Source organism: Bos indicus, chromosome 1 (genome assembly GCF_029378745.1).
Source record: "Bos indicus isolate NIAB-ARS_2022 breed Sahiwal x Tharparkar chromosome 1, NIAB-ARS_B.indTharparkar_mat_pri_1.0, whole genome shotgun sequence".
In the NCBI taxonomy this organism is placed as follows: Eukaryota; Metazoa; Chordata; class Mammalia; order Artiodactyla; family Bovidae; genus Bos; species Bos indicus.
In genome coordinates this window covers 49,748,429-49,820,517 of record NC_091760.1, presented here as the reverse complement: position 1 = coordinate 49,820,517, position 72,089 = coordinate 49,748,429, and positions in this window count along the sequence as shown.

Sequence of the window (72,089 nt, the reverse complement as noted above, 5' to 3'; positions counted from 1 at the left end):
TAGCACTGACCATTCATAAGACGTTTTAATATTCTTTTTTCTATGCATTAGCTTGCTAGGACTGCCATAACAAAATAACACAGATTTAAACAGAAATTTATTTTCTCAGCTCTGAAGGCTGGAAAACCAAGGCAAGGCATCAGCAGATTTGATTTCTTCTTGGTTTGCAGACACAAGGTTTTTATTCTGTTTTCATATGGACTTCGCAGAAGGCAATGGCACCCAACTCCAGTACTCTTGCCTGGAAAACCCCATGAATGGAGGAGCCTGGTAGGCTGCAGTCCATGGGGTCGCTAGGAGTCGGACACGACTGAGAGACTTCACTTTCACTTTTCACTTTCATGCATTGGAGAAGGAAATGGCAACCCACTCCAGTGTTCTTGCCTGGAGAATCCCAGGGACGGGGGAGCCTGGTGGCCTGCTGTCTATGGGGTCGCACAGTGTCAGACACAACTGAAGCGACTTAGCAGCAGTAGCAGCATATGGTCTTTCCTCTGTGTGTACATGTGCCTGGTATCTCTCTGTGTTCAATTTTATCTTCTTGTAATGTTACCAGTCAGATTGAATACAGACTCATGCTTATGGCCTCGTTTTATCTGAATCACCTGTTTAAAACCCTTTTCTACAAATATATGACATTCTGAAGTACTAGGCTTGGGGTATCAACATACGAATTTTGAGAGACATAGATCAGCCCATGGCACTCTGTTTTCCACATTTTATCAAGACAGCTTCTGCTTTTTTATCTTTCACATCAAAGTTTGTTATCTGTGTTATAGAATACAAATATCCTTGTCAGAGACAACTTCCTTGATTAAATTCATTCAAAGTGATAAATATTTTTATTAAATTCATTCAGAGTGATAAATATTTTTAGAGATCATGCGATCAATAAGGATACTAAATTAAGTTGACAAATAAAATGGTACTTTGGTCTCAGGGGGTTAGGGGAAGGAGAGCACACTGACTTGGAGCTCAGAAATCACCTTTTCCTAAATTCATCACCCAAATCATCTCCTTGACTCCTAGAACTTAGTTTGTTGCTATTTAGCATCTGTGATAGAATTTTGGCCCTTTGACCTTTGCTCTTGGTGCCAACCTGTGAATAAATATATTATGTTACATGGCAAAAATGAATTTGCAAATGTAATTAAGGTTAATAATCAATTGACTTTAAAAAGATTATCATGGCTTTCCAGGTTGTCCCAATATAATTGCATGAAGCATTAAAAGCAAAGCATTCCCTTGGCTGAGAACAGAAGAGGAAGTAAGAGATTTGAGAATGAGAACAGCTCCATGGATGTTACTGGCTTAATGATAGAGGAGGATGCATGATAAAGAATGTGGACAGCTTGAAGAGCTGAGGATGACTCCTGATCACCAGTCAGCAAGAAAAAAGGATCTTAGTCCTACAATAGCAAGAACTGGATTCTATCCAACACTGATCCTGAAAGTTGATTCTTCACCAGATCCTGGAGATAGGAGCCCAGCCAGATATTTTGACTTCTATCTTGTGAAACATTGGAAAAGACCCTGATGCTGGGAAAGATTAAGGGCAGGAGGTGAAGCAGGCAACAGAGGATGAGATGGTTGGATGGCATCAATGACTCAATGGACATAAGTTTGAGCAAACTCCGGGAGACAGTGAAGGTCAGGGAAGCCTGGCGTGCAGTAGTCCATGCGGTCACAAAGAGTCGGATAGGACTGAGCAACTGAACAACGACAACACCCTTGTGAAAACCTGAGCACTGATTTCAGTTAAACTATTCCATACATCTGACGGTATTATGAGCTCATCAGTTTATGTTGCATTAATTTGTTAATTTTAAATTTCCTGTGTTACAGCAGCAATAGAAAACTAATGTACTTCCCTGGTGGTCCAGTGGCTAAGACTGTGCTGTCAATGCAGGGGGCTGAGGTATGATTCTTGGTCAGGGAATTAGATCCCATGCGCTGAAACTAAGAGTTCTCATGCCACAACTAAGACCTAGCATAGCCAAATAAATACATAAACAAATATTTTTTAAAAAAGAAAATTAATGCAGTAACTTGGTACTCAGTAAAATTTAAATAGATTCAGATAGGTCCTGTTTGTAGGATTTCTAATTTTCTGTGGGGTTGAGAGATATAGGTCTCTTGTTCTATCGATGAAACTTCATCTTGATAGGCAGAAGTCTATGAAGTTTGTTAGTTACTTTCTTGATTAATTCACCCATTCATTCATTAACTCATTCACCAAATGTTTATGGATACCTAGAACATGCAAAAGATTACATTAAATGCTGGCAATATGTCAGAAAATTTTAAAAAATGCATAGTTCCTGTCCATATATACTGATTTTCTACTGGGGAAAGCAGAAATTAAATGAGTTATTTTATATAATGTGATGCAGAGTCACAAAATAGCCCCCAATTGGTCATGCCTTCTTGCATTCATGCCCTGTGCATTGTTATAGTTCTGCTTCTTCCAACAAAAGGTAAAATCTGTCTCTCCACCTCTTTAGTCTGGGCTGGCTACAACTTTGGCTAAGAGAATAAAATGGAAGTTTGCTGTATGAATTCTGTATCCTAGGTCTTGAGATGCCTTATTGTTTCTGTTCTTGCTTTCTTATGCTGTCCTAAGACTATAATGATGTAAGAAAGCCAGGTTAACATACTGGAGAATGAGAGGCCATCAGCACCAACTTTCAGATAAGTGAATAAAGCCAATTTGTTCTGTCTAGTTGAGTGAGCCTGGGAAAGACCAGCAGATGAAATAGCGGTTGCTATGTTTATTTTGAAGCCTTTGAACTTGGGGAAAACTGTCACACAGAAGAAGGTAAGTGTTATAAATAATCAGTGAGATAATTAAAATCGGACTATTTGTTACAAAGGAGATTTATTAAGAAGGCCTCATTCAAGATGGTCTAAGAGATTGGAAGTTGAATTCTAAAGGATGAGTAAGAATTTACAATGTGAAGGATGTGTATATTAGAGTTGGGTAGGGTGGATTGTAAATCATTCAAAGCAGATTAAAGAACAGAATCTGGAGTAGAAGCCACAAATGTGACCAACTAAAAGAACTGAAAAGAAGTGTTCATGACTGGACATCAGGAACCAGGGAGGACAGTTGTGAAACATAAGGCCAGTGAAGTTATGATGAGAGTTTTATAGGTGTTGTGAGAGACTGAAGTTAAGAGACCTGGACATTTCTCTGAAAAAGCAAGTCATAGAAACACTGTGGGGGAAGAAGGATAGATATGTTTTGAACATTCTGCAATACAAACCTGGGTAAAATAAATAATTTACCATAACGTCTAAGGATTTTAGGTATAGAAGACAAAAGCAACTTAAACAGCTATGAGAGTATCCTGTCTGCAGCTTTTAAACCAGTACCCTAGAGACTATTCCAGCTTGTGCTTCATCCAGTCCAGCATTTCACATGATGTACTCTGCATATAAGTTAAATAAGCAGGGTGACAATATACAGCCTTGTATATATACAATATATTCCTTTGAAATCAAGATTGATGGAAGAAACATTAACCTCAGATACGCAGATGACATTACCCTATGGCAGAAAGAAAAGAAGAACTAAAGAACCTCTTGATGAAAGTGAAAGAGGAGAGTGAAAAAGTTGGGTTAAAACTCAACATTCAAAAAAAGAAGATTAATGGCATCCAATCCCATCACTTCATGGCAAATAGATGGGGAAACAATGGAAATAATGACAGATTTTATTTTGGGGTGCTCCAAAAATCACTGCAGATAGTAACTGCAACCATGAAATTAAAAGGCGCTTGCTCCTTGGAAGAAAAGCTATGACCAACCTAGACAGCATATTAAAAAGCAGAGACATTACTTTGCCAACAAAGGTCCATCTAGTCAAAGCTATGGTTTTTCCAGTAGTCATGTATGGATGTGAGAGTTGGACGATAAAGAAAACTGAGGGCCGAAAAATTGATGCTTTTGAACCATAGTGTTGGAGAGGACTCTTGAGAGTCCCTTGAACTGTAAGGGAATCAAACCAGTCCATCCTAAAGGAAATCAGTCCTGAATATTCATTGGAAGGACTGATGATGAAGCTGAAACTCTAATACTTTGGCCACCTGATGCAAAGAACTGATTCATTGGAAAAGACTCTGATCCTGAGAAAGATTGAAGGCAGGAAAAGAAGGGGATGACAGAGGATGAGAAGGTTGGATGGCATCACTGACTCAATGGACATGAGCTTGAGGAAGCTCCAGGAGTTGATGATGGACAGGGAAGCCTGGCATGCTGCAGTCCATGGGATCACACAGAGTCTGACAGTCTGATTGACTGACCAGAGACTATCCACTGCACCAACTGCCCCTAAAGAAGATATAGCTCCCAGTTTTGCACAAAGAAGCAAGGATTTTTACTTTCCATTTGACTTTTTTTTTTTCCCTAGCCAAAACATTTTTAAGAAGGCTTGAAACAACCTAGGATTGTGGAAGATATTTTCAGAGTCGCATACTTCTAAGAATCTCAGTAATTACTTAGTTCAATTCTTTTATTTTGTAGACTAGGAAGCAACTTTCAGAAGAATGACTGATCTACAGAATTTTCAAGCGACAGTAGCCTCGTAGCTCAGTTGGTAAAGAATCTGCCTGCAATGCAGGAGACCTGTGTTCTATTCCTGGGTTGGGAAGATCCCCTGGAGAAGGAAATGGCAATCCACTCCAGTATTCTTGCCTGGAAAATCCCATGGACAGAGGATCCAGGCGGGCTACAGTCCATGGGGTCGCAAGAGTTGGACATGACTTAGCAACTAAACCACCACCACCACAGAGTTTTCAGGCTAGATAATGATGAAAGAGTAGAATCCAGATTACTTGAATTTCATTTCCACATTTTTAATAAGATTTGCTTCTGTTGATTATTTCGTTGCCTCAAACTTGAGGGGTACTTGGTCAGGTACTTCTCAATACTCTTTAAAAGCAGACCTGCCTAATTCATTAGGCTTGCATCTAAGGATGTCATTAATATAAAAAACATGATTATGCCCACTTTTGGTCACTCAATTAATTGTTCCTGGGGAAGTTAACAATTAACTTTATCCTGTATACTGATCTTCCCACTTCCCTTAAGCTCTCCTTATCAGGCTGATTTAGGGGGAACTTGAAAATCTCATCCTTTCAGGTGTTATGACTTCAACTGTCAAATGGTCTTTTAGCCAGAGTTAATTGTGAGACCTTTCAAAAGTACTGTAAAATGTGTCTTTAAAAATTTATAATTCACTGGGAACAAACAAAAAAAGATCAAAACATATTTTCAGGGCCAATTTTTGTTTCAGTGTATTATAGAGTATTTTCTTGTTAGCATCTTTGCATTCATGCTCAGTTGCTCAGCAATGGCTGACTCTTTGCAACTCCGTGGACTATAGCCCACCAGGCTCCTCTGTCCATTGGATTTCCCAGTCAATAGTACTAGAGTGGGTTGTCATTTCCTTCTCCAGGGGGTGGAAGATCAGTCCAGGGAAATGCTGAAAATATTCCATTTCAGCTTTTAGGGAAAAAAAAAAAGTTTAGCTACAGAATCACATTCTTATTTGTTGCTCTAAATGTGAGCATTCTCTTTATTGTCATTTTCAATTCTTGAATATTAGAGAGCTTTTACTTCCTAATGGAGAGCATTTGAAGGAGACATACCTTTTGTCTGTTTCAGACAAGGGCTGTTAATTTTTTTCAGGTTTTGTTCATGCAAAACTTAATGCATGAAAGGATAAGGGAATCAAGATAAAGGAAAATGTCAGCAGAAAATGATCTCTTTCTACATTTCCTTGTACTTGCGGACTGCCAATAAGGATCTGTATTATACCTTTCTTTTATCTACCTTGCTATGCCTAACATGCCAATGCAACAGAAATGGGATGAAGGATAGCCTAGCTTGATGCCTTTTTAAAATTATAAAATCCTGAAAGTCATTCCATTCAGACAGACACATGTGAACAATATCCTGCTTTCAGTGAAATTGATGCATGTGAACCTGAATATCTAGCAACAAAGAAAGAAATGTGATATTTCACACTTGAAGCTTTCAGATGGATTTTGTGCTTTGTGTAAGTTCTGAATTCATTATCAAATACATGCTTTCAAAATCAGCTCAAAGAACTGCCAAGGGATAAGTTAGGGAGGGGAGAAACAAACTGAAAACACAGTTGTTTAGAGTTTAAACAGTACATCATTTTCGAATAAAATGTCTATGGTAAATTGCAGATTGAGGGAGAAAATTATTATATTCTGTGATTGAGCTTCTTAAGCCACAGGGCTTTTGTGATGAGAAGGGGCATGTACATAAAATGTAAATGAAGGCTAAAAGTATATGTAATCATGTAGTCTTCTATTTTGAGGTGTTTTGCATATGATTCTGTGTGTGTATGTGTGTGTATCTGCGTGTGCATTACAGAAAGCATTGTTTTAATTGCCTGAGTAACTTCTCTTATTAACCTATCTGGATTCCATTGTACTAACATTTTGCTCACCTTTCAACTTCTTGAATGTTTCTCCATGGTTTGAAACAACATAAATTTGGCTTCCTCATCAAGAAGCTCATTTAGCTGCAGCTTGATTGCAAGCAATTTGCCCTAAGTAGCTCCATCTTTTAATTGTCTGTGCCTTTTTCCAATCTATAAACTGTAACTTCAGGCAGGCCATTTTTGTCTTACTATTTCCTCCTTAGAAAAGCATATCTAATAACCCCCATATCCTTGTGGCTTTAGGCATCCCTCTCAACATGAACAGAAGGAACAGGATTTTCATGCAGCTCTAACCGATTTACAAAATAAATCCCCCCAATTTTTGGTATCTGGAAAGAGATAAATCAAATATGATCTACAAAAGTTAATGTTGTATCTTGTTATTTCTAAGGAGAAAAGATAAGAAGGAAAAGAGAACATCAGTCTCTATGACAAATTATGACAAAACAAGAAAGTTCTCATTGAAATCAGAGAGGTTGTAATTCACTCCATAAATTCTTATTTTATTCTGGAACTAAAGAAAGGTATTCTAGCCATTCTGAACTGGCATAAATTTCTCTAGTGAAGACAGAAAATAAGACATCATTACATATCTAGGTTTTCTCAAGTCTATTCATAAAATATTCTTTTTAGGATAATTTTATTGAAGTTCAATGATGTGATACTGTTTCCAAATCTATTTACTACTTACAATTAATCCATTTTGTCTAAAGCATACCATAAATGTATTAGATAGTGTATATTCATTGATAAGCCATTCTAAACATACAAACCATACATTGTTATGATCAGAACAATTGTTTACTTTATTCTGAAACTAACTGATAAAATATAAAGTATCCATTGTGCTCCCCCAAAATATAGAGAGAAGTTAATATGTTCTCATTCCTTTATTTTCAGTAATAGATACTCTCTTAATCTCTTTGTCCTCTAATCAACTGAATATTTCCCTTTCGTTCTTGTTTTAGAGGTTATAGTGGACATATCAAATGTTTGGAATATATAGGTCTAAAAATAGTCTTAATAGTAAAGAGGAGACCTGTTGCTAGTGTGAATCTAGCTATAGAAAGATAAGGGATCCCGGCATTGGCATTTTAATATTTCGTTATAAAGCTTAGGCTAGATCATTCAAAGTGTGAAAGTGTTAGTTGCTCAGTAGTGTCCAACTCTTTACAACCTCATGGACTGTAACCCATCAGACTCCTCTGTCCATGGGATTTCCCAGGCAAGAATACTGGAGTGGGTAGCCTTTCCCTTTTCTAGGGGATCTCCTTGATTCAGGGATTAAACCCAGGTCTCCCACATTGCAGGCAGATTCTTTACTGACTGAGCCAGTAGGGAATCTAGATCATTGAATAACCATTTAATTGATCATTCCCAGCCATATTCTTTATTAAGAAAATGTAAATTGAAAAAAATGCCCTTGGGATAAGAAAAGTCTTTACCTAGGTTAGAAGGTTTAGTTTACCATGTTAGTTTATATACTTAAAAAAAAAATATGGAACTATGATTTTTTTTTATGCTCCAGAACATTTTACTTGGAAATTTTCACTAGAAGTAAAAAACAAAAACAAAAACAGTAAGCAACAGCAGCACATACATATTGCATACTTTAATTGTGGATTCATTGCATGGGTGCTCAGTCCTTAGTTATATCTGACTCTTTGTGACCCAATGGACTGCCTCTCACCAGGCTTCTCTGTCCATGGTATTCTCCAGGCAAATGGATACATTAATTGTGTGTTAATATACTACTTCTGGAGAAGAAATTGGCAACCCACTCCAGTGTTCTTGTCTGGAGAATCCCAGGGACAGGGGAGCCTGGTGGGCTGTCGTCTCTGGGGTCGAACAGAGTCGGACACGACTGAAGTGACTTAGCAGTAGCAGCAGCATACTACTTCTATAACATGATAGTTCATATTGTGTTAAAAAATAATACATGGAGGTAATAATAGAGAACAATGGAATCCTGTATTCTGTGGCAGAAGGGGTATCCTTTTGGACCTTTTTTTTTTGTTTGTTTATTAGGAGGTATTTTCTTAAAGATCAGCCAAGTGAAATAAAGCTACAGTTTACTTTAACTCTTGGTCCTGACTAGTAGAGAAAAAGATCTTGAGAATTTTATTTTCCTACAGAATGTTTCAAACACTAAGCTTGACAATCTCAGAAACTCTTTTAGTAAAAGCACCAGTCTTTTACTATTGGCTTTTGCAGAAATTAAAAAGAAAAAGAAGTATAATTTGCTTTACCAATTATTGAAGTAATTACTTATTTCAATACTAATTGGATTCAGAGTTGACTTCTGAGATGTTATTCTTTTACCTCATCTAGATCTTTCTGTTTGAGCATACCGTTGGTTGACTTTCTTTAAACTTATGATTTTCTTCTATGTAAATTTGATCATTATAAAAGCAAAGGTCTATGAGCTGGATCCATCCACAAGCGGATTCCATATAGTATACTCGAGGACAGTTTACTATGTTGTATGACACTTCTGAAAGTGGGTGCATGCATGTTCAGTTCAGTTCAGTTCAGCTGCTCATTCATGTCTGAATCTTTGTGACCCCATGGACTGCAGCATGCCAGGCCTCTCTGTCCATCACCAATTCCTGGAGTTTACTCAAACTCATGTCCATAGAGTCGGTGGTGCCATCCAACCATCTCATCCTTTGTTGTCCCCTTCTCCTCCTGCCTTCAATCTTTCCAAGCATCAGGCTCTTTTCGAATGAGTCAGTTTTTCACATTAGGTGGCCAAAGTATTGGAGTTTCAGCTTCAGCATTAGCCCTTCCAATGAATATTCAGGACTGATTTCCTTTAGGATGGACTGGTTGTATCTCCTTGCTGTACAAGGTATTCTTAATGCTCAGTCATATCCAACTCTTTGCAATGCTATGGACTGTAGCCTACCAAACTCCTCTCTCCATGAGATTCTCCAGGCAAGAATACTGGAGTGGTTTGCATGCCCTCCTCCAGGGGATCTTCCTAACCCAGGGATCAAACCTGCATCTCTTACACCTCCTGTATCAGTAAGCATTTCTGTATCACTAAGGCCATCTGGGAAGCCCTCTGCAAGTGATACAGAACTTTGCTATACAGAGAGACAGGTTAAAAATATGACAGCCCTTCCTTATAGTGATGTGGATATTTGGTTCTGTTCCAAGAGATTTGGGGCCTTAGAAATGTAGCTGTTTTAAATAAATAAGTGTCATGCATGTCCTAACACGTAAGTATATGTTTCACAATGTGTGAGAGAAAAAACCAAAATAGACCTAGCATTGTTATCTATAGGGATAATCTTTTAGAAAGTAATAACTAGAATGCTAGTTCATTCATTCATTTATTCATTCAACAATTTACTAAATGCCTACTATGTGCAAGGCCCCAGATACAGTGATGAACACAATAGGCAAAATTGGAAGCTTCATGAGGCAAACATTTTAGTGGAAAAGATCGAGATCAACTACTAATTGTATAATGATGGCAGCTTTTTTTGGATGGTTATAAGTGGATTTCTTTAAGTTTAGGGCCAATATTCATAAAAGAGCAGCATTTAAGTTGAGATCTGAAATGTAGGGAATAGCTTGATAAATAAGATTATTTCAGGCAAAGATTAAAAAGCACATTTATTGCAATTTGATCTACCATTTATAGAATCAAAGGAACTACTGTAATCACCACTGTAGTTGTTTTTATACTGTGTACTTTTCATTTTATTCCAAGTTGGTTTAGGTTTTCTTATTATTTTCCTATTATTTACTTTTTTCTTACCTTTACTATCCACAATCAAATAGGGCAGTGGAAGCTGGGAAGAACAATGAAATAACTGTTTTTTTTTTTTTTTTTTTTCACATTGCCAAATCAGTATATAACTTTTTAAAAAATTCCTAATCCCCATAAACTGTAAATGCCAGCTAAATGAGATGAGAGACCAAATCTCCTGATTCTTTTAGAGCTCACATTATCTGTATATAGGGACACACAGATGTTAACAACACAAAATCTACAAATGTTTAGTGTAATGAAAAACTGTAAATGAACAAATAAATAGAACCACTAGTTGCTATTATCAAGAAATCATGCAATAATTTGTTACTAATACATAAGAAATGTGTGTAGAGTCATCACCATTCTAAAAATGCAGACTATTTAAAAACTATTTTATGTTTAGAAAAGAAATTCACATCTCAAATTTTCACTTTTATCTATATAGACTATCTTTCAAACCTACTGGACAGGTTGAAGTACATGTGAAATCAATTCTTGGGAGTGCTGAAGCATTTTACTCATAAGTCTCACAGTATGGTTATTTTTGGATCAGCATCAGAAGTTTGGGGGGTATTATCTGACTACTCAAACAACTTAGATAATAGGTGGCGGACACTGCAGATCTTGTTTCTTATCAACTTTATCCCAAATTAAAATACCAGGGATGGAATAATATTTTCCTCTGAGTCATGTATTTTTCCACTAGCTTAAGAGTCTTTTTTTTTTAATTTAATTTCTTCAGCTCAAGGTATCTGACAGAAAAATTTCTTTGAATCTGCACTTGATTATTAGTCTCATTTACTCTGTGCAACAGCAAGGATCCTGTTTTCTTGGAAATATTTGAGACAGACTCATGGTGAGCTATAAAGTTATTAATGTTGCTTGATATTTGCTTTGACAGCTGCTCTGTACTCTCTTTAATCATCTTCATCATGGTCTGTAACTCTTTTTTCTCTCCATTTCACTTTGCCTGTTGCTTAGAGAGGATATAGCACACAGGAAACCTGATAAATCTCCTTTCCCTTCAAATTCCCCATGATTTTTTCTATTCTCCAAATTTAACTTCACTTTTTCATTCTTATATTTATTTAATAAAGAGATATTCAACATCAATCATATGCAAGATACCAGGTGATGAGATATTATGGAGATGTTAGATAAAAACATAATTTATGCTTTTATTAAATGTATTAATAAACATAATATATTAACAAATGTAATACATTAACAGATATATTAATTTGCATTTATTAATTTACATACTTAGCTTGGCTAAGACAGACTAACAGTAGAGTAGTAGCCTGTGACAAGGCTCACAACACAGTGGCTAACTCTATGGATTTTGGAGTCAAGCAGATGTGGATTTGAATCCTATTCACAATTCTCTAACTAAATGATGCTATGTGCTAAGCTACTTAATACCTCCCATTTATCCCCAAGTTTTTTTTATCTGTAAAGTGGGAATAATATTATGCCTTCTATAATGAAGATGAAATAACTGGAAGGTCTACATCATTGTTAAGGCTTTAATAAATGATAATAGCAACTGTGGTGAGAGGAATGTTGATAAATATGGTAATACAATGATAACAAGGAAAATCAGTTAAAAAATAAAGCAAGGTGCATGATAAGTAGAGATTTAGAAGTCATGGAAAGTGAAAATAGTGATATGACTATGGGGGGCCTTGGGGGTCAATGACTGTCATGAGCCTTCACAGTTGAATATGTTGCCTAATATGATATGTGGGCTTCCTGGTGGCTCGGATGGTAAAGAATGTGACTACAATGCTGGAGACCTGGGTTTTCAGGTCAGGAAGATCCCCTGTAGAAGGTAATGGTGACTCATTCCAATTGTCCTGGAAAACTCCATGGACAGAGGAGCCTGGCAGACTGCAGCCCATAGGGTCACAAAGAGTTGGACACAAATGAATGACTAACACTCTCACATTTTTTTCCTTTTCAATATGGTATGTATGTAGCTAACTGGAGAGACTGAAAGGAAATTGTTCATGCCATCAATGGATAATCTCAGAGTAAATGCCCTAAACCAGGAGTATAGCATATATTGTCTCATTTAATCCTTATATCAACCCGATAAGCTATGAACTCCCAACCCTCCACCACTTTAGTCACCATTTTATAGATGAAACAATCGAGGCACAGAGCAGCTAAGTCACTCATTCCAGCCCCAGCTAAAAGTGAGTGGAGCAATAATATTAACATACATTAGCTTTCCAACAAAATATAGTAATTCCCATTTACCCACAGTTTTGCTTTCCAAAGTTTCAGTTGTCTGCAGTCAATATGATCTGAAAATATTAAATAAAAAATTCCCTCAAATAAACAATTTATCTGTTTTGAATTGCACAGTCCTAAATAGCATTATGGAATCCTGCACAGTCCTGCTCCTTCCCACCTAGGATCTGAATCTTGTGCCCAGTGAATCTGGCCTGTTAGTCACTGAGTAGTTGACTAAGTTACTAGATCACCTGTCATTGTATGATGGTACTTGCGTTCAAGTCACCCTTATTTTACTTAACAATGGCCCCGAAGCATAAGAATAGTGATGCTGGCAATTCAGATATTCTCTTATTGCCTAACGTATAAATTAAACTTTATCTTAGGTATATGTGTTTAGAAAAAAATAGTGTGTATATATATAGAGAGAGAGAGACAGAGAGTTTGGTTCTGTTGTAGTTTTAGGCTCCACTAGGGTGTCTTGGCACATATCTCCCTTGGATAAGGGAGGACTACTGTATAGGCTTTATAAGGAGAAAATACCTTCAGTTTAGCTCACATTCTGTTCTAGTACACAGAGTAGTCTCTGGCACCTGCTAGGTTATGGAATGAATTGTTCAACATTCCTGTTTGTTCAACAGTCCATGCTGATTCTTTGTAGCGTTGAGCCCTGATGACAGAGATAAAGTCTCTGTGCTTTGCATGATAAGTAGTAGAGTCTTTTAGGAGAGAACTAAGAATCTAGCTGTACTGCTCATAACAAACGGGGGAAAGCAACCTGGAAGACTTCTCTGTGTATGCAGAAGATCAGAAATAAAGCTTCAGAGTAGGCACATAGTAATGGAGATGAACAGGTTGGAGTAAATGGGGAGATATGGGAGAGTGATTTTTTTAAACTGGGTGACTTTTAAGTGCTATTAAAATAGCATCTACTGTTTTAAAACAATAACAGGAATGTAAAGTAAAGCATTTTGTATTTTAACCTATTGTCTTTTGAGCAGTTGGGAAAATATCTAAATATTCAGGAGGTATTTGGAAATGGAGTATTAGAGCTCAGGAGTATAGTAAAGTGGTAAATGCAAATTTGAAAGTTTCTAGTATTAAAGTGATATTTGTAAAATGAAATGATGGAATTCCTAAGGGAGCTTGCATTTTTATTGTAAAGGCTAATTTTTTTTTCCTTCAGGTAAAGTCATATCTCTGAAGAGGTATAATTATAGGAAAGCCTTAACTGAAGTTTGTTCCTTGGTTAAAAACAAGACATGAAATACAAATTTGACTGTGAGATGCAAAAACATTTCAATTACCCCTGGGCACTAAACACCAAGGCTGAATATCTTATATAAACAAATAATTAGCTCTGGAAATAATAGTTTAAGCAAGTTAATTAATGAACTTTTAATTTTTTCCTTTTCTGCTGAGGATTTCAGCTTTATTCAGGTTTCAGATTTCACACACACAAATGATTGAATACAGTTTAATTTTGCCAATATGAGAAGGAGGCCACTCTCTAAGTGTTACAAATGAAAGTTCAGGGGTTCATTGTCTTGACCATTGCCACAATTTTCTTTTTCTATAAGGATATACAAGCCTATCAAGGAAAATTCCTTCTAACCAGTTCCAGGCTTTGCTTTTTCACAATATTCCTGGTAAAGAGGATCAACATCTCAACTAAGATGCAGCATTTCGCCTCTTAGGGAACAGATGTGCTGCTGTTTGCATAGCTTCCAGGGGTTCTGCCAACTAGTGGGCCTTATTATGGAAAATAACACTGGAAACTCTTTACAACACTGTTGCTGGGAATCAAGCTTAGAGCTGCTGCTCCATGTACAGCAGCTTTTACTGTGTGTAGTTATATTTTAGGAACCATAATTATCCTGGGAACTTAATAGAATCTGTTAAACCGAGCTGTGTTCAAACAGAATTAGGTGAGAGTTTTAGATTTAATTGAGATTTCCAGAGATAATTTTCAGGTATTGAAAATGAATAATTACAAACTAAATATATCATTGCACTCTTAATTATGATAGTGAGGGATACATCAAGGAAATTTTATGGTCTGTAATGTTTTAAAAATGGTTGTGGAGAAATATTATATTTCTCATAAAAATATAATAGCATTTTTAGTGATCATAATCCCAACTTCTATATTTTTATTGTCATTAAGCACTTAATTAGGAATTGAGGAGTTCATTTTTTGTTTGTTTTTAATAAAGTACTACCTAAAAACAGTGAAAAATGAAAAATCTGATGTCTTATGTGAAGTTTCTGGGGATTGTTTAGCAGCCACACACTATTATTCACAGGAAATCAGAGATCACCAGAACTGACTCAGTGACTTTGACATAATGCCTCTGGCAAACAATTCCAAAACACAAACACAGTTTTATCCTGAACATGTGGCAACAGGTTCTGCTTTATTGGCCCAACACAGATTAAGACTTTGCAGTTCTCAATGATAGCATTGTGCATTATCTTACCCAGTGTTTTCCTAATTAATTTTCATTGTGCTGTACAATAGCTAATTAATCTGAATAAAGATAAGCTGTTCAGGGCTTATTTTAACTTGGGACAGGCTGACTGACAAGGCTGGATATACTAGTCAGATCTCACTTGGTTGAAAGTGAAGTCGCTCAGTCTTGCCCGTCTCTTTGCGACCCCATGGATTGTCGCCCACCAGGCTCCTCAGTCCATGGGATTTTCCAGGCAAGAGTACTGGAGGAAGCCAGAACGGCCTCAGCCAGACTGTCCAGATCTCCTTCTTCTAGAAATGTCTCAACACATGGCAGGAATGGTGACTCTGTCCCAGAGACTCACTCATTTTTCAGCTTTTTTGAAACTGATGTTCTTTATCCTCACTAAGGATGTATGTTAAAAGATTGTAATGATTAATAGTTGAATAGCTACATAAGAACACAGAGATGCTCTTTTCATCCCTTTATCCTCATCTTTTAATACATTCTATCAAAGTAACTACGTCTCATGGTCTGTATTCATTCATTGATAAAAAATGCATGGGAATACTTTTCTTTTGCACTTTTAATCAATACACAATTTGTTAGTGCTACTAGTAATGCCACTTCTACTAGTGTGGGCCAAGAATAAAACATCAACCTTTTGCCCTTAAAATCCCTCTGATAATCACTGGGAGAATGCCAGTGGATCTGGATTTAATTAGAGCTTCTGTTCCTCTTCACCCTTCCCTTTCCCCAGCCCTCCGCCCATGAAGGAGCTAATTGTGGACAGAGCTGCTAAATATTTCTGATTCAGTTAGCATCTGCCACTGCAGTTATGACAAAAACAACAGTACAATGAACAATTACAACAAATTCCTCCCAGGATTTTCAATTAAAGATTGTGAAGGCAAACTCTTACCATGATGATTTGACTGATGGAATGCCATCAGGAAGAAGAAAAGAAATGAGAGAGACAAGTAAACCAAAATTATTTAGGAAAAAAAAAAAAAAAAAATTAAAGAATGGAAAAACAGATGTTTGAAAGAAATACCAAAAAACGGAAACATCCCCTCCCAGAAGATTTACTATTGCTTTGGAAAGAAATATTCCTTCCTTTCTGCTGCCCAATTTTAAGAACAATATCCAGAGTTAAAATTCACATAAAAGGTTCTAGAAGTAAAGAATTAAATGAGAAGTATCAAGATCTCTTCAAGAAAATTAGAGATACCAAGGAAACATTTCATGTGAAGATGGGCTCGGTAAAGGACAGAAATGGTATGGACCTAACAGAAGCAGAAGATATTAAGAAAAGATGGCAAGAATACACAGAAGAACTGTACAAAAAATATCTTCATGACCCAGATAATCATGATGATGTGATCACTGACCTAGAGCCAGACATCCTGGAATGTGAAGTCAAGTGGGCCTTAGAAAGCATCACTATGAACAAAGCTAGTGGAGGTGATGGAATTCCAGTTGAGCTATTTCAAATCCTGAAAGATGATGCTGTGAAAGTGCTGCACTCAATATGCCAGCAAATTTGGAAAACTCAGCAGTGGCCACAGGACTGGAAAAGGTCAGTTTTCATTCCAATCCCAAAGAAAGGCAATGCCAAAGAATGCTCAAACTATCGCACAATTGTACTCATCTCACATGCTAGTAAAGTAATGCTCAAAATTCTCCAAGCCAGGCTTCAGCAATATGTGAACTGTGAACTTCTTGATGTTCAAGCTTGTTTTAGAAAGGCAGAGGAACCAGAGATCAAATTGCCAACATCTGCTGGATCATGGAAAAAGCAAGATAGTTCCAGAAAAACATCTATTTCTGCTTTATTGACTATGCCAAAGCCTTTGACTATGTGGATCACAATAAACTGTGGAAAATTCTGAAAGAGATGGGAATACCAGACCACCTGATCTGCCTCTTGAGAAATTTGTATGCAGGTCAGGAAGCCACAGTTAGAACTGGACATGGAACTATAGACTGGTTCCAAATAGGAAAAGGAGTACATCAAGGCTGTATATTGTCACTCTGCTTATTAAACTTATATGCAGAGTACATCATGAGAAACGCTGGACTGGAAGAAGCACAAGCTGGAATTAAGATTGCCAGGACAAATATCAACAACCTCAGATATGCAGATGACACCACCCTTATGGCAGAAAGTGAAGAGGAACTCAAAAGCCTCTTGATGAAAGTGAAAGTGGAAAGTGAAAAAGTTGGCTTAAAGCTCAACATTCAGAAAAAGAAGATCATGGCATCCAGTCCTGTCACTTCATGGGAAATAGATGGGAAAACAGGGGAAACAGTGTCAGACTTCATTTTTTTGGGCTCCAAAATCACTGCAGATGGTGACTGCAGCCATGAAATTAAAAGACACCTACTCCTTGGAAGGAAAGTTATGACCAACCTAGATAGCATATTCAAAAGCAGAGACATTACTTTGCCAACAAAGGTTCGTCTAGTCAAGGCTATGGTTTTTCCTGTGGTCATGTATGGATGTGAGAGTTGGACTGTGAAGAAGGCTGAGCACCGAAGAATTGATGCTTTTGAACTGTGGTGTTGGAGAAGACTCTTGAGAGTCCCTTGGACTGCAAGGAGATCCAACCAGTCCATTCTGAAGGAGATTAGCCCTGGGATTTCTTTGGAAGGACTGATGCTAAAGCTGAAACTCCAGTACTTTGGCCACCTCATGCGAAGAGTTGACTCATTGGAAAAGACTCTGATGCTGGGAGGGATTGGGGGCAGGAGGAGAAGGGGACGAGAGAGGATGAGATGGCTGGATGGCATCACTGACTCGATGGACGTGAGTCTGAATGAACTCTGGGAGTTGGTTATGGACAGGGAGGCCTGGCGTGCTGCGATTCATGGGGTCGCAAAGAGTCGGACACGACTGAGCAACTGACTGACTGACTGATCTTTATAAGAGATGAGCATAAAAGAAGGCTTTATTTGGGATGAGAAAGGCCTATGTTTACTTTCTAACCCTAATTCTTGTTATTAAATACAATTGTTTGGAATGGTTTTCTAGAACTATTCTGTTTCACTAGGTCCTGAAATATGCTATGTGTCATGCAAACATATTTGTTTTCAGAGTCCCTTTTCTGAAATGACTTTCCCAGTGTTCTGCCCATGTTCGTTTCTACCAATACACTGAAGTTTATAAAATAATACCCAGCATGAATAAAAGGACTGTCAAACTATCAGTACCTACAACCGAAGGTAAGATTTGTGTTATATACCCCATGGTGTTTAAGTTAGGCATATACCTTTCAGGATAGTGCATTGATATTTATAGTTCTTTTTCACCCAGAAACCTAAAAAATTAAGAAATGTAGAGTAACAATCTTATGTATGGACAGTAATTTACCACTAGATTGGTCTGTGGCCAGGGAAAGTCAATTGATGTGTATTGATAGCGTGTATTTATAATCTTAATGAATTTGTCATGATCCTGCACACAGGTTTTCAGATTTAGAACCCTGATTGATTTATCATACTGAGCATGGATTGCTCTCAGGGTTAGTCTCACATTCAATAAAGTCACAGAGACTGATGTGTAAAATCAGAATGCCAATGTATTATTTTATAATAAGAATTCAAATCACCTCACAGATTATAATACTTTTATCAGTGTAACCACATCTGTCTCTGAAAGAAGATCCTATTAGAAAGGAAATCACATTCAGAAATGTACTTGGTGTGCACAGTATTAAGTCACAAGGTTTTGATACCATTATGTCTTAATTCTGGTTTGGAAATTGGAAAAAGCATTCATTGTTTAAGAACACACCCTCTTCTGGATGAGACGAGTGTTTGGATGGAGACTGCCAGTGTTTTTCCAAGTGTCTGTCTTTTCCTTGCTTCCAAGACTGGCAATCACCTTCTGAATGACACATTATTTCCCTGATATATTAATATATTCAATCAAGTTATAGTTTGCCTCGAAGGTTTGCAAGCTTTTCTTTATTTTTATGATGACTTTGCTGATCTTCTCTCTTATCCACAATATAATGAACTAAATTTTAGCTCAGGGGTCAGTCTTAATACCCTTATTTCCAGGTTCTTAAGTATTATCTTTATGAAGACTCACAGTTAAATTCCAAAAAAAAATATTATTTTAATAAATATGTACATTTATCTACTTATTTACTTTTTATAGACACTGTCCTTGAAAAGCGCTAGTCTGTGTGACTCATAAGACAAGGACTGTCTTATTTATTATTACCTATCCAGTGCCAACTTTAATATAAACTCATGGTAACTACTGAACTGAAATTTATTGAATGAATTAAAATAGTATTAATTTTATTAGCTGAAGACTGACAACAATAGCTTTCTTATCTCCTTCATTATTTATTATTGCTTATTAAGGTGCAAGTATACTTAAATATATTTAAAAAAGACCCCCTCATAATTGTGTTCTAAGTAAACCTCATACTAAGTTTTGTCATGTCCTACAATTTTTTGGAAACATCTGACATCTTGTCACAAAGGAAAAAAAACTTATCCTAAACAACAAAGGACAGAATCAGTCACAGTAAACCACATCTCTGAAATTATTTTCTGATTTAATTAAGTCACTTATTTATTTAAGTTCATTGCATTTATTTTATTTGGCCTATCAGATTTAAACTTCTTGAATGTAGGAATGGTGACTTTTTTTTTGGAGTGGGACAGGGGTATTCCACATTTCCAAATATAGTATTGGGGATAAGGAAAATGGCCAAAAATGGCTTCTTATTTAGCCTAATCTTCTAATTTTGATGTATAATGTATCCAGCATTCTAATATGAGATCTTTGTGATGAGAGTGGTTGAATATAACTGCACCTTATTTTAGGGAAACTACATGAGCCAACATGAGAGTACAACCACAGACTAGACACTGAGAGGTGCTTCATCTATTTTGCTTTGAATGAAATATAGTCTGAGTCTATTCCATTAACTTCACACTACTCCATACCTTCAAAAACCAATCAGGACATTTATATATGTATACAAAGAGTTGGATGATAATGAAGGTTGGGTGCCAAAGAATTGATGCTTTCAAATTGTGATGGTGGAGAAAACTCTTGGACTGCAAAGGGATCAAAATAGTCAGTCTTAAGGGAAATCAGCCCTGAATATTCACTGGAAGGATTCCTGCTGAAGCTGAAGCTCCAATGCTTTGGCTACATAATACGAAAAGATGACTCATTGGAAAAGACTCTGATACTGGGAAAGATTGAGGGCAAGAGGAGACAAGGGCAACAGAGGATGAGATGGTTGAATGGCATCACTGACTCAATGTACATGAGTTTGAGGAAACTCTGGAAGATAGATAGTAAAGGACAGAGGAGCCTGGCATGCTGTAGTCTATGGGGCTGCAAAGAGTAGGACACGAGCAAGAGACAAAAATAACAGAACTTTACAAATAGCTGAGAAAAGAAGTGAAAGGCAAGGGAGAAAGGGAAAGATATACCCAACTGAATTCAGACTTCCAGAGAATAGCAAGGAGAGATAGGAAGGCCTCCTTAAATGAGCAATGCAAAGAAATAGAGGAAAACAAGAGAATGAGAAAGACTAGAAATCTCTTCAAGAGAAACTAGAGATACCAAGGGGACATTTCATACAAAGATGGGCACAATAAAGGACAGAAATAATATGGACTGAACAGAAGCAAAAGAGATTAAGGAGAGGTGGCAAGAATACATAGGAGAACTATATGAAAAAAGATCTTCATGATCCAGACAACCACGATTTGTGGTCACTCACCTATAACTGGACATCCTGGAGTGTGAAGTCAAGTAGGCCTTAGGAAGCATTACTGTAAACAAACCTAATTCATGTGATGGAATTCCAGTTATTTAAAATTGTAAAATTTAGTGCTGTTAAAGTGCTGCAGTCAACACTATTGGCAAATCTGGAAAACCCAGTAGTGGCCACAGGACTGGAAAAAGTCAGTTTTTATTCCAATCTCAAAGAAGGGCAATGCCAAAGAATGTCAAACTACCATACAATTATGCTCATTTCATACACTAGCAAGGGTATTCTCAAAATCCTTCAAATTAGCCTTCAGCAGTATGTGAACCAAGAACTTTCACATGTACAAGCTGGATTTTGAAGAAGCAGAGGAATCAGATATCAAATTGTCATCATTTGTTGGATTATGGAGAAAGCAAGGGAGTTCCAGAAAAACATCTACTTCTGCTTCATTGACTATGCCATAGCCTTGACTATTCAGATCGCAACAAACTGTGGAAAATTCTTAAAGTAATAGGAATACCAAACCACCTACTTGTCTCCTGAGAAACTTGTATTCAGGTTAAGAAGCAACAGATAGAACTGGACATGGAACAACTGACCAGTTCATAGTTGGGAAAGGAGTATGACAAGGCTCCTTGAATATTGTTGCCCTGCTTATTTAACTTCTATGAAGAGTACATCATGTGAAATGCCAGGCTGATTGAATCACAAGCTGGAATCCAGAAAGCTAGGAGAAATATCAACATCCTCTGAGGGCAGCAGAGGATGAGATAGTTAGATAACACCACCAATTCAATGTACATGAATCTGACCAACCTCTAGGAGACAGTAGAAGAGAGGGAAACATGGTGTGCTACTGTCATTGGGGTAGCAAGAATCAGACATGACTTAGTGGCTGAAAAACATAGAACTTTGAATGCACTGTAAATTTTGAATAAAGATTTTGTATTTTGTCTTATCTCCCCTCTTTCTCCTATCACACATAAAATGGATAAATAAAGACAAAGTAAAGGTGTTGTAAATGTGTAATCTTTAACATCTGTAAGGGAAGAAAGCTGACTGTAACAGATGGGCAAAATATATCTTGACCTGATATATTGCCAAATTCAGACATAAACTGAAGAAAGTGGGGAAAACCTCTAGACCATTCAATTATGACCTAAATCAAATCACTTATGACTATACAGTGGAAGTGAGAAATAGATTTAAGGGACTAAAATCTGATAGACAGAGTGCCTGATGAACTATGGACAGAGATTCATGACATTGTATAGGAGACAGGGATCAAGACCATCTCCAAGAAAAAGAAATGCAAAAAAGAAAAATGGCTGGCTGAGGAGGCCTTACAAATAGCTGTAAAAAGAAGAGAAATGAAAAGCAAACGAGAAAAGGAAAGATATACCCATTTGAATGCAGAGTTCCAAAGAATAGCAAGGAGAGATAAGAAAGCTTTCCTCAGTGATCAATGCAAAGAAATAGAGGAAAACAATAGATGAGAAAGACCAGATATCTCTTCAAGAAAATTGGAGATATCAAGGGAACATTTCATGCAAAGATGTGCTCAATAAAGGACAGAAATGATATAGACCTAACAGAAGCAGAAGATATTAAGAAGAGGTGGCAAGAATACACAGAAGAACTGTACAAAAAAGATCTTCACGACCCAGATAATCATGAAGGTGTGATCACTCACACTCACCTACAGCCGGACATCCTGGAATGTGAAGTCAGGTGGGCTTTAGGAAGCATCACTATGAACAAACCTAGTGGAGGTGACGGAATTCTAGTTGAGTTATTTCAAATCCTGAAAGATGATGCTGTGAAAGTGCTGACTCAATATGCCAGCAAATTTGGAAAACTCAGCAGTGGCCACAGGACTGGAAAAGGTCAATTTTCATTCCAATCTCAAAGAAATGTAATGCCAAAGAATGCTCAAACTACTGCACACCTGCCCTCATCTCACACGCTTGTAAAGTAATGCTCAAAATTCTCCAAGCCAGGCTTCAGCAATATGTGAACTGTGAACTTCCAGATGTTCAAGCTGATTTTAGAAAAGGCAGAGGAACTAGAGATCAAATAGCCCACATTTGCTGGATCATTGAAAAAGCAAGAGATTTCCAGAAAAACAAACAAACAAACAAACAAACAAAAAAAAAACACATTTATTTCTGCTTTATTGACTATACCAAAGCCTTTGACTGTGTGGATCACAATAAACTGAGGAAAATCCTGAAAGAGATGGGAATACCGGACTACCTGACCTGGCTCTTGAGAAACCTATATGCAGGTCAGGAAGCAACAGTTAGAACTGGACATGGAACAACAGACTGGTTCCAAATAGGAAAAGGAGTATGTCAAAGCTGTATATTGTCACCCTGCTTATTTAACTTATATGCGGAATACATCATGAGAAATGCTGGGATGGAGGAAGTAGAAGCTGGAATCAAGATTTCCAGGAGAAATATCAATAACCTCAGATATGCAGACGACACCAGCCTTATGGTAGAAAGTGAAGAAGAACTAAAGAGCCTCTTGATGAAAGTGAAAGAGGAGAGTGAAAAAGTTGGCTTAAAGCTCAACATTCAGAAAACGAAGATCATGGCATCTGGTCCCATCACTTCATGGCAAATAGTTGGGGAAACAGTGGAAAGAGTGGCTGACTTTATTTTTGGTGGCTCCAAAATCACTGCAGATGGTGACTGAAATGAAATTAAAAGGTACTTGCTCCTTAGAAGGAAGTTATGACCAGCCTAGACAGCATATTAAAAAGCAGAGACATTACTTTGCCAACAAAGGTCTGTCTAGTCAAAGCTATGGTTTTTCCAGTGGTCATGTATGGATGTGAGAGTTGGACTGTGAAGAAAGCTGAGCATCGAAGAATTGATGCTTTTGAACTGTGGTGTTGGAGAAGACTCTTGAGAGTCCTTTGGACTGTAAGGAGATCCGTCCAGTCCACCCTAAAGGAGATCAGTCCTGGGTATTCATTGGAGGGACTGATGTTGAAGCTGAAACTCCAATGCTTTGGCCACCTCATGCGGATAGCTGACTCATTGGAAAAGACCCTAATGCTGGGAAAGATTGAGGGCAGGAGAAGGGGACGACAGAGGATGAGATAGTTGGATGGCATCACCAACACAATGCACATGGGTTTTGGTGGATTCTGGCAGTTGGTGATGGACAGGGAAGCCTGGCGTGCTGCGGTTCATGGGGTCGCAAAGAGTCGGATATGACTGACAGACTGAACTGAGCTGAGTTTCAAATCAAGGAGCACATTTTTTTCATATTTTTCATTGTCTTTAAATTTTGATGTTATTCAAATTTTAGAATTGAACTTTATTCAGTTCTTAGCTAGTTAATCAGTTCTCTTTCAGAGAGACTTTCCATCAACAGCATATACAAAATGAATCAATATTCAGAAGATAGGTCTGGCTGTTCATTAGTTGAATGTCTTCACAAGTTTAATAACGTATTTTATTGGATTGGCATTATTCCTTCATTGGCATGAATATACATGGGGATACATGGTTCCATACATGTGAGTCACATTTTAGTTGATTATGTTTAATGTCATGAGAAATATAACCTCTTATTCTAAAACAGGCACCTATTTTCAAGTTAAAGCTCTCCATAAGAAATGTTATTTGCTATTGATAATCATGTTTTACTACTGATTGTAAATAAAGCTTTAGAGAACATATGTTACAAGCTGTGTATAAGATTTATATACCTTCCTTTGCTGCAATTCCTGCCATCCACAGTCTAGACATTATGATAATTTCCTGTCTTAAGGTTCTTGGAAATTCTTCTAGTTTCTTGAATGAATGTGTTGGAATATACATACCTCTGTACTGTGTTTTTCTTAACAGTAACTTTGTTTGTTATTATTTTATTGGTATTTTAAAGAATGTACTAATCTCTATTTATTTTCTTATAATTTAATAAGATGAAGCCACCTAGAACTAGATATTAAAGATCAAAGTCAGAATTGGATTGGAAAAACAAGGTATAGAATGTGAAGGAAGGCTCACGTAAATCTCAAATCAAGGTCTTTTATCTCTAGGATAAATGTATTTATTTATCCAGTTGATATAAAAATATATAACAAACAATAAGTTGTTTGTTAGTTTTTTTTTTTTTTTTTTTTTTAGCAGTGTAAAAGATGAAATTGAGCTAGGATTGGTAAGTTTGAGATTATAAAACTGCATATTGCTGTCCATCTTTGCATATACATATATAAGCATGTACTTATATAGGTATTTGCACAAATACTGCTTTTTGCTGTAGTTTATCTTTGTGATTTAGACAGAATAAAAAAAAAAGTCACCCACCCTGAGCTTCAGTTGTAGTACAACTTAGGAAGCTTCATTTCTTATAAATAAGGGGAATGAAAATCTACTTTGTTTAGGAATCTTAGGGGAGTTTGATAAGGAAATTAATTTTCCCTAAGGTTTCACTCATGAATTATAGACATAAATATATTTGGGAGTTTGAATTTTTTTAAATATAAATTTATTTATTTCAATTGGAGGCTAATTACTTTACAATATTGTATTGGTTTTGCCATACATCAACATGAATCCACCACAGGTGTACACGTGTTCCCCACCCTGAACCCCCCTCCTACCTCCCTCCCCATACCATCCCTCTGGGTTATCCCAGTGCACCAGCCCCAAGTATTCTGTATCATGCATTGAACCTGGACTGGTGATTCATTTCACATATGATACTATACATGTTTCAATGCCATTCTCCCAAATCATTCCACCCTCGCCCTCTCCCACAGAGTCCAAAAGACTGTTCTATACATCTGTGTCTCTTTTGCTGTCTCGCACACAGGGTTATCGTTACCATCTTTCTAAATTCCATATATATGCGTTAGTATACCGTATTGGTGTTTTACTTTCTGGTTTATTTCAGTCTGTATAATAGGCTCCAGTTTCATCCACCTCATTAGAACTGATTCAAATGTATTCTTTTTAATGGCTGAATAATACTCTATTGTGTATATGTACCACTGCTTTCTTATCCATTTATCTGCTGATGGACATCTAGGTTGCTTCCATGTCCTGGCTATTAAAAATAGTGCTGCAATGAACATTGGGGTACACATGTCTCTTTCAATTCTGGTTTCCTCGGTATGTATGCCCAGCAGTGGGATTGCTGGGTCATATGGCGGTTCTATTTCCAGTTTTTAAAGGAATCTCCACACTGTTCTCCATAGTGGCTGTACTAGTTTGCATTCCCACCAACAGTGTAAGAGGGTTCCCTTTTCGCCACACCCTCTCCAGCATTTATTGCTTGTAGACTTTTGGATCACAGCCATTCTGACTGGCATGAAATGGTACCTCATAGTGGTTTTGATTTGCATTTCTCTGATAATGAGTGATGTTGAGCATCTTTTCATGTGTTTGTTAGCCACCTGTATGTCTTCTTTGGAGAAATGTCTATTTAGTTCTTTGGCCCATTTTTTGATTGGGTCATTTATTTTTCTGGAATTGAGCTGTAGGAGTTGCTTGTGTATTTTTGAGATTAATTTTTTGTCAGTTGCTTCATTTGCTATTATTTTCTCCCATTCTGAAGGCTGTCTTTTCACCTTGCTTATAGTTTCCTTTGTTGTGCAGAAGCTTTTAAGTTTGATTAGGTCCCATCTGTTTATTTTTGCTTTTATTTCCAATACTCTGGGAGGTGGGTCATAGAGGATCCTGCTGTGATTTATGTCAGTGAGTGTTTTGCCTATTTTGCTTATGTTCTTCTGAAGGAGTTTTATAGTTTCTGGTCTTATGTTTAGATCTTTAATCCATTTTGAGTTTATTTTTGTGTATGGTGTTAGAAAGTGTTCTAGTTTCATTCTTTTACAAGTGGTTGACCAGTTTTCCCAGCACCACTTGTTAAAGAGATTGTCTTTAATCCGTTGTATATTCTTGCCTCCTTTGTCAAAGATAAGGTGTCCATAGGTTCGTGGTTTTATCTCTGGGCTTTCTATTTTGTTCCATTGATCTATGTTTCTGTCTTTGTGCCAGTACCATACTGTCTTGATGACTGTGGCTTTGTAGTAGAGCCTGAAGTCAGGCAGGTTGATTCCTCCAGTTCCATTCTTCTTTCTCAAGATCGCTTTGACTGTTCGAGGTTTTTTGTATCTCCATACAAATTGTGAACTTCTTTGTTCTAGCTCTGTGAAGAATACTGTTGGTAGCTTGATAGGGATTGCATTGAATATATAGATTGCTTTGGGTAGTATACTCATTTTCATTATATTGATCCTTCCAATCCATGAACACGATATATTTCTCCATCTGTTAGTGTCCTTTTTGATTTCTTTTACCAGTGTTTTATAGTTTTCTATATATAGTCTTTTGTTTCTTTAGGTAGATATATCCCTAAGTATTTTATTCTTTTTGTTGCAATGGTGAAGGGAATTGTTTCCTTAATTTCTCTTTCTATTTTCTCATTATTAGTGTATAGGTATGCAAGGGATTTCTGTCTGTTGATTTTATATCCTGCAACTTTACTATATTCATTGATTCAGTTCAGTTCAGTCACTCAGTCGTGTCTGACTCTTTGCGACCCCATGAACTGCAGCACACCAGGCCTCCCTGTCCATCACCATCTCCCGGAGTTCATTAAACTCATGTCCATCGAGTCAGTGATGCCATCCAGCCATCTCATCCTCTGTCGTCCCCTTCTCCTCCTGCCCCCAATCCCTCCCAGCATCAGAGTCTTTTCCAATGAGTCAACTCTTCACATGAGATGGCCAAAGTACTGGAGTTCAGCTTTAGTATCATTCCTTTCAAAGAACACCCAGGACTGATCTCCTTTAGAATGGACTGGTTGGATCTCCTTGCAGTCCAAGCTGTAGTAATTTTCTGGTGGAGTCTTTATGGTTTTCTATGTAGAGGATCATGTAATCTGCAAACAGTGAGAGTTTTACTTCTTCTTGTCCGATTTGGATTCCTTTTATTTCTTTTCTGCTCTGATTGCTGTGGCCAAAACTTCCAAAACTATGTTGAATAGTAGTGGTGAAAGTGGGTACCCTTGTCTTGTTCCTGACTTTAGGGGAAATGCTTTCAATTTTTCACCGTTGAGGATAATGTTTGCTGTGGGTTTGTCATATATAGCTTTTATTATGTTGAGGTATGTTCCTTCTATTCCTGCTTTCTGGAGAGTTTTTATCATGAATGGATGTTGAATTTTGTCAAAGGCTTTCTCTGCATCTATTGAGATAATCATATGGCTTTTATTTTTCAATTTGTTAATGTGGTTTATTACATTTATTTGCAGATATTGAAGAATTCTTGCATCCCTGGGATAAAGCCTACTTGGTCATGATGTATGATCTTTTTAATGTGTTGTTGGATTCTGATTGCTAACATTTTGTTAAGGATATTTGCATCTATGTTCATCAGTGATATTTGCCTGTAGTTTTCTTTTTTTGTGTGTGGCATCTTTGTCAGGTTTTGGTATTAGGGTGATGGTGGCCTCATAGAATGAGTTTGGAAGTTTACCTTCCTCTTCAATTTTCTGGAAGAGTTTGAATAGGATAGGTGTTAGCTCTTCTCTAAATTTTTGGTAGAATTCAGCTGTGAAGCCGTCTGGACCTGGGCTTTTGTTTGCTGGAAGATTTCTAATTACAGTTTCAATTTCTGTGCTTGTGATGGGTCTGTTAAGATTTTCTATTTCTTCCTGGTTCAGTTTTGGAAAGTTGTGCTTTTCTAAGAATTTGTCCATTTCTTCCAAGTTATCCATTTTATTGGCATATAATTGTTGATAGTAGTCTCTTATGAGCCTTTGTATTTCTGTGTTGTCTGTTGTGATCTTTCCATTTTCATTTCTAATTTTGTTGATTTGATTTTTCTCCCTTTGTTTCTTGATGAGTCTGGCTAATGGTTTGTCAATTTTATTTATCTTCTCAAAGAACCAGCTTTTGGCTTTGTTGATTTTTGCTATGGTCTCTTTTGTTTCTTTTGCATTTATTTCTGCCCTAATTTTTAAGATTTCTTTCCTTCTACTAACCCTGGGGTTCTTCATTTCTTCCTTTTCTAGTTGCTTTAGGTGTAGAGTTAGGTTATTTATTTGACTTTTTTCTTGTTTCTTGAGGTATGCCTGTATTGCTATGAACCTTCTCTTTATCACTGCTTTTACAATGACCCACAGGTTTTGGGTTGTTGTGTTTTCATTTTCATTCATTTCTATGCATATTTTGATTTTTTTATGGTTTCTTCTGTGATATGTTGGTTATTCAGCAGCGTGTTGTTCAGCCTCCATATGTTGGACTTTTTAATAGTTTTTCTCCTGTAATTGAGATCTAATCTTACTGTTGTGGTCAGAAAAGATGCTTGGAATGATTTCAATTATTTTGAGTTTACCAAGGCTAGATTTATAGCCCAGGATGTGATCTATCCTGGAGAAGGTTCCGTGTGCACTTGAGAAAAAGGTGAAATTCACTGTTTTGGGGTGAAATGTCCTATAGATATCAATTAGGTCTAACTGGTCTACTGTATCATTTAAAGTTTGTGTTTCCTTGTTAATTTTCTGTTTAGTTGATCTATCCATAGGTGTGAGTGAGATTTTAAAGTCTCCCACTATTATTGGGTTATTGTTAACTTCCCCTTTCATACTTGTTAGCATTTGTCTTACATATTGCGGTGCTCCTATGTTGAGTGCATATATGTTTATAATTGTTATATCTTCTTCTTGGATTGATCCTTTGATCATTATGTAGTGTTCTTCTTTGTTTCTTTTCACAGCCTTTGTCTTAAAGTCTATTTTATCTGATATGAGTATTGCTACTCCTGCTTTCTTTTGGTCTCTATTTGTGTGGAATATATTTTTCCAGCCCTTCACTTTTAGTCTGTAGGTGTCCCTGTTTTGAGGTGGGTCTCTTGTAGACAACATATATAGGGGTCTTGATTTTGTATCCATTCAGCCAGTCTTTTGGTTGGGGCATTCAACCCATTTACGTTTAAGGTAATTATTGATAAGTATGATGCCATTGCCATTTACTTTATTGTTTTGGGTTTGAGTTTATACTCCCTTTTTGTGTTTCCTGTCTAGAGAAGATCCTTTAGCATTTGTTGGAGAGCTGGTTTGGTGGTGCTGAATTCTCTCAGCTTTTGCTTGTCTGTAAAGCTTTTGATCTTTCCTTCATATTTGAATGAGATCCTTGCTGGGTACAGTAATCTGGGCTGTAGGTTATTTTCTTTCATCACTTTAAGTATGTCTTGCCATTCCCTTCTGGCCTGAAGAGTTTCTATTGAAAGATCCGCTGTTATCCTTATGGGCATCTCGTTGTATGTTATTTGCTGTTTTTCCCTTGCTTCTTTTAATATTAGTTCTTTGTGTTTGATCTTTGTTAATTTGATTAATATGTGTCTTGGGGTGTTTCACCTTTGGTTTATCCTGTTTGGGACTCTCTGGGTTTCTTGGACTTGGATGATTATTTCCTTCCCCATTTTAGGGAAGTTTTCAACTATTATCTCCTCAAATATTTTCTCATGGTCTTTCTTTTTATCTTCTTCTTCTGGGACTCCTATGATTCGAATGTTGGGGCGTTTAACATTGTCCCAGGGGTGTCTGAGATTGTCCTCATTTCTTTTAATTCGTTTTTCTTTTTACCTCTCTGATTCATTTATTTCTACCATTCTATCTTCTACCTCACTAATCCTATCTTCTGCCTCCATTATTCTACTATTTCTTCCCTCCAGAGTGTTTTTGATCTCATTTATTGCATTATTCATTATATATTGACTCTTTTTTATTTCTTCTAGGTCTTTGTTAAACCTTTCTTGCAGCTTCTCAAACCTTGTCTCCAGGCTATTTATCTGTGATTCCATTTTGTTTTCAAGATTTTGGATCATTTTCACTATCATTATTCGGAATTCTTTATCAGGTAGATTCCCTATCTCTTCCTCTTTTGTTTGGTTTGGTGGGCATTTATCCTGTTCTTTTACCTCCTGGGTATTCCTCTGTCTCTTCATCTTGTTTATATTGCTGTATTTGGGGTGGCCTTTCTGTATTCTGGCAGTTTGTGGAGTTCTTTTTACTGTGGAGTTTCCTCCCTGTGGGTGGGGTTGTACAGGTGGGTTGTCAAGATTTCCTGATTAGGGAAGCTTGTGTCGGTGTTCTGGTTGGTGGAGCTGGATTTCTTCTCTCTGGAGTGCAATGAAGAGTCCACTAATGAGTTATGAGATGTCAATATACCCTTCAATATACCCTAACCCTGTATATTGAAGCTCAGGGCTGTGTTCCTGTGTTGCTGGAGAATTTGCGTAGTATGTCTTGCTCTGTAACTTGTTGGCCCTTGGGTGGTGCTTGGTTTCAGTGTAGGTATGGAGGTGTTTGATAAGCTCCTATTGATTAATGTTGCCTGGAGCCAGGAGTTCTCTGGTGTTCTCAGGATTTGGACTTAAGCCTCCTACTTCTGGTTTTCAGTCTTATTTTTACAGTAGCCTCAACACTTCTCCACCTATACAGCACCATTGATAAAACATCTAGGTTAAAGATGAAAAGTTTCTCCACAGTGAGGGCCACCCAGAGAGGTTCACAGAGTTACATGGAGACAAGAAGAGGGAGGAGGGAGATAGAGGTGACCAAGATGAGACGAGGTAGAATCAAAAGAGGAGAGAGCAAACTAGCCAGTAATCACTTCTTTATGTGCACTCCACAGTCTGGACTGCTCAGAGATGTTCTTGGAGTTATACTGAGAAGAGAAGAGAAGAAGGAGGAAGGAGACAGAGGTGGCCAGGAGGATAAAGGTGCGGGGGGGTGGGGGGGGATCAAAAGGAGAGAGACAGATCCAGCCAGTAATCAGTTCCCTAAGTGTTCTCCACAGTCTGGAACACACAAAGAGATTCACAGAGTTGGATATAAAAGAGAAGGGGAAGGGAGGAGATAGAGGTGACCTGGTAGAGAAAAAGGAGAGTCCAAAGGGGGAGTGAGCAGTCAAGCCAGTAATCTCACTCCCAAGTAAAAATGGGTACTGAAGATTGGGTTCTTAAAGGTACAAAATTGATAACAAATGCCAAAAAGGAAAGATTAAAAATTTAGAGTAGAGGTTGGATTTTCAAAAATTCAATATTAAAGAAAAAAAAAAGTCACAAAAATTATAAAATATATATATATGAAGTTTGCTTTAAAAAATACAGTCTCTCTCTCTCTCTCTTTTTTTTTTTTTTGCAAAGTAATAGTAGGTTTTAAAAATGAAAATTAAAGGAGTAATAGTGGACTTAAAAAATTAAAAAAAAATAAAGAATGATAGTAAAAATAGTAAAAATATATCTAGGACTTTCTCTGGTGTTGTTGTGGGCAGTGTGGGGTCAGTTCATTTTCAGATAGTTCCTTGATCTGACTTATATTTCTCAGAATCTATAGGCCCCTTCCTATGTAGTCAGTACTAACTACAGGGTTTTAACCTATTGCACCTGTCACTTCCAAGGAGGTTCCCTCTGTTTTAGCTTCTTGTTTGCTGATCTCTTCAGTGTCTAATTTCTGCCCTGATGCAAGGGGGTGGTGGTGGACACTTTTTTAGGCTCACTTGTTCAGTCGTGCTATGGGGAAGGAGGGACGCTGCAAACAAATAACACTGGTATGTGCTCTCAGTGTCTTGGCCACAATGGGTTTGCCCCTGCTCTCTGCTTGTGCGCTTTCCCTGTCTACCCTGCTTAGGCTCTAGGTTGCTCTGCCGGGAACTGTCTGAGGCCAGCCCTGGGTTGTATGCACTTCCCAGGTCTACGCCGCCCAGGTTCAGGTATTCAGGTACTCCTCAACAGCACAAACTTGGTTGGGCCTACATTTTGTGCCCTTCCCAGGTCTGAGCAGCTCAGGTGACCAGGTGTTTGGCGAGCACGGTCTCTGAGACTTATCGCCTCCCCCGTCCCTGCCACTTGGTTTTCTGGGTGTACGACCAGCTCACCTTCTCAGGCGGATGTTGACCGTCCTGAATCCTAAGAAGTCTTGGTTAGGAATGAAGCCTGATTGCAGCTTGATAGATAATGCCTCTCTGGGGCCATGATTTCCCCCTTCTGGCTCTGGCTGCCCTTGCCTGTCTGTCACCAGAGGGGGATGGACCAGCCTGCAGCGGGCTAGCTCTGCTCAGTCCTTTGTTCTTTGAGCTGGTCTGGCAGTGTCTTAGGTTAGGGCTTTTAGAGTGGTAGCTATCCCACAGCCTGGTTTGCTATACCAAGTTAGTTCCCTCAGATTGCCCTTGGGGCAATCAGGCCTGGTCCTTACTCTAAGCAATGCAGCCCATGCCTCCCTGCCCAGCCCCTGCTTGCTAGTGGTGGATGCAGGTGTCTGCGCTACTTCTCTGCTGGGGGAGTTACTCTGGGCACGTAATCTGTGAGTTTTAATTATTTATTTATTTTTCCTCCTGGTTATGTTGCCTCTGTGGTTCCAAGGCTCGCCGCAGGCTTGGCAGTGAGAGTGTTTCCTGGTGTTTAGAAACTTCTATCTTTCTTAAGACTCCCTTCCCAGGACAAAGCTCCATCCCTACCTCTTTTGTCTCTCTTTTTATCTTTTATATTTTTTCCTACCTCCTTTCAAAGACAATGGGCTGCTTTTCTGGGTGCCTGATGTCCTCTGCCAGCATTCAGAAGTTGTTTTGTGGAATTTACTCAGCGTTCAAATGTTCTTTTGATGAATTTGTGGGAGAGAAAGTGGTCTTCCTGTCCTATTCCTCTGCCATCTTAAGACTGTCTCAGGAGTTTGAATTTTATGTAGGTTTCTTAAAAATATAACTTTTGGAAACTAATTATTTTCTGAAGGCAGGAATTCATATTTATAACCTGTGTTCTTCTGAATTCATCTGCATTTACTTTTTTCTATTATGGTTGCATGTGTTAAAATGAATCTATGATGCTGAATCTATGATAATCTCCCTTTTCCATCATTTTTATTTCTTCATGGATGGAGGGACATTTACTTCCTGTCAATAATGATTTAGATGTTTTTATAAGAACCAAACTGGTCTCTCTAGAAATCCAGAATCCAGAGATTATCCTATGATTCATTTAGTTGAGAGAGTCATCTGGGATGGGAGAAGATATAAGTGGATAATTTGTCCATTATTTTCCTAATTAGAATGGTTCCAGATGGCTCCTCAGACAAACATCGTCATTCCCAAGATAGATCTTCCTTCTGATTTAAGCAAAGTGATGTATGAAAAGCCTTAGAGAAGAATATTTTTATAGAAGTATGCAAATTATAGTATTATGTATGTGTGTGCATTTCACATTAAAATTAGCACTCATAATGAAACTTTTTAATTCAACAAACAATGAATAAAGAATATAGTTTGTCCCAAGAGCATAGGTCCCTATAAATCAGTTCATTTGAGGAAACATTCAGGAAGCCTAATTTATAACTTTAGCTAATAATGACCAATTTCAGGAAAATGAAATAAAAAGTAAAAATTAATAATTAACATATAGATGATAAATAACACTAGTGGCATTCTATCTTTTGTATATAACAGCTGGTAGATTATAGAAAGGTAGATTTCTTTCCCTTTCTTTCTCCCTTCCTTCCTACCTTTCTTTCCTCCTTTCTTTCTTTTGTTCTTTCTTCTCTCCTCCTCCTTCTCTGCCTGTTTATTTTGTCAAGCCCTGTTACACAAGACTGCAACTATAAAAGGGATAAGTAGAAAGCTCCCTAAGACTATGTTCCATTTATTATTAGATTATTTCTAAATCTCAATATTATATTTTCATTTTGAATTGAATGAAATATACATGCCAGAAAAAAATAATGGTATCATGTATTAGATCTGAAACTGTTAAAATGCTAGAAGAACATTTTGAGGAAAAACTCCTTGACATCAATCTTGGCAATGATGTTTTGACATTAAAAACAAAGATAGTATATCAAAAATAAGCAACTGTGATTGCATTAAACTTAGAAGCTTCTGCACAACAAAGGAAGCCATTAACAAAATGAAAAGGCGAACTATGGACTGAGAGAAAATATTTTCCAATAATATTTGATAAGGAGTTAAAATGCAAAACATATGAAGAAATCACAAAATTAGATAGCAAAAAAAAAAATCAGATTAAAAAATAGGCAGAGCACTCAAACAGACATTTTTCGAAGAAGACATACAAATAGCCAACTAGTCCATGAAAATGCTCGGCATCACTAATCATCATGGTAATGCAACCCAAAACCATGAAGAGAAGTCACATCACACCTGTTAGAATGACTATTATCAAAATGATGAGAGTACAAATGCTGATGTGAATGTGGAAAAAAGGGAACTCTTGTATCCTGTTGGTGCGAATGTAAACTTGTACAACCACTATGGAAAACAGTATGGAGTTTTCTCAAAACAGTTAAAATTTTTTTGAAAACTATGGTAGTTAAAAACTATTATATGATCCAGCAATCCCACTTTTGAGTATATATCCAAAGGTAATGAAATCAAGACTTGGAGAGATATCTCCACTCCCATGTTCATTACAGCATTATTCACAGCAGCCAAGATATGCAAACAACATAAGTGTCCACCACAGATAAATGGATAAATATGTGCTACATGTATGTGATGGCATATTGTGCTGTGAAAAAGAAGCTACTCCTACCAACTGAGACAGTTTGGGTGAAACTTGAGGATATTATGCTAAGTGAAATAAGCCAGAGAGAGAAAGACAAGTGCTGTACAGTATCACTTATATGTGGAATCTTTCTTTGAAAAACAAGTCAAGAATAGAAAAGTGGTTGCAATGGGCAGGTGGCAAGAGATATAAGAAGGGGTTGATTAAAACATATAGTTTTGGGTATAAGATTAATAAAATCTTAGGATCTAATGTATAACATGGTCACTATATTTGATAACACTGTATTGTACAATTGATATATGCTAAGAGCTGGATGGCATCACTGACTTGATGGACGTGAGTCTGAGTGAACTCTGGGATTTGGTGATGGACAAGGAGACCTGGCATGCTGCGATTCATGGGATCACAAAGAGTTGGACACGACTGAGAGACTGAACTGAATTGAACTGAAGAGAGTTCTCACCAAAAAATAAAAAGATAAATATGTGAGGGGGTAGATATATTTGTTAATTACCTAGATGGAAGGAATGTTTTCACAACATAAATCATTATGTATGCACTTTAAATATCTTACTATTTTAGGTGTCAATTATGCCTTAATAAAGCTTAATAAAAAAGAAAACACTATTGATCAGTCCTATTAAGCTATTTGTTTTTGAGGAAATGTAGTCAAGGAAGCTCATGAGGATTTTTGATTCAAGGAATATAAGAAAGCAGGCAGCTGAAATGAGACTATTGTAAGGAATATGAATGTTTGCTCTGCTTGTTTAAACTCACAGGAAACAATCCAACACTTCTGAGTAGGGATGGATTCCTAAAATTCTGAATTCTAAAAATTCTTTTAAAGATATGCATATATATTCTTAGTCTCCACATGGGATAAGTGATATTCATTCATTTTTAAATTTTATTTTTCCTATTTCTTTTCCTCCATTTAGTTTAAATAGTTTCAGAAAGCAAATGATATTTATCATTTTATCATGTATGTTCTTAAAAAATGATGGCAATAGAATTGCTATCTATTCACATAAATGTGCATATTTTATAGCAATGTCATTATGGTGATTTCAAGGTGCCAAAAGTAAATCTATAAAAAACCAATTATCATTTCTAATAAATGCCCTCTAAACATTACATTAAGTCAATTAATTCACTTAAGCAAACATTTAACGAATATTCATTATATATGTGCCAGACATTGGGTTATAAAGATAAGTAAAACAAATTTTCCTTCCTATGCTCCAGCCTAAAGGAGAGGCTCAAACATATTTGGAATGAGGGAAGCCTCAAGGGAAAAATGAAGATTAAGAATAGAACAACTGACATTCACATCCATCAAGTGGCCCTCAGAAAAATTTACCAACCAAAGACTCTCTATAAAGGTTGTTGATTTTCTGGAGATGTTGGCAGGATTGGCTACATAATGTGCAAGGGCAAGTGCAAAATAAAAATGGTGACCCCTTGTTAAGAAATTCTTAAGACTTTTAAGATGGCAACAGCAGAGCACTGACTGAATGTGAGGCCTTCTATGGCATGTCTGTAAAACTGGCCCTGAGGTTAGATTTGCTCTTGCTAAATCTTTAGTTCCTATTAGGATACTTTTTGTTGCCTGATGCATTAGTTTGATAGAAGTGCTTAGGTGTCTCTGGGATCCAAAGAGCATAGATCATGACAGCATGGTTTTCTGGAATCTTTTAGCTGTATATGGTATAAAGTAAAAATGAAAATTATGAAATAAAAATGAAAGCTCCACAGCTATCTTCTACTTTGGGCTTCCCTGGTGGCTCAGTGATAAAGAATCAGCCTGCCAACGTAGGGAATGCAGGTTCAATCCCTGGATTGAGAAAATCCCCTGGAGAAGGAAATGGCAACCCACTCTCGCCTGGAAAATCCTATGGGCAGACAGATTTGGATATGCCTTAACGACTAAACAACAGCAATCTTCTAGTTTACATCTTTGGAGGATTTTACTGGAAATAGAAATCTAAAAATAAAAAGTTTTTACTTTATCATTCTTTCATTTGATAAGGAGTAAAGTATAACATGCTAATGTTTTAAGGAATAAAACTAGAACACAAAAGGGGATTTCAGATATCCCTCACATACCTGTCAGTAGTGACACTAATAAGTGAAATATTACTGAAAAATGATGTTTTGTTTTTGAATTTTTCCTACAAGCATAAAGTATTACATATAACTATATTTTTCCATAATTCAATAGAGTCATCTGATTATATCATAACAGTGAAATATTGCTATTCACACTTGCCTGGAACCAAGATTTTTCTATGGCTATTAAGGAGAGAGACAAGACATTATTTCCTCACCTAATGATTCGTGATTGTATGTTTACATGTCTGCTTATGTATACTTAGGGATATACCCAATATATACATTTATATGGGATACTAAAATAATCAAGTTGATATGCTGTGTTGGTTTTATGACTTAGGAATGACTGGAAAATTTACAAAAGTGAAATCATTTAATAATAAAGACAAACGTAAATGCTGCTTGGCATCAATATTGATCATATGCATCCCACAACAAGGAAGTTTCTTAGGTTCTAGTAAGTAAAAGAAGTTGATATTTAGTTAGTATGCCATTTTGAATTTAAAATGTGCTCACAGAAGTAATTTTATATAAATGTGCTTAAAGGCTAATGACTTGTGAAGTCATAAGTTATATGTGTCTATAACCAGAATGATATGCACATAAATAATACTTAATAAATATATTTTTATTATAAGTTTGGGCTGCATATCTTATTTAATTACTGAAACAGATAATGCTTCTACTTCAATATCAGAATGTACAGCAAAACACAAAAAAGTGTTGCACATCTTACAGATAAATTTTCTCCATAGTGAACATGTTAAGATTTATTGTGATCTATTTCTAAGATCTATTGGGAGTTGTATAATATAAATACACAATTTATAGCTGGGAAATGAAATGTAGGTTTAAAAAAAATACCATTATCTAACAATGCAACTTGAAATTTGACATCTAATTTTTACACATACATGCACACACACTCACATAGGCGACACTGAATCTGATAAATGCTAAACTATCATTTAATTTCTTGTTTTATTTACTGAGAATAAACTATCTCTTCATACATAATAAAGGCAATCAGATTTTTGTAAGTTTTTTTTTTTTTTTTTAAGCCACTGGCCCATTCCATTCCTCTTTACCTGGTTCTGAAGTGAGGGCAATTTGTTTCCTAATCTCCACCAGTAGAGACACAAGGTGAAAGAAATGAATGAAGGAACAGTACTTACTAATAAGCACTTCACGACACTAGTGTAAGTGGCAGCTCTGAGAAGTCCTTTTCTCCATCTACTCCTGAGTGGGCAGGAGAGTGAGGATGAGGCCTGGGGGCCATGACAAAAGGAGTCAGCTATGACTTATTTTGTTAAGGTAATATCTTGTGTCATAGAGCACCCAGCTAGGCATAATGTCAGTGAAGAGAATTTGAGGAAAAACTGCTATTGAATTCAAATACTAGCTAAACACAAATACAATGAAAGCTGCTCCATTTAATTTTGAGCCCAAATTTATTACATTTATATGTGTTTTGAAATACAATTATATTTTTGTAATAAAAAAATCAATCTTTCAAAATAGAAAATGTGTTATCCAGTTTGGAAAGAAAATTTCTACAAATAAATTAACTGTGAAAATATCTAATTTAAGCTTTAAAATGGCTGCATTTATAGCATGTTAGTATTAAATTTCATAACTATTCTGTTACCTAACATTGTATTTCACGAGCATAACATTTTGTGTTTCAGAGTTTTCTTTCAATTATTCATAGTGTTAAATATACATAAAATAAAATATGAATAATTTCATTTAAGGTTACAGAAAAGTCTTTGCATTTAATTTTTTTAAAGTACATTGGGTTACAATTTCTTGTATTTTAAATAATTTAAAATTTCTTTATGATTTCATTATATTGTTTTTAATATTCTTTAAACAAAATATAGTATAGATATTTATATATACATATACATACATACACACACATTTATAGACACACATTTTTTTTCAAAGCCACTCTACATATAATGACCATATAGAATCCATTTTTTTAAATGTTAGAATATGGGGAGACAAATTAATGTAGTAGGTATATGAAAAGTGACAGAAAGTGAGTGTTAGTCATTCAGTTGTGTCTGATTCTTTGAGACTTCATATACTGTAGCCCACCAGGCTCCTCTGTCCATGGAAATTTTCAGGCAAGAATACTGGAGTGGCTTGCCATTCGCTTCTCCAGAGATCTTTCTGAACCAGGCATTGAACCTGGGTCTCCAGCATTGTAGGCAGATTCTTTACCACCTGCATCACTGAATGGGTGTATTGGCATTCTTAATTCTTCTCAGCCAGAAAAGTGAATATACTGTGATTGTATATTCACTACCCAAATATGAGGTAGTGACTATTTCCTGTTATGGAGGCTGAAATTGTAAGATTTATTTATTTATTTATTTTTACTCTTGCAGGTAGAAAAATAGTATGTATCACATGTTCCTTAATCAGGTGACCCACCCCAGAAACTGAATCAGAGGATCATGAAGATCCTTTTAGGCAATGGGTAAACAGTAGGCTTGAAGCCAAAACTAGCTTCTGTACCCGAACACCAAATTAAATCTTGGAGTTTTGGGTGTAATAGAAAAGACTACATTTATTCTTTGCCAGACAAAAGCCACAGCAGGTTAATGCCCTCAAAACAGTGTCCCAGCCTAGGAAAAAGCGGAGGTTTTTGAGGAGTTTTATACTCAAGGTTCAGAGTAGCTGATTAGAATAGCTATAGGTGCAGGGCCCCCATTTCTTCAATTCAGAGATCATCTGTCACTGGGTGAGGATGGGTGAACTGTGACCTTCTCTGGAATGAAGAGTGCTTCATCAAGAACTTACTATCTTCCATTTGTTGGAGGGGTTTTAGTTCCACAGAAGAGCTTAAAGTTATTGTTATGTGTATACCTTGATGAAGAACTAGGATCCTGCCTCCAAGGCTATTCTATTGTTTCATGACTGCTCCTCCCTTATTTCTGCATCCTCTCCCGTCCCTTATTAGTAACTGCTTGAATTGCTCTTTGGAATTGCTCTTTCCAGCAAGTGGAAGGGCTTTTGTGCCCAGGAGCTCCACAGGGTCCTGCTCATTTTCAAGGCTTCCACAATAATCAATTTCAGTGGCACCAGCAATATTGTTTCTAGGAGCAGCTTCTAGTGCTAATATGAGTGACATCTGGCCACAGGACTGGAAAACGTCAGTATTCATTCTGTTAGGTAGTTAGAATAGGAAAAAGGAGTGCAGAATGATGGTGGCTAAAAGATAAGGAAGGTAAAAGCTTGAGGAAATAGAACAAAGGAAGGTCTGAGGATCAGAGTGAGGACGTCAGGCAAAACAAAAATAGCACTCCTGGCTAGCCCAATTTACGTAGGGCAGACCCAGGGGGAGGAGAAAAAACATTTAAAAAAAGGAGCCAAAATTGGGCTGAGTGGCCTCACTTCTCTTCGTGTCTTTTGGGTCTGCATATCCTCATGATTTGAGGATGAGGATGTATATTCCTTTACTTTCTAAATAAAACTGAGCTGTAACATGGAGCTGTAACACTGGCCCATTCAGTAGCTGTAACACTGGTCCATCTGGGGACTGTAACTCTGGTACGTCTGTTGCTTCAAATTTTTGTCTCGATGAGACAGAACTGAGGAAATTACAAACTCCCCTGACATCTATGGTGCTGTTTCTCGGATTTAACCTGGCTGAAATAACCTCAGCTTGCCCCCGCAAGGAGGAGGCCAAGCATAGCAGAAGCCCAACTCAGTGAAAGCTCCCGCAGTGGAAGCTGAACGTGAAGAAAACCCAGTACAGGGAAAGTGACAAGAAGCTCAGTGTGCTGAAAACCAGGACAGCAAAAAACAAACTCAGCAGAAAGTTCACATGGCTCAGGTTCAGATTCCAGAAGACCTCCAGTTAAGGTAGGATGTCCTCGCTCCTATGGCTGGAAGGTCGAATGCCTAGCAAAATCTTAATTCCTTTACAATCTCTTGTTTCTTGTTCTCTCGAATTCCCTGTGAAGAGATGAGTGGGAGTGGGTGCAACTGAGGGACTCTGGCAGGGGCTACTCCTCAGTGTGTCCCAAAGGCTCCACTATCTGCTGGGCCCCACTAGCTGTTACCCAAGCCAGAAGGGGTTCTTCTGTCCTTAATCCTCTTTATGCCGAGGATCAGGCCAACGAAAACTGTGAACACAATTCAGGCATTTAGCAGACTTTCCAACAGGCTATGAAGGGGATTGCTCAGCAGGTTTTTCCCAATGCTTGTTCCTCCTGCCCTTTAGCTCCTCTTTCCCAGGACTTGAGCCTGCCTAAAACTTATGGTGCCTGGCTTCAGGACCTAATGAAGCTCAGGCTCTGATGTCTCATTGCAAAAATTCAGTGAGAGACACAGTGATAGGTAAGAGGTAGATTTGTTCAGATTCAGAAAGAAGCACATTCCACAGGGTGTGGGTCATTGCAGAGGGCAAGTGCTGTGGCCATGGAATGTGGTATGGCTAGTTTTTTCTAGCTGGGTGAATTCATTTGCTAATGAGTGAGAGAATCATCCCAACCATGGGGAAATCACCCACTACTCTGTCTTTTGACAGTTCTTTGCAACTGTCCTGCCACCTCTGGGTGTATCATTTAGCTTAAAGATTGGGGATTGAGGTTTAGTTGAATTTGACTTTTCATCTTGGACCCATTTGATTTTAATCGGTTTATTTTATCCTCTTAGGTTATGTCATTCTTTCAAAAGTTTTGCTCTACCCCCTTTCCTCCTGTTTCATGCTCTTTTCCTGAGCCCCATCGGGGCACACAATGATGCCTCTACAATCTTCTGGAGGGACAACAAGAAAATAGCTGGCCCTTGAGAGGGAAATACTGTATAATATCCAATTCCTCTAGATATTCAGGGCTTCATCTTCCATGTTTCCTACAACATGTGCAACAACAGCATCTCTCAGTGGATCTGCTAGGGCAGGTGACAGGCACACAATGCCTGCCAGAAGTCCATCTGTTGGCATCCCTTCAAAAGCATTTGGGCTTCTGGGGATAATGTTTGCCACTTTGGGAGCTAACCCTGTAGGCCATTTGGACCCAAACCCTTACCACCCTTCTCCTAAAGTTACAAACATACCCTCGGGTCAAATCTCCACTCCACTTTTACAGAACATTTGGTCTGTTGCCTCTTATCAATTTGTTATTAAGCCACTTACTAACTCCTACAACCAACACCCTGCCCCCTTGTAGGCAACATCACTCCACCCAGCCTATTTTTAAAGTACTCTTAATGCCCCTAATAAACCAGATAACCCACTACTCTGTCATTACTTCTGTTATTATCTACAGTGGGTCTATGACAACGAAATATTTACTATTCAGTTCAGTTCAGTTCAGTCACTCAGTCATGTCTGACTCTTTACCACCCCATGGATTGCATCATGCCAGGCTTTCCTATCCATTACCAACTACCCAGAGCTCATTCTGACTCATGTCCGTTGAATCAGTGATGCCAAAAAACCATCTCATTTTCTGTCGTCCCCTCCTCCTCCAGCCTTCAATCTTTCCAAGCATCAGGGTCTTTTAAAATAAGTCAGCTCTTCACATCAGGTGTCCAAAGTATTGGCGTTTCAGCTTCAACATCAGTCCTTCCAATGAATATTCAGGACTGATTTCCTTTAGGATGGACTGGTTGGATCTCCTTGCAGTCCAAGGGACTCTCAAGAGTCTTTTCCAATACCACAGTTCAAAAGCATCAATTCTTCCGTGCTCAGCTTTCTTTATAGTTCAACTCTGACATCCACACGTGACCTCTGGAAAAACCATAGCCTTGACTAGATGGACCATTGTTGGCAAAGTAATGTCTCTGTTCTTTAATGTGCTATCTAGGTTGGTCATAACTTTCCTGCCAAGGAGTAAGAGTCTTTTAATTTCATGGCTGCAGTTACCATCTGCAGTAATTTTGGAGCCCGAAAAAATAAAGTCTGACACTGTTTCCACTGTTTCTGCATCTATTTGCCATGAAGTGATGGGACCAGATGCCATAATCTTAGTTTTCTGAATGTTGAGCTTTAAGCCAACTTTTTCACTCTCCTCTTTTTTCTTTCACTTTCATCAAGAGGCTCTTTAGTTCTTCTTCACTTTCTGCCATAAGGGTGGTGTCATCTGCATACCTGAGGTTATTGATATTTCTCCCAGCAATCTTGATTCTAGCTTGTGCTTCATCCAGCCCAGTGTTTCTCATGATGTACTCTGCATATAAGTTAAATAAGCAGGGTGACAATATACAGCCTTGACATACTCCTTTTCCTATTTGGAACCAGTCTGTTGTTCCACGTCCAGTTGCTTCCTAACCTGCATACAAATTTCTCAAGAGGCAGGTCAGGTGGTCTGATATTCCCATTTCTTTCAGAGTTTTCCACAGTTTGTTGTGATCCACACAGTCAAAGGCTTTGACATAGTCAATAAAGCAGAAATAGATGTTTTTCTGAAGCCCTCTTGCTTTTTTGATGATCCAGTGGATGTTGGCAATTTTATCTCTGGTTCCTCAGCCTTTTGTAAAACTAGCTTGAACATCTGGAAGTTTACCATTGGAGACACCCTAACCTGCTCTTATGGAGGACTAGGGGAGGAAATCAGTGACTTACATTGCCTCAGAGCAGTAAGAAGATAACTTATGGCTGTTTCACCAGCTTTCCAGTCTCAGGGCACAGCCTTGGATTGCTTTACATCATGATATCTATTCCCATCTGCTGTGAGCAAACTGGCAATGTGTTAAGATTACACCCCTTTAATACTACCCAGCATTGGTCATGCTGGAGACCCTGGGGATGCCCAACTCCAACCTGGGGGCTTCAGAAGGTTAACCTGCCTCAACCTGCCTAAGATCCGGTCCCTGCGAGGTTGTCACACCTCAGCCTGCTTGGGGATCCATCAACCTGGGATGCCAGGAAGTCGACCTGCCTCAACCTGCCTAGGGATCTGGTCCCTGGGAGGTTGTCATGCCTCAACTTGCTCAAGGATCTGCCAGTCCAGTGGTCCAGGAGGTCAACATGCCTCAACCTGCCCAGGGACCCAATTCTCGGGAGGCTGACATATCTCCATCTGCCTAGTGATTCAATCTTCAGGAGGCTGTCACACCTCAGCTTTCCTGGGGATCTGCACCCTGACCCAGGGACTCCTGGCTCTCAGGTTGCAACAGTACTGGGTAGGATAAGTTTCTGAAAGACTCACCCCTAAGGAAGTCCACCAATGGAAATTGAAGGAGGCCTATTAGATTTTTCCTTTTTCTTTTTCCTCCCTGTTATCACTGTCTTTCAGGTGGGAAATTACCAATCCACTTCCCAATAGACACCCTTGAGATGCATCCTTGATAACTGAAAGTTGTTTGATCCTCTAACTCTAAGGGGAAGTCACTTAAAATTCTTTAGTGCCACTGTGTGGCCACGGTACCTCTGGGGGAAAAGAAACACTGGGCCGAGGATGGGAGTTTAAATTATAATACTATCCTTCAGCTAGACTTAATCTGCAAAAGACAAGGGAAATGGACAGAGATCTCCTATGTCCAAATATGTTTCCGACTAAGAGATAAGAAGGAACTCTGTCTTAAGTATGGGATTATTGTATGCCCTAAAAGTGAGCCTACTAGGCAAAAGGTGTTAGGTGCAGACAACCAAGAGAAGAGATGCTCCCCCAGCCCAATTTTGGTGCCTCTTTTTATATGTTTTCTTCTCCTATGCCTGGGCCTGCCAAATATAAAATGGGCTACCCAGGAATGCTGTTTGTTTTATCTGAGGTCCTCACTCCAGTCCTCGGAACTTCCATTGTTCTGTTTTCACGGACTTTTCCCTTCCTTATCTTTTAGCCACCACCATTCTGGCCTCCTTTTTCCTATTGTAACTACCTAACAATTCTAATCCCAAAGAAAGGCAATGCCAAAGAACGTCCAAACTACTGCAAAATTACACTCATTGTACATGGTAGCAAAGTAACAGTCAAAATTCTACAAGCCAGGTTTCAACAATATAAGAACTGAGAACTTCCAGATGTTCAAGTTGGATTTAGAAAAGGCAAAGGAACCAGAGGTAAAATAGCCAACATCCACTGTATCATCGGAAAAGCAAGAGAGTTCCAGAAAAACATCTAATTCTGCTTTATTGACTATTCCAAAGCCTTTTACTGTGTGGATCACAATAAACTGTGGAAAATCTTTAAGAGATGGGAATACCAGACCACCTGACCTGCCTCTTGAGAAACCTGTATGCAGATCAGGAAGCAACAGTTGGAACTGGACATGAAACAACAGACTGGTTCCAAATCAGGAAAGGAGTTAGTCAAGGTTGTATGTTGTCACCATGCTTACTTAATGTATATGCAGAGTACATCATGAGAAATGCTGGGCTGGATGAAGCAGAAGCTGGAATCAAGATTGCCGGGAAAAATATCAATAACCTCAGATATGCAGATGACACCACCCTTATGGCAGAAAGTGAAGAACTAAAGAGCCTCTTGATGAGAGTGAAAGAGGAGAGTGAAAAAGTTGGCCTAAAACTCAACATTCAGAAAACAAAGATCATGGCATCCGGTCCCATCACTTCATGGGAAATAGATGGGGAAACAGTGGAAACAGTGTCAGACTTTATTTTTTGGGGGCTCCAAAATCACTGCAGGTGGTGACTGCAGCCATGAAATTAAAAGACGCTTACTCCTTGGAAGAAAAGTTATGACCAACCTAGATAGCATATTCAAAAGCAGAGACATTACTTTGCCAACAAAGGCCCGTCTAGTCAAGGCTATGGTTTTTCCAGTGGTCACGTATGGATGTGAGAGTTGGACTGTGAAGAAAGCTGAGTGCCGAAGAATTGATGCTTTTGAACTGTGGTGTTGGAGAAGACTGTTGTGAGTCCTTTGGACTGCAAGGACATCCAACCAGTCCATTCTGAAGGAGATCAGCCCTGGGGTTTCTTTGGAAGGAATGATGCTAAAGCTGAAACTCCAGTACTTTGGCCACCTCATGAGAAGAGTTGACTCATTGGAAAAAACTCTGATGGTGGGAGGGATTGGGGGCAGGAGGAGAAGGGGACGACAGAGGATGAGATGCCTGGATGGCATCACAGACTTGATTGACGTGAGTCTGAGTGAACTCCGGGAGTTGGTGATGGACAGGGAGGCCTGGCGTGCTGCAATTCATGGGGTTGCAAAAAGTAGGACATGACTGAGCAACTGAATTGAACTGATCTGAACTGAACAAAGAAATGTTTAAATAAGCTGTGGATAAAAACTTATGGATATTCAGCTGAAATGTAAAGAATCCTTGTATTCATGAGGTCAGTGTCAGTATGAGTGGACTTTGATATTTCTTTAACTCATTTCAGTGCTTTATGTATGCATGGAACATTTAAGTAACAAAAGATAAGATTTATTGTATGACCAATCACATCTCCCAAGTTCCCACGAAGGTAAAGAAAAAAAAATTTTTTTTCAGGAAGCTGTATTGTCCAAAGGTAAAACAATAGATTTAATCAGATCCTGTATAAAGCAATGTGAATTATCCAAATATTGCAGGTAAAAGAAAAAAAAAATCTTATTTTAAGAGCTAATACTTGAATTCCTTATAAGCATGCAGCCATTTTGTACAAGAAATAAATTTATACATATTATTGAGTGTGGGCTTAATCTCTGATGTATAGAAGGAAACAGAATAGAAAGAAATAGCTGAATTCTGTAAGTAAATCAACAGAAATATACAAGGATGAGAAAAGAGAATAGGTAGGTGGTTGGAGAGTAAGAATAGATAATAAAACATGGCAAGAGACCACCAATTTCAGAGAATTCAACCAGTGGAAAATTCTATGTGTTGGTAAAATATAAAATATCAGGATGTATTCAAAGAGTTTTTAACGAAAAACATACTTTATATCCCAGGGCCACAATCTTTAGCTTAGTGACCTCTGCTTTAAATTTATGTACTTCAGTTTCTTCACATGGAAAAAAAAAAGTCATTATAATATCTACCTCCTGGGTTTGTTATGGGAATAAAATGAGCTAAAACATATGAATCACTTATGCTGATGCATAGTAGATGTCATATGGATTGGGTTGGGTTTATTATTTTTGTTTATGTGAAGCTATTGATGTTGCTGCAGGTAAAGCTTTGTGTTACTTCTAAATTTTCAGTAAAATCTACTGCAAACATAAATGAATTATGTGACTAGCTGGGGTGGAGGTAGCAATTCAAAACAGAAGCTGTATAACTTGGCTTTACTGGCTTTATGCTAGAGACAATAGCAGAACTGAAACATAAACAGTAAGATTTAATCAGTCAAAAACTCCAGAGCTGGAATTGACCATGCTAATATAAGCTGTGGGTAATTTATAGACATTTGGGGGGAAGTTTTGGACTTCTTGTTTAGTTGCTACGTTGTATCTGACTCTTCTGTGACCCCATGAACCATAGCCCATCAGTCTCCTTTGTCCATGGGATTTCCTAGGCAAGGATATTGGAGTGGGTTGCCATTTCCTTTTCCAGGGGATTGACTAAGGGATCGATCACAACCCAGGGATCGAACCTATATCTCCCACATTGCAGGCATATGCTTTACTCTGAGCCACCAGTGAAGACTTTTTGGACTGCCCACACTATTATATAAGATGGAGATAAAAACCAATTTGTTGAAAACATCAAAGAAAGAATTTTTTGAGTAAAAATTTCACAATTTCTTTATTAAAGTTAATCGTTCACTTTATTCAAGAAACAAATTGAAAATTTAATATGTTCACGTGCTGTGCTATGCACTAGGCATTGATTTAATTTCTGCTTTCAAAAATCTCAAACTTAATGAGAAAGAAAGAGGAAAAATTGCAAACTATAATATAATTTTAACATAGGAGTATTCAGCTGGCTATATACTTTCTACTGTAGCAAGCAAAATCAGACCAAATGACAAGATGATATCAAAATACTTATATTCAATATTAATTATATTGAATAATTATCATGTATGTAACATTGCAAATTATTTAGCAGAAATAAAACATAGAAAAACATGAGTTACGATAAACAACCCCAAGAGATGGTTCTATAATAATAATAATAAATAAATGATAAATGGTTAAAAAAATTTTATAATGCAAACTTTTAGAATATTTTATGTTCACAACAGAGGAGACTGTGAAGATATGATTTGAAAAAAGAAACATAACTGTAGATACATTATCAATTTAAAAATCACAATTGAAGTCTATGAAAAAATTGCAAGAACAAATATAAAAACTCACAAAACTTTATAAACCTTTAATAATAGAATACCATACCATCCCTCTGGGTCGTCCCAGTGCACTAGCCCCAAGCATCCAGTATCGTGCATCGAACCTGGACTGGCATCTCGTTTCATACATGATATTTTACATGTTTCAATGCCATTCTCCCAAATCTTCCCACCCTCTCCCTCTCCCATAGAGTCCATGAGACTGTTCTATACATCAGTGTCTCTTTTGCTGTCTTGTACACAGGGTTATTGTTACCATCTTTCTAAATTCCATATATATGTGTTAGTATACTGTATTGGTGGTTTTCCTTATGGCTTACTTCACTCTGTATAATAGGCTCCAGTTTCGTCCATCTCATTAGAACTGATTCAAATGTTTTCTTTTTAATGGCTGAGTAATACTCATTGTGTATATGTACCATAGCTTTCTTATCCATTCATCTGCTGATGGGCATCTAGGTTGCTTCCATGTCCATTATGGTTTTAAAGAAGTTTGGGGAAGTATTTCTAATCTTTGGTACATCTGCCTTCAATGTAGCTTTGGTCCCTCAAATCTGGCAATTTTTTAGTTTATCAGCTTCAGAGGTTCTCCCTCAAATTGCAGTTACTCATCTCTCCAGCACTCTGATGCCTTATTATCCTCCTTCTTTCATTAAGTGGATTTCCTGCTCAACAGTTTCCAATGTCTCACTTATCTTTCTATCATGTTCAAAGTCATCCATATGGCCTTTGTTATTCCTTCTACTCTAATCACATCCTAACACAGGATCATATTTTCTCCCTCTCTTATAAAATGTGCAAACTTATGGAAGCTTTTCCAATTTTACACACATTCTTTCTGCCTTCTAAGTTGCCATTTTCCTTGAACTGCATCTTTTCGATCTCAATTCTAACACAATTCATTCTTCAAGACAGTTTACATTTAAAGTCTTCTATATCCTTCTCTGATCATGGTACCCCAACGCTCATCCCTTCCTATTCTGAACTTCTACAGAACCAATGATTTTACCACATATGTCACACTACCTTTGAAAGTCTTTCTTTTTAAACTCAGAACAGAATGTAAATGCCTTGAAACAGAAGCATGCCTTCTTTAGATATAATAATAGTGAAAATTATAACAATGGGCAATCACATAGCATTGACTGAGCACTTACTATGTTCTATTTATTTTCTATTTTATGTCTTAGAAAAACCAAAGAAGTAGATGTTATAATTATTATTCCTATTTTATATATAAAGAAATGAGACAGAGAATTTTAGGTCTACAAGGGAACAGAACTATTGAATAGCAGAGGCTACATTTAAACACCAGGCATGTCTGACTTCTGTGACTGTGATTACCTTATCCTACTTACTATTCCCCATGTGCAGAGCACAGATCTCAACAGAAGGGATAATCTCAAAATATTTTTTGATAAAATGAATCAAAAAATGTAAAATATTATTCAGTGATTTCCAATCAATTGTTATACAATTTAGACTGCCCCTCACAGTGATGAAACACCTATAATCCTTGGGTTTTAGTACTAACTTTGTTTCTTCACATCTCTACCCTTCTCTTCGGTTGTATGGATAATTTTCCAGTAGTCCAAATGCTTTGACAGTGAGGTTTCATTAAACTAACAAAGCTAACACATCCTGACTGCTCAGCAGTGATAGTGTCAGTAAGCAATTAATCTCCAACAGTTCATCTACCATTTATGAACTTCAGGGCTCAATTCAGCACCTCACATGACACCACATCCTAATTCTCGCCTGGATGAGAAAGTCTATAAGCCCCAAACTGAATATCAGGAAAACAGTAAGAAATATATGATGCAGATAAACACAATTTGTCATCTGTGAGAAAGTATGATCTCTTTTTTACAGAGAAAAATAATTCTGATCTTGAAACTTTTTAATTGGTTATTTTTCAGCTTGCCTCATTTTCACCCTCTGCAAAATAGGTTTAATGGTATTTGTGCATTACAGAAAGATGCTGTAGGACTTAATTAAAGCTTGTAAAACATAGAGGGAGCTTATGTAATTACCTTGCCACTCACCTTTGTCATTTAGCCTTCCTCAAGGGGACCATGCCTTTTGTCAGTTGTAATATCGAAGAAAGCCACGTGGTGTAATTGTGATGGGGAAGGATTTTATGTAGCCTTAAATAAGCAGCATCATAAGGCAACACTAGGCAAGATAAAATTCCAAGCATAGAAATCCTGCAAAAATGTTATGTCTACAACACCAGAAGTTGTCACTGAGTCAGCTTTTACCCTTCCCCTACCCTTCTAGGGCCTATTCCCAAGAGGACAGTGCTGGAGTGATCCTTTAAGGATATAAGACTTCTGTCTCTCAGTTTCTCTCTCTCACACACACAAATTGAAGTGCCAGGTGTGTTAATTAACTTGATGGGGAAATGCACACTTTTAAATCCTTTTAAAGTGTATGTGTGTGTTAGTCACTCAGTTTTGTCCGACTTTTTGTGACCCCATAGACTGTATCCTACAAGGCTCCTCTGTCCATGGGATTCTCCAGACAAGAGTATTGGAGTGGGTTCTCATTCCCTTTTCCAGGGGATATTCCCAACCCAGGGATGGAATCCTGGTCTCTTGTACTGCAGGCAGATTCTTTACTGTCTGAGCTACCAGGGAAGCCTTTTAATATGGATACATATATGAAATCTTCACATTGTATACTTTAAATACAATTTGCAACTTTCTGAATTACACCTCACTAAAACTGAAAAAGGATAAATGAATAAAAAATTTAAAAAGTATAATTTTGCTTCTCAAACTCCCAACAGATTCCCATCTGAAAAAGAGTAACAACCAAAGACTTTACAGCAAGTCACCTACAGGGATGTGTACTCTAGACTTCTTTCACCCCTCTAACCACACAGGCCATACTCTCCCAAATCACACCTGGCAAGCACCCACCTCATGGAGTCTGCACCAGCTCTTTCCTAAGCCTCTTTAGCCAGATCTCAGGATGGCTCATTTCCCTGTTTCTACATCAGGTTTTTACACAAATGACCCCTTGATGGTAAGGTTTGTTTGCTCACCTTGTTAACAATTGGATCCCAGTCTTCACATTTTCTAAAGCTCCTCACTGCTCAATTTATTCCTCAGTCTTTATCACCATACTACAGACTATAGATTTCAATGGTTTGTTTATTGTCTGTTTCTCCTACTAGGTTGCAAGTTCCATGAGCATAAGAATATTGAGTCATTTTGTTTACTGATTTATTCCCAGTACCTAGAAAACAGCCTGTCACAAACTTGGTTTTCTGAGATAAATATTTACTGAATGAATAAGTGAAATTGAAAAGTTTCAACTCAGAATGGAAATGAGGTAGCATGAAACATAGTTGATCAGGGATTTTCCTCAGGGGGGATAATGTCCAGGTGAATTTACAGATAAAATCTTCATTATACATATATTATTTGTTGGTATATTAAACTCATATGATTAGTCAAGCTATTGAATAATTTAATATTTATTTAAGAAATTTGTATTTGCAATATTTTCTCCAATTTATGGGAAATAGTATAGAAAAGTTGGTACCATATCTACTAAAGTAGCCAAGAAACATTAACATTAAATAAAAACTAGGTATCCTATACTGAGCTAATCACTCTTGCATTCCTATTCCTTAACTTTATAATCAACACTGCAATGAAAGAGAGGAGAAAAGAGAGAGCAAGAGAGACATAGAAAGGACAAACAAGCACAAAATACAAGTAGAAATAGACTGGAAAAAATCATGATAAAAGGGAACTGATTTAGTGAAGTAAATTCTACTTTTATTTAATAAATATATGCTTATACTGCTAAACAATGCAAATTTACATGTAAAGTATTATTTCCATTCAAAGGTACTACATTTAAAATGAAAAGAGACTAAGCTCTGGTAAGATTTAAAATCATGTTATATGAAAGTAACATATATAACATATCTATGTGTATCTATCTATATATATAGATACACATATATAAAGCAAAACCAAACAACAAAACAAAAAAGAAGAAAAGTAGGGGTAACATAGCACTCATTAAATACATTATCTATCAAGCAGAAGGCAAATTTAACTTGTTTGGTTGGTCCCCAAAGAAGCAGACAAAGACCAGACAAAAGATAACATATATGTTAGGAAAAATAATAATTTTTCTGGGGGCTCAGATGATAAAGAATCAGCTGGCAATGCAGGAGACCTGGGTTCCATCCCTGGGTCAGGAAGACTCCTGAAGAAGGAAATGGCAACCTGCTCCAGTATTCTTGCCTAGAAAATCCACGGACAGAGGAGCCTGGTGGGCTACAGTCCATGGAGTTGAAAAGAGTTGGACACAACTGAGCACACATGCACACACACACACACACACACACACACATGGAAGAATGTGGTAAGATAATTCAGTTCAGTTCAGTCATTCAGTCGTGTCTGACTCTTTGTGACTCCATAGACTGCAGCATGCCAGGCTTCCCTATTCATCACCAATTCTTAGAGACCGGTCAAATTCATGTCCATCGAGTCAGTGATGCCATCCAACTATCTCATTCTCTGTCATTTTTTCTCCTCCTGCCTTCAACCTTTCCCAGCATCAGGGTCTTTTCTAATGAGTCAGTTCTTTGCATCAGGTGGCCAAACTATTAGAGTTTCGGCTTCAGCATCAGTCCTTGTAATGAATATTCAGGACTGATTTCTTTTAGGATGGACTGGCTGGATCTCCTTGTAGTCCAAGGGATACTCAAGAGTCTTCAACACCACATTTCAAAAGTATCAATTCTTCAACACTCAGCTTTCTTTAAAGTCCAACTGTCACATCCATACATGACTACTGGAAAAACCATGGCATGCCACGGGTAGTACATTCTGTACCACTGGATAAGGTTACATATAAACTGGTTGACTACTAGGTGAGGGAAACTTGAAGAATGATTCAAGTATTAAAACAATGGATAGCACAACTTTACTATTAATCTGCTAGTTTAGTTCAGTCGCTCAGTCGTGTCTGACTCTTTGCAACCGCATGGACTGCAGCACACCAGGCCCCCCTGTCCAACATGAACTGCCGGAGCCCCAAACTCATGTCCATCGAGTCAGTGATACCATCCAACCATCTCATCCTCTATTGTCTCCTTCTTCTCCCACCTTCAATCTTTCCAAGCATCAGGGTCTTTTCAAATGAGTCAGTTCTTTGCGTTAGGTGGCCAAAATATTGGAGTTTCACCTCAAACATCAGTCCTTCCAATGAGCACTCAGGACTGATCTCCTTTAGAATGGACTGGTTGGATCTTCTTGCAGTCCAAGGGACTCTCAAGAGTCTTCTCCAACACCACAGTTTAAAAGCGTCAATTCTTCGGCACTCAGCTTTCTTTATAGTCTAACTCTCACATCCATACATGACTACTGGAAAATCTATAGCCTTGACTAGACGGACTATTGTTAGCAAAGTAATGTCTCTGCTTTTTAATATGCTGTCTAGGTTGGTCATAACTTTCCCTCCAAGGAGTAAACATCTTTTAATTTCATGGCTTCAGTCACCATCTTCAGTGATTTTGGAGCCCCCCAAAATAGTCTACCACTGCTTCCACTGTTTCTCCATCTATTTGCCATGAAGTGATAGGACTAGATGCCATGACCTTAGTTTTCTGAATGTTGAACATTAAGCCAACTTTTTCACTCTCCTCTTTCACTTTCATCAAGAGGCTGTTTAGTTCTTCACTTTCTGCCATAAGGGTGTTGTCATCTGCATATCTGAGGTTACTGATATTTCTCCCAGGAATGTTGATTCCAGCTTGTGCTTCATCCTGCCCAGAGTTTCTCATAATGTATTCTGCATAAATTAAATAAACAGGGTGACAATATGTGGCCTTGACATACTCCTTTTCTTATTTGGAAGCAGTGTGTTGCTCCATGTTTGGTTCTAACTGTTGTTTCCTGACCTGCATAAAGATTTCTCTGTATGCAGAGAAAGAGGCAGGTCAAATGGTCTGGTATTCCCATCTCTTTCAGATTTTTCCACATTTTATTGTGATCCACACAGTCAAAGGCTTTGAGATAGTCAATAAAGCAGAAATAGATCTTTTCCTGGAACTCTCTTGCTTTTTTGATGACCCAGCTAATGTTGGCATTTTGATCTCAGGTTCCTCTGTCTTTTCTAAAACCAGCTTGAACACCTGGAAGTTCTCAGTTCACCTATTGTGGAAGCCTGGTTTGGAGAATTTTGAGCATTACTTTAATAGTGTGTGAGATGAGTGCAATTGTCTGGTAGTTTGAGCATTGTTTGGCATAGCCTTTCCTTGGGGTTGGAATGAAAACTGACCTTTTCCAGTCCTGTGGCCACTGTTGAGTTTTCCAAATTTGCTGGCATATGGAGTGCAGCACTTTCATAGCATCATCTTTTAAGATTTGAATTAGCTCAACTGGAATTCCATCACCTCCACTAGCTTTGTTTGTAGTGATGCTTGCTAAGGCTTACTTGACTTCACATTCCATGATGTCTGGCTCTAGCTGAGTGTGAGTGATCCCACCGTCGTGATTATCTGGGTCATGAAGATCTTTTTGTATAGTTCTTCTATGTATTCTTGCCACCTGTTTTCAATATCTTTTGATTCTGTTAGGTCCATACCATTTCTGTCCTTTTATTGAGCCCATCTTTGCTTGAAATGTTCCCTTGCTATATCTAATTTTCTTGAAGAGATGTCTAGTCTTTCCCATTCTGTTGTTTTCCTGTATTTCTTTGCACTGCTCACTGAGGAAGGCTTTCTTATCTTTCCTTGTTATTCTTTGGAAGTCTGCATTCAATAGGTATATCTTTCCTTTTCTCCTTTGCTTTTCACTTCTCTTCTTTTCACAGTTAATTGTAAGGCCTTCTCAGACAGCCATTTTGTTTTTTTGCGTTTCTTTTTCTTGGGTATGGTCTTGATCCCTGTCACAAGTACAATGTCACAAACCTCAGTCCATAGTTCATCAGGCACTCTGTCTATTAGATTTAGTCCCTTCAATCTATTTGTCACTTCCACTGTATAATCGTAAGGTATTTGATTTATGTTATACCTGAATGGTCTAGTGGTTTTCCCTATTCTCTTCAATTGAAGTCTGAACTTCACAATAAGGAGTTCATTATCTGAGCCACAGTCAACTCCCAGTCTTGTTTTAGTTGACTGTATAGTTTCTCCATCTTTGGGTGCTAAGAATATAATCAATCTGATTTTGGTGTTGACCATCTGATGATGTTCATATGTAGAGTCTTCACTCATGTTGTTGTAAGAGGATGTTTGCTATGACCAGTCCGTTCTCTTGGCAAAACTCTATTAGCCTTTGCCATGCTTCATTCTGTTTACTATTAATAACTTCTTTCAAATTAAAATTCAATTTATCTACATAAAATTAATAGTTAGTGGTAAACACCAGAGAGAGAATACACCCACCGGCAGACTTCCTATGTGCTGTCTAAGGGTAAACTTATAATGATGTTTTTAATTTTGATTGTTTTGAAAGGCTATACAATTTAAAAATATGTATAGAATTTTATAAAACACACCCTTCAATTCCATTTCTAGAAATGTATCTTAAAGTATCTTTAGGATATATACTTCAGCACTGTTTATAATAGAGAAAATCTACACACCATTTGTATTTCTAAATATCATGAATGGATTAAAAAACTCATGATACATACAAATACTTGAACACTATATAGCTATTTAAGTAATGTTATGTAAGAAAATTTAATAATGTATGAAGAGTCACAGGCTATATATACACCATTAACATTACTAAAATGTATAATTTTTTTTGTATGGTATACTTAAATTATGGTTATAAAAGTTTATATATAATATTAACTGTCTACAATATGCCACCTATAACATAAGTTTCATTTCATTATAAAGACAAACATATATATGTATTAGAGTAAAATAATAAATATTTACAAAAACATTGATAGTGGTTTTCTTTGGAGAAAAAATTATGAGTGGTTTATATCATTTTTGACTGGTTTGACTGACTGGCCAAAGAGTCATATACGACTGAGTGATTGAACTGAACTATTTCATTGTTTGATTGGCCAAAGAGTCATACACGACTGAGTGATTGAACTGAACTATTTCATTGTTTAAATTTTTTCAGTTTAAAAACAAATGCATATTTTTATTAAAATTATGCTCAATCTCATTGAACTAAGAAAGAATCCACTTAATTCAATTTTATTTTACTTTCTTACGTTCAATCATTGATCAAGTCATGCTGGTTCTACATTCAAAATATTTCCAGAATTACTTTTTCTATTTGCTGAATATTTAAAAAAGAAATTCCTAATTTCTGTTTCCAGTTTTATTGCCCTCAGTATTGTCTTCAGTGTTAACTATTTAAATGGAGTTTTGTTGCCATTCACCAAGACAGTTATATAGAGAGGAAATAAGAGAAGATGATGGATATTTTGAGGATGAAGCAGAGCAATTTCTTAGATCATGTATTGATCAATAGAGTTCTCCTCCACCACTTTTATGACAGCTTTCAGGATTGACTGTCAGTCAACAGACAGAGACTTAGACAGCATTTTATAGAAATACAATAAGATAACACTGTACGATTCTTGTCACAGTTGTATTTGCATAATCAGTACAAATTAAAATCCTACCAAATACTTTCAAAATAGAGATTTAAAAATTATAGAATTTGTCACATTCAAATCACTTGACAATTACAGATACAAAACACAAATCAATATATTTTTCTCACTTTACTATCTATTTTATAAAATGTAATCTGTAAATGTACTGTTTCTAATCCACATTTTGAAGAATAAGAAATGACTTTCATAAATTTTTCTGTATAACTTGATATCCACATGGTGTTTTTGCATTTTATTTAGAACCAAGTAATCTAGAAAAATATTGTAAAACAAAACAGGGTATGATTAATATTCATACCCTGATAATTGATTATCTTGGTTTCCCTGGTCACTTGCTAGATTGAGATATCCCTTAGAACTCAAAGATAAATTCTAATAGTGTGTTTCACTTAAAAGTCATTGTGACAAGATAAAAAAAAAAAAAAAAAAACAACTCACTCTACCAAATATTTCAGTTCTATGTTATTCTGAAAGATTTCTTTCAGTACTTCTTTACCAGAAAGAATTATTTACAATATTATAGTAGGCTTTTTACATATACAAATACTTGTGTGGAATCAAATAAGGGTTGTGAGTTTTTTTGTTTGTTTGTTTTCTTAATTATTCAAAGGGCTTACTTAGCTCAACTAAATTAGTTTCTTAATAATTTTGGTCAAGAAAAATATGAGAGAAGACTATTACTTGTTCATCTTACCTCTCTCATGCTTACTTTTCCTGAAACAGACAAGTCTGTCAAACAAGTTTTTAGAAAGAACATTTAATTCAATAGGGTGTTTCAGATAAGACTGGAAGACAAGAAACATCAACCAGGGATTTTCTATTAAGAGATACATATTTCACATCTACTTTCAATTTCCAAAGAATATACATTTATTAACTTTATTGCAATATTTATTGGAATGAAGATTTTTACCTTTTAAGCATTAGCATAGAAAATGGTACTTTTTAAAAATTGTTGCTTTCAAATCAGTAGACTAGAGAAGTGACATTTAAAACATATTTTTAAGGGAATGCACTGAACCCATGGCCATGTCCATATGCTTGATTGAATCTAGTATCTGGGCACGTATTTCAGTCTTGATTATAATTGCTTTTTCAGATGCCATGAATGAAATTTAACCAGCGTTAATCCAGTAAGGTCATTATATTATCATCAGAGATCTTTTTTTTTGTCATAACTATTTTAATGACTAATTGGATTGGACATGTAGGGGCTTCATTGCTCTTACAATGTCCACAATATGGAAGAGAAGGAAACTGAAACGCATTACTTTTATGAATGGAGATTTCCTTTTTATATATAGAGGAGAAATGTAGTTAATAATTTGTTTCACTAGTGAAATTGCTTTATTAATTGTAATATGCAAATAAAATAAGTAATTTATTCTGGCTTCCATTATTACAGAATTAGTTTTGTAAGTCTCTCTCTTTTTCTTTTTTTTTTTTTTAATAACTTATACTGTGACTTATGTTTAAGACAAATTTACTTAAAATATACTCAAGACTAGTTAGTTACTAGGTTTTGCAAGGCTTAACATGGGTTATCTATACATTGGATATTTTTACCATCACACTCACAGCACATATAGACACATGCACAAAAAAACACCATATATATACAGACACACAATCATCAATCTACACCTCACACACACACACACACACACATGCACACAGATCAGCTGTTTCACTGATCAATGTCCTCTTACAAGGCCTTTGATTGACCTGTCTCCAGTTATTGATTTTTGTCTATTTCACTTAAACCAGAAGGAAATAGGTAGCGATTCAATTTCCTATTATTCAATTTAGAAGTAAGGAATTAGTGTCACAGTGAAGAAAAAAGAAAACACATATTGTGCAAAAATGAAATATGATATATTTTGTGAAAGGAATGAAGGAGACACTATTAAGAAGAATGGGAAGGATATGAAAAAGGTAAAAAGCTTAATGAGAAAAGGTAAAGGAATGACTACAAAATATGACAAGGTAGACAGAGGAAGAGAGATGAGATTGAATAAAGCAGAGAGATTCCATGAGCACAATCTTCACTTTCTATGTCAGAATGGCTTTTCTTCCTCATAATAAGGGAGACTATTTGCAAAAGGAATGAAGACACATCCATTTTCCTCTGACATTTTTGGAGATTGATTCTGCTTCTTCTTTTCTAAATTCTTAAATGTAATGAAAAAAGTAAGCAGACAAGGCTGAGGAACAGGTCAAAGAGAGAGTTCAACCATTTGACATATTTTTTATGGTTCAGTAAAATTCCTCTTTCACTATCACCATTTCCAGGCAACCTCCAGTACAAAGTTGTTTAGAACTTAACTGACATAAGCTATTTCATTTCTAGAAACATATTTTTTAAAACCCACCTTTGTTTGGAAATTCTTTTTCCTTACTTTATAAAAAAAGACACTCACTCTTGAATACTGCACAGAGCATTTTGTTAGATTTTTCTTAAGCTAACATTCTGGCTGATAAAATAGTCTATTAATTATCAGAACTAATCTGCTCTCTGTTGTTTTTATTGGATACCTGTGGCTAGGGAGCAGAAGAATAAGGGTATTTTATTTCTCTTTTTATTTGTTTTTCAATTTACAACCATCTGGTACAAACCTGAAACTTGTGGCAGGAGTCCCATTAAAAGGAGAAATACAAAAACATGAAGAAGCCTTGTTGTCATAACTGGAAATTGAGACTGGGTTCACATTTTTATGGAGGCCTGGTTGAAAGACCTAGTGTGATTCCATATTTTAGAAATCTGTACTTTCAGCTCTGTCATAACTTACACAAAGAAGCAGAAGTGTGTGACTTTTCCACAGGAAAAGACTTTCCACTTTTCCCCATTTATCAAATGGGGACTTCTTATTACACAGTGATTAAGAGTACAGGCCTGAAATCATATATGTGGATCCCTTTTTTTTGCCACATTCCAGCTGTGTACATGTAGGTAATTTACAATGTTTTATATAAATGGAGATCATAATACAACTTCCTCAAGGGATTGGGTTAATAATTAAATGAGAATAATGGATAAAATCTAATCAGCCCTGTGCTCAGCTCTTCTCATTTTTAAGAAGATTGTCCCATTATTATTTGAGAAGAAAATATAGTTTTAGTCATACAGTGAGGCCATAGAATATCATCAAAACTTTAATTTACATGATCTTTCTTCCATATGTGGATTCAGATGTTAACACCAACAGGAACTTTAAACAGCAATATGCCAGGTTGCATTTCTGCTTAAAATGAAGAAAGCCACAATTGAATGTCATAAACTAAAAAAAAAAAAGGAGAAAAAAACTGAATAATCTATAAAATGATATATTGTGAGCCTAGGAATTAAGGTTGCAAAATAATTGGATGAATTAAATTGCTAGGTGTACCAAACCCTTCTGAGGAGAGATGGAGACACACAAAATGACTCAACTTTAGCAGAAAAATAGGAAGTGGAAAACCATAAAAAGAGGGGAATAATATGAAATTTTAGCAAATTTTTAAAAGCTAAGTGTGGGCTACTATAATAGTGTAAAAACTTGGGAGACTCAGACAAAAAAGGATGCTGTGCTTTGGTAAGTTGCTTCAGTCATGTCCAGCTGTTTCTGACCCTATGAACCATAGCCTGCTAGGCTCCTCTGTCCCAGGGATTCTCCAGGTAACAATACTAGAGTGGACTGCCATGTCCTCCTCTAGGGGATCTTCCCAACCCAGGGATTGAACCTGCATCTCTTATGTCTCCTACATTGTCAGCTGAGTTCTTTACCACTAGCACCACCTGGGAAACCCACAAAAAGCAATATCTAATTCAAAGACAATTTCTCTTCACCCAAGATTCTATCAACAACCCAGAAATAGCAGATGTGGCAGATTTGTTAGCTCTCCTTCCAATGTTACAAGCATTCAGGAACATCAACATATGACTCAGTCATGAGTTTCTGGAGAACTCCATTCACCCTCTGAGTACTGCTTGAATCCAGGCTGAAAAATTCATTTAGAAGAACTTTGAAAAACTCGTCTCTTTCCACCCCCACCCCCCAGGTGTTCATGGCCTCTTGAAAACCCTCCTACCCAGCAGTCCTCCCATTAAGTACCAGGACACAGTGGCAGTCCAGCACTGAAGAGACTGACAATTATCATACACTTAAGGTAACCATAACAACAACAAAACAAATCCCATCCAGAATATATTGATTCAACTCACTATGCTAATGGCCTGATAGGAAAAAAGGGTCTACTTCTGGACATAACTATTATTTCCTAGACAGCATATTAAAAAGCAGAGACATCACTTTGCCAAGAAAGGTCTATATAGGCAAAGCTATGGTTTTTCTAGTGGACATGTACAAATCTGAGATTTGGATCATAAAGAAGGCTGAGCACTGACAAATAGATGCTTTCAAATTGCAGTGCTGGAGAAGACTTGAGAGTCTCGTGGACTGCAAGGAGTTCAGGCCAATCAATTCTAAAGGAAATCAACCCTGAATATTTACTGGAAGGACTGATGCTGTAGCTCCAATATTTTGGCCACCTGATATCAAGAGCTGACTCACTGGAAAAGACTCTGATGCTGGGAGAGACTGAAGGTGAAAGGAGAAGGAGGCGGCAGAGGATGAGATGGTTAGATAGCATCACTGCCTCGATGATCATGAGTTTGAGCAAGCTGCAGGAGACAGTGGAGGAGAGAAGAGCCTGGCATGCTGTAGTCCATGGGGTTGCAAAGAATCGGATATGACTTAGTGACTGAACAACAACAATAGCATTTGCTTAGGAAACTACATTTTTCTTTATAAATAATGTTTGACAATTAATAAAAATATTATGAAACATATATGAAAAAATGGTGTATTATCAAAGGAAAACAATGTCAAAAAATTACATTCAGAAGTGACCCAGATGGTAGAACGATTAGGAAGGGGTTTTAAAATAGCTGTGATTAATACATTTAAAGAATCTAGTGAAAAGACTGTCTTTAAGCGTTATTTTTATAATTACATAACAGAGAAAAGAATCAGTTATCTTGAATATAGGTAGTAGGAATAATTTAAACAGAAATACACAAACCAAAAAGTGGGAAAAGAACCAAACAACAAATCAGAGGATCAAGACAGTATCAAACAATCTGAAATGTTTTTAATTGCTACTCTTAAAAGAAGAGTGAAAGAGCAATAAAATAAATACTGAAAGAGATTATGTACAAGAAATTATAGGAATTAAAAAAAAAGAGTTTTCCAACATTAAAGAAAAATTTTAAAAGCACAGATTAAAGAAGCTCAGTTCAGTTCAATTCAGTCACTCTGTCGTGTCTGACTCTTTGCACTCCCATGGACTGCAGCACAGGGAAGCCTGCTTCCCTGTCCATCACCAACTCCCGGAGCTTGCTCAAACTCCTGTCCATTGAGTCAGTGATTCCATCCAACCATCTCATCCTCTGTGGTCCCCTTCTCCTCCTGCCTTCAATCTTTTCCAGCATTAGGGTCTTTTCCAATGGTTTTTCGCATCAGGTGGTCAAAGTATTGGAGTTTCAGCTTTAGCAACAGTCCTTCCAATGATATTCAGGACTGATTTCCTTTAGGATTGACTTGTTTGATCTCCTTGCAGTCCAAGGGACTCTCAAAAGTCTTCTCCAACACCACAATTCAAAAGCATCAATTCTTCGGTGCTCAGCTTTCTTTATAGTCCAACTCTCACATCCATACACGACTCCTGGAAAAAGCATTGCTTTTTAATATTCCGTCTAGGTTTGTCATGGCTTTTCTTCCAAGGAGCAAACATCTTTTAATTTCATGGCTACAGTTACCATACGAAGTGATTTTGGAGCCCAGGAAAATAAAGCCTCTCACTCTTTCCGTTGTTTCCCCATCTATTTGCAATGAAGAGAAAAAAATCTCAGAAAACCCCAAGTAGGAAAAATAGTAAGAATTAAAATAACGAAACAAACAAAAAACATGGTCACATAATTTTTCAACTGCTGAAAAACCAACATAAAGAGAAAACCATAAGTGAAACAAAGAAAAAGTAATATTGCAGACAGTAAATTGAAAATATTGCCAAAAACTATGTCAGATGTCAGTAGTGAGACATCTTTAAAGTACTCAAAGGAAAAAAGGTTATTTTAGAATTATTGTGGCCTATAAAACTATCCTTCACAAGTGAAAGCAAAATAAAGATTTTAAAGAAGAGGGAGAAGATTCATTGCAGCGTTCATATACTAAAACAGGTATTAAGAGGAGATCTTTACATAGAAATAAATGAATAGTAGATGAAAATTTGAATTTATAGGAAAAATGAACATGGGAAATTTTTAATCTTCTTAAGTGATATCACTAAGTAAAAAGTAGAAATATTTTTTGGCTAAGCCACCAGGGAAGCTCATTTAAAATATACATAGTATTAAAATATACATAGAAGACAAAAATAATACGATGTATGAGATAGAGGAAATGAAAGAATATTCTTGCAGACTTTTTTTCATTATGTGTGAAGAGTTATAATAATAATTAAAAGTACTTTGTGAGAACTTACTGATATAAATTGTAATCCTAAATAACTTTAAAAATAGCATTAAAATGTATAATAACTAGTCAATAATGGTGATAAAATAGAGACTCAGTCAATCTAAGAGTCTCAGATAAGAGAAAAAGATATTGTTTGAGATTTAAGCACTCCTGTTTTTGTCATTTGATAAAACAGATAAAAATAAGATGTTGAAAACTGGAGTAACACTGCAAATCAACCTGATCTAACTTGTACTTACAGAACACTACAATCAACAATAAAAAACACAATTTTTTAAAAAGAATCAAACAGAACACTCACTAAAGGTGTGTTGCTAACCCCTTAGTAAATTTAAAAGAATTAAAATACTATAAATCATGACCTCTGATCATAATAGAATTAAAATAGAAATCAATGACAGAAAGACATAGAAAATCCTAAAACATTTGGAAAATAGAGATCTCACTTGCAAATCAATCAATTTTATTCCACTGGAATGAAATTATAGTGGCAAAATATATTTTTTACTGAATAAAAATAAAAGCGCAACAAATTGAAAGTTGTAGACTGCTCTAGTTCAATGATTAGAAAGAAGTATATAGTTTAAATATTTATTTTAGAAAATAAAACCAGTCATCTAAATTTTTAATTTAAGGAACTAGACAAAGATGAGCAAAGAAAACACAGAGTCAGAAAAAGGAGAGAAAAATTGAGGAGAAAGTAAAAATGATTAAAATAGGAAACAGGGAAATAGTAGAAAAAAATGAATAAAAGCAAAATATATTTTTGAAAATGATTAATAAAAGTGATAAATCTCTCATCAGTCTTTTTCAAGAAATAGAGAAGTCTCAAATTATCATTATTTAAAATGAAAAAAGGGAACATTATTACAAATTCTACAGAATTTAAATGGATAATATGAGTGTTATAAACAATTATATATCAATACAACTTTAAAACTATGAAGCAGAAAATATTTTTAAATATGTAAAGCTCAGTAAAGAAATAAATAACTGAAACTTATGTATCTTGAATTTGTAGTTAACATCTTCCTACAAAGAAAATTCCTGGCCCAACAGGCTTCACTGGTAAATCCTATCACATTAAATAGACAAATACCAATCCTACACTTTGTTACAGAAAACAAAGGAGAGAAAGACACATTCCAAGTCTTTTCATGACTTTCACGTTACCCTAATATAAATGCCAAAGAAATGATAATAAAAGAGAATTATAAATCAACATACTTCAGAATCATAGAATCTCTATCATTACCTTAAACAATATTTACAATATTAATTAAAAATGGAAAACAGATTTAATAGAAAAGCTAAAACTATAAAATTTCTGTTAAAAAAAAACAGTAAAAAAAGAAATCTTTGTAACTTCGCATTTTGTTGTGGTCACTCTATGGAGGCACCAATTTGTTTCAGATGTAGTATAAAGAACAATGGCCTCTCAATGTCCACAGCCTAAGCCCTGGATCTACTGAATATGTTATATGTTATATCATGTTATATGATAAAGGGGGATTAGTTGAAAATGGAATTAAAGTTGTTAGTTAGCTGACTTTAGAGAGGTTTTTTTGGTCTAGAATATCTGTATGGGCCCAATGTAATAGTAACAGTTAGATGCTATACCACTGATTTAAAGATGAAGGAGTCATCAGCTAAGGGTTGCACATGGTGTCTAAAAGTTGGGAAAGACAAGCAATTAATTTCCTTCTAGACCATCCATAAAAGAATGAAGACATACCAACACATTGATTTTTGTCCAATGAAACTTCTAACATAAAGAACTATAAGATAATAAATTAGTGCTGTTTTAAGCCACAGAGGGTATGGTAATTTGCTAAAGCACCAAGAGACAATTGATACAGATATCAAGATTTTTGACAACTCATATGCACTAAGAGGACATGAAAATTTTTATTAATCACATAATAAGGCTTTCTGGGGAGATTAAAATATCTTTCAATTGAGAGAGCATAAAGGGGCAACTGGTTTGGGATTTTTACTGTGTTTAAGAGGTGGAAACATGGAGAGCGTTCTCCTGCATAGTCTAGGTTAACTTGGTTTGAACTTCCTGCCAGCACCAAATGGGGAAGCACCAGAAATTCCTTACCTACTTTTCAAGATGTGGACAGAAGGCAGAAAGGTATGAGAGGAGCATGAAAGCTGTCAACAAATATAAAAAAATGTAATCAGACTTTATTATAATGTACAGTTTGCATAAAAATTAGAATCTTCAGTTCTTTAAGAGATACTATTAAGAAAATGGAAACAGAAGCTACACATTGGGAAAAATATTTGAAAATAAAACATATATTTGGCAACAGAATTGTGTCCAGAATAATTTTTAAAAGTGCTTTTACATTTTTCTGGAGTTGAGCTGTAGGAGTTGCTTGTATATTTTTGAGATTAGTTGTTTGTCGGTTGCTTCATTTGCTATTATTTTCTCCCATTCTGAAGGCTGTCTTTTCACCTTGCTAATAGTTTCCTTTGATGTGCAGAAGCTTTTAAGGTTAATTAGGTCCCATTTGTTTATTTTTGTTTTTATTTCCAAAAAAATGGGCCAAAGAACTAAATAGACATTTCTCCAAAAAAGACATACAGATGGCTAACAAACACATGAAAAGATGCTCAACATCACTCATTATCAGAGAAATGCAAATCAAAACCACTATGAGGTACCATTTCACACCAGTCAGAATGGCTGCGATCCAAAAGTCTACAAATAATAAATGCTGGAGAGGGTGTGGAGAAAAGGGAACCCTCTTACACTGTTGGTGGGAATGCAAACTAGTACAGCCACTATGGAGAACAGTGTGGAGATTCCTTAAAAAACTGGAAATAGAACTGCCTTATGATCCAGCAACCCCACTGCTGGGCATACACACTGAGGAAACCAGAAGGGAAAGAGACACGTGTACCCCAATGTTCATCGCAGCACTGTTTATAATAGCCAAGACATGGAAGCAACCTAGATGTCCATCAGCAGATGAATGGATAAGAAAGCAGTGGTACATATACACAATGGAGTATTACTCAGCCATTAAAAAGAATACATTTGAATCAGTTCTAATGAGGTGGATGAAACTGGAGCCTATTATACAGAGTGAAGTAAGCCAGAAGGAAAAACATAAATACAGTATTCTAACGCATATATATGGAATTTAGAAAGATGGTAACAATAACCCTGTGTACGAGACAGCAAAAGAGACACTGATGTATAGAACAGTCTTATGGACTCTGTGGGAGAGGGAGAGGGTGGGAAGATTTGGGAGAATGACATTGTAACATGTAAAATATCATGTAAGAAACGAGTTGCCAGTCCAGGTTCGATCCACGATACTGGATGCTTGGGGCTAGTGCACTGGGACGACCCAGAGGGATGGTATGGGGAGGGAGGAGGGAGGAGGGTTCAGGATGGGGAACACATGTATACCTGTGGTGGATTCATTTTGATATTTGTCAAAACTAATACAATTATGTAAAGTTTAAAAATAAAATAAAATTTAAAAAAAAAATAATAAAGTACAAAAAAAAAAAAAAGTGCTTTTACAACTGAATAATAGAAGAAAAAACAGTTGAATACAAAATATCAACAAAGATATATCAATGGCAAACAAGGACATGGAAAGATGTTTAACATCATACAACAGAGAAATGTGAATTAAAATCACAACGCAGGGACTTCTCTGGCAGTCCAGTGGCTAAGACTCCATGTTCCCCATGCAGGGTGCCTGGGCTCAATTCCTGTTTAGGGCACTAGATCCCATATGCCAGGACTAAGAGTTCACATGTTGTAAGTAAAGATCCTGCTCGTGCAACTAAGACCTGGCATAGCCAATGAAATAAATATTAAAACACACACACGCAACACAATACATACAAATGGTATAGGTACTTTGGAAAACAGTTTGGAAGCTTCTTGAAAAGTTATATATATAATTATCATACAATCCTGTGACATTTCTCCTAGATATTTATTCAGAAGAAAGGAAGGAAAATATATACAAACACCTGCATGTAAATATTTTGATAGTTTTATTCATAATAGCTATATGCTTAAAAAATCCCAAATGATTAATTTGAGAATGGATAAAAATATTTTAGTATTTTTATCTAAATGCAGTATAATGCCTGTTAAGTCACTTCAATTGTGTTTGACTCTTTGTGACGCTATGGACTGCAGCCCACCAGGCTCCCCTGTCTATGGGATTCTCCAAGAAAGAATATTGAAGTGGGTTGACATTCCCTTCTCCATGGATCTTCCTGACCCAGCGATGGAACATGAGTCTTTTATGTCTCCTTCATTGGCAGTTTTTTTTTTTTTTTTTTTTTTACCATCACTGCCACCTGGGAAGCCCATACAATGGAATACTATGCAATAAAATGGAATGAACTATTTACTGTTGCATGCTACAAAATATTTTGATACTCAAAACTACATTGTTAAATAAGTTAGATAAAAATGTCTAAATATTATATAAAATCATTTATGTGACTTCTTAGCTTCCCCAGTGGCTCAGTGGTAAAGAATCCTGCCAGGCAGGAACCACAGGAGATGCTGGTTCAATTCCTGGGTCATGAAAATCACCTCCATGCCACTGGAGGAAGGCATGGCAACCCACTCCAGCATTCTTGCCTGGGGAACACCATGGACAAAAGAGCCTGATGGGCTAGAGTCCATAAGGTTGCAAAGAGTCAGACATGACTGAAGCAACTCAACATGAACACATACATATGACAGTCTAGAAGTGGTAAAACTAGAGAAAAAAACAAAAAGTAAGAATTTGCCAGGGACCAAGATGAGACATAATTTCATGGCAGATACAAGGGGGAAAAGTGGAAGCAGTGAAAGATTTCATTTTCTTGGGCTCCAAAATCACTGCAGATGGTGACTGTAGCAATGAAATTATGAGACACTTGCTCCTTGAAAGGAAAGCTATGACAAACCCAGATAGTGTATTGAAAAGCAGAGACATCACTTTGCCAACAAAGATCCATTTAATCAAAGTTATGTTTGTTTCCAGTTGTCATGTACACATGTGAGAGTAGGATCATTAAACAAAGCTGAGTGCCAAAGAGTTGATGCTTTTGAACATGGTGCTGGAGAAGATGCTTGAGACTCTCTTGGACTGCAAGGAAATCAAACCAATCAATCCTAAAGGAAACCAACCCTGAATATACATTGGAAGGATTGATGCTGAAGCTGAATCTCCAATACTTTGGCCACCTGATGCAAAGAGCTGACCCACTGGAAAAGACCCTGGTACTGGGATAGACTGAAGGCAAAAGGAGAAGGAGTCAGCAGAGGATTAGACAGTTAGATAGCATCACTGTCTCAATGGACATGAGCTTGAGCAAACTCTAGGAGATAGTGGAGGACAGAGGGTCCTGGTGTGCTATAATCCATGGGATAGCAGAGTTGGACACGTCTTAGCAGCTGAACAAGAATATGAGACCAAGGGAAGGGCAGCAAAGTGACCAATGGCAAGTTTTTAGGATGGTGGAAATATTCTCTCTCTTGACCACAATAATACTCAAATTATGTTTGTCAATCCATTAAACTCTTAACTAAAAAATGATGTATTTTTAATGTAAATACACATCTCTAGATAGAAAAATAGGGTAAAATGTTAATAAATATTGAAAGTGTAGTTTATATGTGTGCTCAAAGTTGCAGTCTCTCAATTTTTTCCACTATCTTCAAAACTCTGCTCTAATAAATGAGGACCGTGGAGCTTTGGAGTCCAGAATACTTTCATTCAATTCCAAAACAACTTAATTTATTAACAATTGCTTAAGCTTGAATCATATTTTCCCTACTGCAAAAATAAAGAATACAAGGTCTAACTAGTAGGATATGCAGATTAAATTAATCAACCTGTGTTTGAGTTCTTTTCCATGTAAAATCACAGATCTCCATGTCTTTGGAGTCAGTTATTGGAAGATTAATGTGCTCCTTTGGCACTGTCACAGTTGCTTGGTTTTAGCGTTCCTTTCATGTTTAGTGTTGACCCAGGATCCGGTCAAAGACTTTTCATTACATTTAAATGTTATATCTCTCAAGTATCTTTGTTCCAGGACATTCCTCTTTTTTTTCTTTATGACACTGTTCTGTTGAAGTCAGCTGTTTTACAGAATATTTCTCATTTTGGATCCACCTGCTTACAGGTGTCCTTGTGGCTGGGTTCGGGTGAAGCATCTTTGGTGTCAAAATGCAAAGGCGCAGCTCTGTCCCAGTGCCCCTGTGCACACGAGGGGCTCAGGGTTCACTTTGCCCAGTAACTGGCATTGTGGCCTCTGGGCTGAGAAGATGATTACTGGACTTTTCCAGTGTATGCACTTCTCATCCTCTTGATAGATCCTCACTTATCTGTGATTCTTTGAGACTGTGTGTGAAAAATGCAGTTCCCCAACAATCTTTCACCCAGCAGCTCACAGTAATTTGCTGATATGGTTCTCACACTGTCATCTGTGTACATCCATGTAGTCTGGGTGTATCTATAGACTCCTGGGTGATGTGAAACTCAGTGACCTAGTTTAATCATCTCAGATTCCACTCAAGCACGCTGGCACTTAGAGTTGTAGAGTAACATTTCCTAGATCATCCCTAGGAAGAGCTGACTCTTCATTAGAAAAGTCCCTGATGCTAGGAAAGATTGAAGGTGGGAGGAGAAGGGGATGACAGAGGATGAGATGATTGGATGGCATCACTGACTCTATGGACATGAGTTTGAGCAAGCTCTGACAGATGGTGATGGACAGGGAGGCCTGGCCTGTTGCAGTCCATGGGGTCGTAGAATCAGACATGACTGAGCAACTGAACAAAACAGCAATAAAGTACCTGTAATATAATGAATGCCAAATACATGGTCCACTAAATTTTCTATAAAATGTTTTAGTTTCTTAATTCACTTTATCAGTGATACCTTACTACCATGGAACATAAAAAACATTGTCTCTTGTTGGATAAGTAGTCTGCAGGACATCCATTTAGGTATTTCGGAGAGCAACCTAATACCTAAATATTCTTTTCATGCTACATGTGATGGAGTGTTGCCATTAATCACTGCTTTAAGTTAAATATTGAAAGGTCCTGTAAAAATAAATATGTAATATGAAACATAAACAAAATTTTAATTTTTGATGAAATAAGTATAAAGTAGTTGGAGACAGGTAGCAGAGTTCATGATTCTTTCTTTAGAATACTTCCAAACAGAGTTCAGTTCAGTTCAGTACAGTCACTCAGTCACGTCCGACTCTTTGCGACCCCATGAACTGCAGCACGCCAGGCCTCCCTGTCCATCACCAACTCCCGGAGTCCACCCAAACCCATGTCCATTGAGTTGGTGATGCCATCCAACCATCTCATCCTCTGTAGTCCCCTTTTCCTCCTGCCCTCAATCTTTCCCAGCATCAGGGTCTTTTCAAATGAGTCAGCTCTTCGCATCAGGGGGCCAAAGTATTGGAGTCTCAGTTTCAGCATCAGTCCTTCCAATCAACACCCAGGACTGATCTCCTTTAGGATGGACTGGTTGGATCTCCTTTCAGTCCAAGGGACTCTCAAGAGTCTTCTCCAACACCATAGTTCAAAAGCATCAATTCTTTGGCACTCAGCTTTGTTTATAGTCCAACTCTCACATCCATACCTGACCACTGGAAAACCATAGCCATGGCTAGATGGATATTTGTTGGCAAAGTAATGTTTTTGCTTTTTAATATGCTGTCTAGGCTGGTCATTACTTTCCTTCCAAGGAGTAAGCGTCTTTTAATTTCATGGCTGCAATCAGCATCTGCAGTGATCTTGGAGCCCCCCAAAATAAAGTCAGCTACTGTTTCCCCATCTGTTTGCCATGAAGTGATGGGACTGGATGCCATGATCTTAGTTTTCTGAATGTTGAGCTTTATGCCAACTTTTTCACTCTCCTCTTTCACTTTCATCAAGAGGCTCTTTAGTTCTTCTTCACCTTCTGTCATAAGTAACAGAGTAATTCTGCCATAATTCCAAACAGAGTATGTGCTGTAGTACAAATTAATGTTAAATGCAAAAAGCCTGGGAAAGTTTCTACTATTTTTTTTTTAATTGTTTTTAAATAGCCATCTTTCTCTCCTCCTACTTACTCATCTTGATCCTTTTGATTTTAAAAATTTTCTTTATCTTTTTTTCTTTTGCTATGTACTTCAAATAGCAATTTTGTCATGAAGCCTCTTCTGATCTTATATCAATCCCATCCTCTACTCACTTCACCATCCTGACTACACATAATCTCTTCCTTTTATGAATATCCACAGCATTTTTATTTTCAAATTATAAACTGAGAATACAAAATGATTTGGGTTATTTTCCTCATTCTAACATGTTTTAGTCATATAGCATTCAGAAAGTTATGTAATATGGAAATCCAC